Source organism: Pseudophryne corroboree, unplaced genomic scaffold (genome assembly GCF_028390025.1).
Source record: "Pseudophryne corroboree isolate aPseCor3 unplaced genomic scaffold, aPseCor3.hap2 scaffold_454, whole genome shotgun sequence".
Classification (NCBI taxonomy): domain Eukaryota; kingdom Metazoa; phylum Chordata; class Amphibia; order Anura; family Myobatrachidae; genus Pseudophryne; species Pseudophryne corroboree.
Window position 1 is genome coordinate 99,786 of NW_026970075.1, and position 72,089 is coordinate 171,874.

At 38.3% G+C, this 72,089-nt stretch overlaps 7 non-coding genes across 7 annotated transcripts; all 7 read right to left on the minus strand.

The window, feature by feature from the left end:
- Positions 1-13,807: 13,807 nt before the first annotated feature.
- On the minus strand, positions 13,808-13,881 carry TRNAS-ACU (transfer RNA serine (anticodon ACU)). The gene has a single exon. It is a non-coding gene; the product is annotated as a tRNA-Ser (tRNA).
- Positions 13,882-16,144: 2,263 nt separating this feature from the next.
- TRNAS-ACU (transfer RNA serine (anticodon ACU)) lies at positions 16,145-16,218 on the minus strand. The gene has a single exon. It is a non-coding gene; the product is annotated as a tRNA-Ser (tRNA).
- A 2,263-nt stretch (positions 16,219-18,481) lies between these two features.
- TRNAS-ACU (transfer RNA serine (anticodon ACU)) lies at positions 18,482-18,555 on the minus strand. The gene has a single exon. It is a non-coding gene; the product is annotated as a tRNA-Ser (tRNA).
- A 4,593-nt stretch (positions 18,556-23,148) lies between these two features.
- Positions 23,149-23,222, minus strand: TRNAS-ACU (transfer RNA serine (anticodon ACU)). The gene has a single exon. It is a non-coding gene; the product is annotated as a tRNA-Ser (tRNA).
- A 1,089-nt stretch (positions 23,223-24,311) lies between these two features.
- TRNAS-ACU (transfer RNA serine (anticodon ACU)) lies at positions 24,312-24,385 on the minus strand. The gene has a single exon. It is a non-coding gene; the product is annotated as a tRNA-Ser (tRNA).
- Positions 24,386-28,560: 4,175 nt separating this feature from the next.
- On the minus strand, positions 28,561-28,634 carry TRNAS-ACU (transfer RNA serine (anticodon ACU)). Its single transcript has one exon. It is a non-coding gene; the product is annotated as a tRNA-Ser (tRNA).
- A 2,293-nt stretch (positions 28,635-30,927) lies between these two features.
- LOC135027096 (U1 spliceosomal RNA) lies at positions 30,928-31,091 on the minus strand. Its single transcript, XR_010223631.1, has one exon. It is a non-coding gene; the product is annotated as a U1 spliceosomal RNA (small nuclear RNA).
- Between the last annotated feature and the right edge of the window lie 40,998 nt (positions 31,092-72,089).

Sequence of the window (72,089 nt, forward strand, 5' to 3'; positions counted from 1 at the left end):
CTTCCATCAACCAATGAAGAAACACATTGGTACTTTCCCATGATGAGTGAGTGCTTCAGGATCTCTTGCACTTACATGTGCAGCAGAGTACAGCAATGGAAGCATGCTGGGCCCATAACCCAGCGGTAGGCAGATTAAAACTATCCTCTGCTATATGCATTTTTTTTTGTTAATTAAAGTAATCCAAAACTGGGATTGATATTTTGGCTCTTTTATTTTTACTTAAAGTACAATAACTTTTACCATTTTAATTTGTTTTAATAGTATATTGACAGTATTGTTTTCTTTCAAAAATCCACTTAATTTTCTTTACCCTATTATTAAAATGGTAATTGACAAAAACAAACTACATTGTCACCAGAAGAGCAATACAAAATGTACAAGTGATATATTAAAATCATCTTTCCAGCTTGAATTTCAATGATGCATTGGGGCAACGATTTTGTGAGAAACATCTTCACCCTTAAATAAAGATTTTCTTAATTCCTTACCTGTGTGCTAATTAGATATCACCTTGTTTTCACATTAAACAAACTTCCACATGAGAAAGCAGCAAGGATACAGTGGCGTTAATGTTTCCTGGTGTCAACCTGTATTATTTCAGTAGACATTGAAATGAGGATGCATCTTGCTGCTTTTCCAATGAAGCAAGTTTAATTTAGTAATAGGTGAAAAACCATCCCTACAAAGGTGTTAATCAGAGACTTGGCTTTGTGGACACTTTTCAAAGAACAAATTTGTTAGCATAAAAATAAAGCCAGAAAATGAAGAGCTGTTTAATCACTCAATTGGATTTTTTTTGCCAGCATATTTCTTTTTTTCTGCAACCCACTGCTAAATTGTGCTTCCTAGCTGTTTTTATAAAATCACTGAATCAAATCTAACTCTGATTACATCAGAGAAGGCCAGGTACCCTACACCATAACAGGGGGTTTGAAATTTTAACTTGTCTACTTAAAGATCACCAAAATCTGATAACAAGGTTGGGATTGAACCACCAACCTTTCGGTTAGTAGCCAGACACACTAACCAATTGCGCCACAGAGACACTTTGCAAAAAGTACATACTGACAAAGTCTAATAAGCATACATCTAGAACGTTTCCTAGAAAAACTTTAAAAAGTCAATAATCTGGAGAGTTTTTGTAAGATGTTTCTTCCATCAACCAATGAAGAAACACATTGGTACTTTCCCATGATGAGTGAGTGCCTCAGGATCTCTTGCACTTACATGTGCAGCAGAGTACTGCAATGGAAGCATGCTGGGCCCATAACCCAGAGGTAGGCAGATTGAAACTATCCTTTGCTATTTGCATTTTTTTTTGTTAATTTAAGTAATCAAAACTGGGATTGATATTTTTGCTCTTTTATTTTTACTTAAAGTACAATAACTTTTACCATTTAAATTTGTTTTAATAGTATATTGACAGTATAGTTTTCTTTAAAAAATCCACTTAATTTTCTTTACCCTATTATTAAAAGGGTAATTGACAAAAACAAACTACATTGTCACCAGAAGAGCAATACAAAATGTACAAGTGATATATTAAAATCATCTTTCCAGCTTGAATTTCAATGATGCATTGGGGCAACGATTTTGTGAGAAACATCTTCACCCTTAAATAAAGATTTTATTAATTCCTTACCTGTGTGCTAATTAGATATCACCTTGTTTTCACATTAAACAGACTTCCACATGAGAAAGCAGCAAGGATACAGTGGCGTTAATGTTTCCTGGTGTCAACCTGTATTATTTCAGTAGACATTGAAATGAGGATGCATCTTGCTGCCTTTCCAATGAAGCAAGTTTAATTTAGTTATAGGTGAAAAACCATCCCTACAAAGGTGTTAATCAGAGACTTGGCTTTGTGGACACTTTTCAAAGAACAAATTTGTTAGCATAAAAATAAAGCCAGAAAATGAAGAGCTGTTTAATCACTCAATTGGATTTTTTTTCCCAGCATATTTCTTTTTCTCTGCAACCCACTGCTAAATTGTGCTTCCTAGCTGTTTTTATAAAATCACTGAATCAAATCTAACTCTGATTACATCAGAGAAGGCCAGGTACCCTACACCATAACAGGGGGTTTGAAATTTTGACTTGTCTACTTAAAGATCACCAAAATCTGATAACAAGGTCAATTACGTCCCTGGGTGGGATTGAACCACCAACCTTTTGGTTAATAGCCGTGCACACTTACTGATTGCGCCACACAGACACTTTGCAAAAGTCCTTACTGACAAAGGCTAATAAGCATTCATCTAAAACGTTTCCTAGAAAAACTTTAAAAAGTCAATAATCTGGAGAGTTTTTGTAAGATGTTTCTTCCATCAACCAACGAAGAAACACATTGGTACTTTCCCATGATGAGTGAGTGCTTCAGGATCTCTTGCACTTACATGTGCAGCAGAGTACAGCAATGGAAGCATGCTGGGCCCATAACCCAGAGGTAGGCAGATTGAAACTATCCTCTGCTATATGCATTTTTTTTTGTTAATTAAAGTAATCCAAAACTGGGATTGATATTTTGGCTCTTTTATTTTTACTTAAAGTACAATAACTTTTACCATTTTAATTTGTTTTAATAGTATATTGACAGTATTGTTTTCTTTCAAAAATCCACTTAATTTTCTTTACCCTATTATTAAAATGGTAATTGACAAAAACAAACTACATTGTCACCAGAAGAGCAATACAAAATGTACAAGTGATATATTAAAATCATCTTTCCAGCTTGAATTTCAATGATGCATTGGGGCAACGATTTTATGAGAAACATCTTCACCCTTAAATAAAGATTTTCTTAATTCCTTACCTGTGTGCTAATTAGATATCACCTTGTTTTCACATTAAACAGACTTCTACATGAGAAAGCAGCAAGGATGCAGTGGCGTTAATGTTTCCTGGTGTCAACCTGTATTATTTCAGTAGACATTGAAATGAGGATGCATCTTTCCAATGAAGCAAGTTTAATTTAGTAATAGGTGAAAAACCATCCCTACAAAGGTGTTAATCAGAGACTTGGCTTTGTGGACACTTTTCAGAGAACAAATTTGTTAGCATAAAAATAAAGCCAGAAAATGAAGAGCTGTTTAATCACTCAATTGGATTTTTTTTGCCAGCATATTTCTTTTTCTCTGCAACCCACTGCTAAATTGTGCTTCCTAGCTGTTTTTATAAAATCAATGAATCAAATCTAATTACATCAGAGAAGGCCAGGTACCCTACACCAGAACAGGGGGTTTGAAATTTTGACTTGTCTACTTAAAGATCACCAAAATCTGATAACAAGGTCAATTACGTCCCTGGGTGGGATTGAACCACCAACCATTTGGTTAGTAGCCGGACACACTAACCGATTGCGCCACAGAGACACTTTGCAAAAAGCCCATACTGACAAAGGCTAATAAGCATACATCTAGAACGTTTCCTAGAAAAACTTTAAAAAGTCAATAATCTGGAGAGTTTTTGTAAGATGTTTCTTCCATCAACCAATGAAGAAACACATTGGTACTTTCCCATGATGACTGAGTGCTTCAGGATCTCTTGCACTTACATGTGCAGCAGAGTACTGCAATGGAAGCATGCTGGGCCCATAACCCAGAGGTAGGCAGATTGAAACTATCCTTTGCTATATGCATTTTTTTTTGTTAATTTAAGTAATCAAAACAGGGATTGATATTTTTGCTCTTTTATTTTTACTTAAAGTACAATAACTTTTACCATTTTAATTTGTTTTAATAGTATATTGACAGTATAGTTTTCTTTAAAAAATCCACTTAATTTTTTTTACCCTATTATTAAAAGGGTAATTGACAAAAACAAACTACATTGTCACCAGAAGAGCAATACAAAATGTACAAGTGATATATTAAAATCATCTTTCCAGCTTGAATTTCAATGATGCATTGGGGCAACGATTTTGTGAGAAACATCTTCACCCTTAAATAAAGATTTTCTTAATTCCTTACCTGTGTGCTAATTAGATATCACCTTGTTTTCACATTAAACAGACTTCCACATGAGAAAGCAGCAAGGATGCAGTGGCGTTAATGTTTCCTGGTGTCAACCCGTATTATTTCAGTAGACATTGAAATGAGGATGCATCTTGCTGCCTTTCCAATGAAGCAAATTTAATTTAGTAATAGGTGAAAAACCATCCCTACAAAGGTGTTAATCAGAGACTTGGCTTTGTGGACACTTTTCAGAGAACAAATTTGTTAGCATAAAAATAAAGCCAGAAAATTAAGAACTGTTTAATCACTCAATTGGATTTTTTTGCCAGCATATTTCTTTTTCTCTGCAACCCACTGCTAAATTGTGCTTCCTAGCTGTTTTTATAAAATCACTGAATCAAATCTAACTCTGATTACATCAGAGAAGGCCAGGTACCCTACACCATAAGAGGGGGTTTGAAATTTTGACATGTCTACTTAAAGATCACCAAAATCTGATAACAAGGTCAATTACGTCCCTGGGTGGGATTGAACCACCAACCTTTTGGTTTATAGCCGTACACACTAACTGATTGCGCCACAGAGACACTTTGCAAAAGTACATACTGACAAAGGCTAATAAGCATTAATCTAAAACGTTTCCTAGAAAAACTTTAAAAAGTCAATAATCTGGAGAGTTTTTGTAAGAATTTTCTTAAATCAACCAACGAAGAAACACATTGGTACTTTCCCATGATGAGTGAGTGCTTCAGGATCTCTTGCACTTACATGTGCAGCAGAGTACTGCAATGGAAGCATGCTGGGCCCATTACCCAGAGGTAGGCAGATTGAAACTATCCTCTGCTATATGCATTTTTTTTGTTAATTAAAGTAATCCAAAACTGGGATTGATATGTTAGCTATTTTATGTTTACTTAAAGTACAATAACTTTTACCATTTTAATTTGTTTTAATAGTATATTGACAGTATTGTTTTCTTTCAAAAATCCATTTAATTTTCTTTACCCTATTATTAAAATGGTAATTGACAAAAACAAACTACATTGTCACCAGAAGAGCAATACAAAATGTACAAGTGATATATTAAAATCATCTTTCCAGCTTGAATTTCAATGATGCATTGGGGCAACGATTTTGTGAGAAACATCTTCACCCTTAAATAAAGATTTTATTAATTCCTTACCTGTGTGCTAATTAGATATCACCTTGTTTTCACATTAAACAGACTTCCACATGAGAAAGCAGCAAGGATACAGTGGCGTTAATGTTTCCTGGTGTCAACCTGTATTATTTCAGTAGACATTGAAATGAGGATGCATCTTGCTGCCTTTCCAATGAAGCAAGTTTAATTTAGTTATAGGTGAAAAACCATCCCTACAAAGGTGTTAATCAGAGACTTGGCTTTGTGGACACTTTTCAAAGAACAAATTTGTTAGCATAAAAATAAAGCCAGAAAATGAAGAGCTGTTTAATCACTCAATTGGATTTTTTCCCCCAGCATATTTCTTTTTCTCTGCAACCCACTGCTAAATTGTGCTTCCTAGCTGTTTTTATAAAATCACTGAATCAAATCTAACTCTGATTACATCAGAGAAGGCCAGGTACCCTACACCATAACAGGGGGTTTGAAATTTTGACTTGTCTACTTAAAGATCACCAAAATCTGATAACAAGGTCAATTACGTCCCTGGGTGGGATTGAACCACCAACCTTTTGGTTAGTTGCCAGACACACTAACCGATTGCGCCACAGAGACAATTTGCAAAAAGTACATACTGACAAAGGCTAATAAGCATTCATCTAGAACGTTTCCTAGAAAAACTTTAAAAAGTCAATAATCTGGAGAGTTTTTGTAAGAATTTTCTTAAATCAACCAACGAAGAAACACATTGGTACTTTCCCATGATGAGTGAGTGCTTCAGGATCTCTTGCACTTACATGTGCAGCAGAGTACTGCAATGGAAGCATGCTGGGCCCATTACCCAGAGGTAGGCAGATTGAAACTATCCTCTGCTATATGCATTTTTTTTGTTAATTAAAGTAATCCAAAACTGGGATTGATATGTTAGCTATTTTATGTTTACTTAAAGTACAATAACTTTTACCATTTTAATTTGTTTTAATAGTATATTGACAGTATTGTTTTCTTTCAAAAATCCACTTAATTTTCTTTACCCTATTATTAAAATGGTAATTGACAAAAACAAACTACATTGTCACCAGAAGAGCAATACAAAATGTACAAGTGATATATTAAAATCATCTTTCCAGCTTGAATTTCAATGATGCATTGGGGCAACGATTTTGTGAGAAACATCTTCACCCTTAAATAAAGATTTTCTTAATTCCTTACCTGTGTGCTAATTAGATATCACCTTGTTTTCACATTAAACAGACTTCCACATGAGAAAGCAGCAAGGATACAGTGGCGTTAATGTTTCCTGGTGTCAACCTGTATTATTTCAGTAGACATTGAAATGAGGATGCATCTTGCTGCTTTTCCAATGAAGCAAGTTTAATTTAGTAATAGGTGAAAAACCATCCCTACAAAGGTGTTAATCAGAGACTTGGCTTTGTGGACACTTTTCAAAGAACAAATTTGTTAGCATAAAAATAAAGCCAGAAAATGAAGAGCTGTTTAATCACTCAATTGGATTTTTTTTGCCAGCATATTTCTTTTTCTCTGCAACCCACTGCTAAATTGTGCTTCCTAGCTGTTTTTATAAAATCACTGAATCAAATCTAACTCTGATTACATCAGAGAAGGCCAGGTACCCTACACCATAACAGGGGGTTTGAAATTTTAACTTGTCTACTTAAAGATCACCAAAATCTGATAACAAGGTCAATTACGTCCCTGGTTGGGATTGAACCACCAACCTTTCGGTTAGTAGCCAGACACACTAACCGATTGCGCCACAGAGACACTTTGCAAAAAGTACATACTGACAAAGTCTAATAAGCATACATCTAGAACGTTTCCTAGAAAAACTTTAAAAAGTCAATAATCTGGAGAGTTTTTGTAAGATGTTTCTTCCATCAACCAATGAAGAAACACATTGGTACTTTCCCATGATGAGTGAGTGCTTCAGGATCTCTTGCACTTACATGTGCAGCAGAGTACAGCAATGGAAGCATGCTGGGCCCATAACCCAGCGGTAGGCAGATTAAAACTATCCTCTGCTATATGCATTTTTTTTTGTTAATTAAAGTAATCCAAAACTGGGATTGATATTTTGGCTCTTTTATTTTTACTTAAAGTACAATAACTTTTACCATTTTAATTTGTTTTAATAGTATATTGACAGTATTGTTTTCTTTCAAAAATCCACTTAATTTTCTTTACCCTATTATTAAAATGGTAATTGACAAAAACAAACTACATTGTCACCAGAAGAGCAATACAAAATGTACAAGTGATATATTAAAATCATCTTTCCAGCTTGAATTTCAATGATGCATTGGGGCAACGATTTTGTGAGAAACATCTTCACCCTTAAATAAAGATTTTCTTAATTCCTTACCTGTGTGCTAATTAGATATCACCTTGTTTTCACATTAAACAAACTTCCACATGAGAAAGCAGCAAGGATACAGTGGCGTTAATGTTTCCTGGTGTCAACCTGTATTATTTCAGTAGACATTGAAATGAGGATGCATCTTGCTGCTTTTCCAATGAAGCAAGTTTAATTTAGTAATAGGTGAAAAACCATCCCTACAAAGGTGTTAATCAGAGACTTGGCTTTGTGGACACTTTTCAAAGAACAAATTTGTTAGCATAAAAATAAAGCCAGAAAATGAAGAGCTGTTTAATCACTCAATTGGATTTTTTCCCCCAGCATATTTCTTTTTCTCTGCAACCCACTGCTAAATTGTGCTTCCTAGCTGTTTTTATAAAATCACTGAATCAAATCTAACTCTGATTACATCAGAGAAGGCCAGGTACCCTACACCATAACAGGGGGTTTGAAATTTTAACTTGTCTACTTAAAGATCACCAAAATCTGATAACAAGGTTGGGATTGAACCACCAACCTTTCGGTTAGTAGCCAGACACACTAACCGATTGCGCCACAGAGACACTTTGCAAAAAGTACATACTGACAAAGTCTAATAAGCATACATCTAGAACGTTTCCTAGAAAAACTTTAAAAAGTCAATAATCTGGAGAGTTTTTGTAAGATGTTTCTTCCATCAACCAATGAAGAAACACATTGGTACTTTCCCATGATGAGTGAGTGCCTCAGGATCTCTTGCACTTACATGTGCAGCAGAGTACTGCAATGGAAGCATGCTGGGCCCATAACCCAGAGGTAGGCAGATTGAAACTATCCTTTGCTATTTGCATTTTTTTTTTGTTAATTTAAGTAATCAAAACTGGGATTGATATTTTTGCTCTTTTATTTTTACTTAAAGTACAATAACTTTTACCATTTAAATTTGTTTTAATAGTATATTGACAGTATAGTTTTCTTTAAAAAATCCACTTAATTTTCTTTACCCTATTATTAAAAGGGTAATTGACAAAAACAAACTACATTGTCACCAGAAGAGCAATACAAAATGTACAAGTGATATATTAAAATCATCTTTCCAGCTTGAATTTCAATGATGCATTGGGGCAACGATTTTGTGAGAAACATCTTCACCCTTAAATAAAGATTTTCTTAATTCCTTACCTGTGTGCTAATTAGATATCACCTTGTTTTCACATTAAACAGACTTCTACATGAGAAAGCAGCAAGGATGCAGTGGCGTTAATGTTTCCTGGTGTCAACCTGTATTATTTCAGTAGACATTGAAATGAGGATGCATCTTGCTGCCTTTCCAATGAAGCAAGTTTAATTTAGTAATAGGTGAAAAACCATCCCTACAAAGGTGTTAATCAGAGACTTGGCTTTGTGGACACTTTTCAAAGAACAAATTTGTTAGCATAAAAATAAAGCCAGAAAATGAAGAGCTGTTTAATCACTCAATTGGATTTTTTTTCCAGCATATTTCTTTTTCTCTGCAACCCACTGCTAAATTGTGCTTCCTAGCTGTTTTTATAAAATCACTGAATCAAATCTAGCTCTGATTACATCAGAGAAGGCCAGATAACCTACACCATAACAGGGGGTTTGAAATTTTGACTTGTCTACTTAAAGATCACCAAAATCTGATAACAAGGTCAATTACGTCCCTGGGTGGGATTGAACCACCAACCTTTTGGTTTATAGCCGTACACACTAACTGATTGCGCCACAGAGACACTTTGCAAAAGTACATACTGACAAAGGCTAATAAGCATTCATCTAAAACGTTTCCTAGAAAAACTTTAAAAAGTCAATAATCTGGAGAGTTTTTGTAAGATGTTTCTTCCATCCACCAACGAAGAAACACATTGGTACTTTCCCATGATGAGTGAGTGCTTCAGGATCTCTTGCACTTACATGTGCAGCAGAGTACTGCAATGGAAGCATGCTGGGCCCATAATCCAGAGGTAGGCAGATTAAAACTATCCTCTGCTATATGCATTTTTTTGTTAATTAAAGTAATCCAAAACTGGGATTGATATTTTTGCTCTTTTATTTTTCATTAAAGTACAATAACTTTTACCATTTTAATTTGTTTTAATAGTATATTGAATTTATTGTTTTCTTTTAAAAATCCACTTAATTTTCTTTACCCTATTATTAAAATGGTAATTGACAAAAACAAACTACATTGTCACCAGAAGAGCAATACAAAATGTACAAGTGATATATTAAAATCATCTTTCCAGCTTGAATTTCAATGATGCATTGGGGCAACGATTTTGTGAGAAACATCTTCACCCTTAAATAAAGATTTTCTTAATTCCTTACCTGTGTGCTAATTAGATATCACCTTGTTTTCACATTAAACAGATTTCTACATGAGAAAGCAGCAAGGATACAGTGGCGTTAATGTTTCCTGGTGTCAACCTGTATTATTTCAGTAGACATTGAAATGAGGATGCATCTTGCTGCTTTTCCAATGAAGCAAGTTTAATTTAGTAATAGGTGAAAAACCATCCCTACAAAGGTGTTAATCAGAGACTTGGCTTTGTGGACACTTTTCAAAGAACAAATTTGTTAGCATAAAAATAAAGCCAGAAAATGAAGAGCTGTTTAATCACTCAATTGGATTTTTTTTGCCAGCATATTTCTTTTTCTCTGCAACCCACTGCTAAATTGTGCTTCCTAGCTGTTTTTATTAAATCACTGAATCAAATCTAACTCTGATTACATCAGAAAAGGCCAGGTACCCTACACCATAACAGGGGGTTTGAAATTTTGACTTGTCTACTTAAAGATCACCAAAATCTGATAACAAGGTCAATTACGTCCCTGGGTGGGATAGAACCACCAACCTTTTGGTTAATAGCCGGACACACTAACCGATTGCGCCACAGAGACACTTTACAAAAAGTACATACTGACAAAGGCTAATAAGCATACATCTAGAACGTTTCCTAGAAAAACTTTAAAAAGTCAATAATCTGGAGAGTTTTTGTAAGATGTTTCTTCCATCCACCAACGAAGAAACACATTGGTACTTTCCCATGATGAGTGAGTGCTTCAGGATCTCTTGCACTTACATGTGCAGCAAAGTACTGCAATGGAAGCATGCTGGGCCCATAACCCAGAGGTAGGCAGATTAAAACTATCCTCTGCTTTATGCATTTTTTTTGTTAATTAAAGTAATCCAAAACTGGGATTGATATTTTTGCTCTTTTATTTTTCATTAAAGTACAATAACTTTTACCATTTTAATTTGTTTTAATAGTATATTGAAAGTATTGTTTTCTTTTAAAAATCCACTTAATTTTCTTTACCCTATTATTAAAATGGTAATTGACAAAACAAACAACATTGTCACCAGAAGAGCAATACAAAATGTACAAGTGATATATTAAAATCATCTTTCCAGCTTGAATTTCAATGATGCATTGGGGCAACGATTTTGTGAGAAACATTTTCACCCTTAAATAAAGATTTTCTTAATTCCTTACCTGTGTGCTAATTAGATATCACCTTGTTTTCACATTAAACAGACTTCCACATGAGAAAGCAGCAAGGATGCAGTGGCGTTAATTTTTCCTGGTGTCAACCTGTATTATTTCAGTAGACATTGAAATGAGGATGCATCTTGCTGCCTTTCCAATGAAGCAAGTTTAATTTAGTAATAGGTGAAAAACCATCCTTACAAAGGTGTTAATCAGAGACTTGGCTTTGTGGACACTTTTCAGAGAACAAATTTGTTAGCATAAAAATAAAGCCAGAATATGAAGAGCTGTTTAATCACTCAATTGGATTTTTTTGCCAGCATATTTCTTTTTCTCTGCAACCCACTGCTAAATTGTGCTTCCTAGCTGTTTTTATAAAATCACTGAATCAAATCTAACTCTGATTACATCAGAGAAGGCCAGGTACCCTACACCATAAGAGGGGGTTTGAAATTTTGACTTGTCTACTTAAAGATCACCAAAATCTAATAACAAGGTCAATTACGTCCCTGGGTGGGATTGAACCACCAACCTTTTGGTTAATAGTCATACACACTAACTGCTTGCGCCACAGAGACACTTTGCAAAAGTACATACTGACAAAGGCTAATAAGCATTCATCTAAAACGTTTCCTAGAAAAACTTTAAAAAGTCAATAATCTGGAGAGTTTTTGTAAGATGTTTCTTCCATCAACCAACGAAGAAACACATTGGTACTTTCCCATGATGAGTGAGTGCTTCAGGATCTATTGCACTTACATGTGCAGCAGAGTACAGCAATGGAAGCATGCTGGGCACATAACCCAGAGGTAGGCAGATTGAAACTATCCTCTGCTATATGCATTTTTTTTTGTTAAATAAAGTAATCCAAAACTGGGATTGATATGTTGGCTCTTTTATTTTTACTTACAGTACAATAACTTTTACCATTTTTATTTGTTTTAATAGTATATTGACAGTATTGTTATCTTTCAAAAATCCACTTAATTTTCTTTACCCTATTATTAAAATGGTAATTGACAAAAACAAACTACATTGTCACCAGAAGAGCAATACAAAATGTACAAGTGATATATTAAAATCATCTTTCCAGCTTGAATTTCAATGATGCATTGGGGCAACGATTTTGTGAGAAACATTTTCACCCTTAAATAAAGATTTTCTTAATTCCTTACCTGTGTGCTAATTAGATATCACCTTGTTTTCACATTAAACAGACTTCCACATGAGAAAGCAGCAAGGATGCAGTGGCGTTAATGTTTCCTGGTGTCAACCTGTATTATTTCAGTAGACATTGAAATGAGGATGCATCTTGCTGCCTTTCCAATGAAGCAAGTTTAATTTAGTAATAGGTGAAAAACCATCCCTACAAAGGTGTTAATCAGACTTGGCTTTGTGGACACTTTTCAAAGAACAAATTTGTTAGCATAAAAATAAAGCCAGAAAATGAAGAGCTGTTTAATCACTCAATTGGATTTTTTTGCCAGCATATTTCTTTTTCTCTGCAACCCACTGCTAAATTGTGCTTCCTAGCTGTTTTTATAAAATCACTGAATCAAATCTAACTCTGATTACATCAGAGAAGGCCAGGTACCCTACACCATAACAGGGGGTTTGAAATTTTAACTTGTCTACTTAAAGATCACCAAAATCTGATAACAAGGTCAATTACGTCCCTGGTTGGGATTGAACCACCAACCTTTTGGTTAGTAGCCAGACACACTAACCGATTGCGCCACTGAGACACTTTGCAAAAAGTACATACTGACAAAGTCTAATAAGCATACATCTAGAACGTTTCCTAGAAAAACTTTAAAAAGTCAATAATCTGGAGAGTTTTTGTAAGATGTTTCTTCCATCAACCAATGAAGAAACACATTGGTACTTTCCCATGATGAGTGAGTGCTTCAGGATCTCTTGCACTTACATGTGCAGCAGAGTACTGCAATGGAAGCATGCTGGGCCCATAACCCAGAGGTAGGCAGATTGAAACTATCCTTTGCTATATGCATTTTTTTTTTGTTAATTTAAGTAATCAAAACTGGGATTGATATTTTTGCTCTTTTATTTTTACTTAAAGTACAATAACTTTTACCATTTTAATTTGTTTTAATAGTATATTGACAGTATAGTTTTCTTTAAAAAATCCACTTAATTTTCTTTACCCTATTATTAAAAGGGTAATTGACAAAAACAAACTACATTGTCACCAGAAGAGCAATACAAAATGTACAAGTGATATATTAAAATCATCTTTCCAGCTTGAATTTCAATGATGCATTGGGGCAACGATTTTGTGAGAAACATCTTCACCCTTAAATAAAGATTTTCTTAATTCCTTACCTGTGTGCTAATTAGATATCACCTTGTTTTCACATTAAACAGACTTCCACATGAGAAAGCAGCAAGGATGCAGTGGCGTTAATGTTTCCTGGTGTCAACCTGTATTATTTCAGTAGACATTGAAATGAGGATGCATCTTGCTGCCTTTCCAATGAAGCAAGTTTAATTTAGTAATAGGTGAAAAACCATCCCTACAAAGGTGTTAATCAGAGACTTGGCTTTGTGGACACTTTTCAGAGAACAAATTTGTTAGCATAAAAATAAAGCCAGAAAATGAAGAGCTGTTTATTCACTCAATTGGATTTTTTTTGCCAGCATATTTCTTTTTCTCTGCAACCCACTGCTAAATTGTGCTTCCTTGCTGTTTTTATTAAATCACTGAATCAAATCTAACTCTGATTACATTAGAAAAGGCCAGGTACCCTACACCATAACAGGGGGTTTGAAATTTTGACTTGTCTACTTAAAGATCACCAAAATCTGATAACAAGGTCAATTACGTCCCTGGGTGGGATTGAACCACCAACCTTTTGGTTAGTAGCCGGACACACTAACCAATTGCGCCACAGAGACACTTTACAAAAAGTACATACTGACAAAGGCTAATAAGCATACATCTAGAACGTTTCCTAGAAAAACTTTAAAAAGTCGATAATCTGGAGAGTTTTTGTAAGATGTTTCTTCCATCAACCAAAGAAGAAACACATTGGTACTTTCCCATGATGACTGAGTGCTTCAGGATCTCTTGCACTTACATGTGCAGCAGAGTACTGCAATGGAAGCATGCTGGGCCCATAACCCAGAGGTAGGCAGATTGAAACTATCCTCTGCTGTATGCATTTTTTTTTGTTAATTTAAGTATTCAAAACTGGGATTGATATTTTTGCTCTTTTATTTTTACTTAAAGTACAATAACTTTTACCATTTTAATTTGTTTTAATAGTATATTGACAGTATAGTTTTCTTTAAAAAATCCACTTAATTTTCTTTACCCTATTATTAAAAGGGTAATTGACAAAAACAAACTACATTGTCACCAGAAGAGCAATACAAAATGTACAAGTGATATATTAAAATCATCTTTCCAGCTTGAATTTCAATGATGCATTGGGGCAACGATTTTGTGAGAAACATCTTCACCCTTAAATAAAGATTTTCTTAATTCCTTACCTGTGTGCTAATTAGATATCACCTTGTTTTCACATCAAACAGATTTCTACATGAGAAAGCAGCAAGGATGCAGTGGCGTTAATGTTTCCTGGTGTCAACCTGTATTATTTCAGTAGACATTGAAATGAGGATGCATCTTGCTGCCTTTCCAATGAAGCAAGTTTAATTTAGTAAAGCTGAAAACCATCCCTACAAAGGTGTTAATCAGAGACTTGGCTTTGTGGACACTTTTCAAAGAACAAATTTGTTAGCATAAAAATAAAGCCAGAAAATGAAGAGCTGTTTAATCACTCAAATGGATTTTTTTGCCAGCATATTTCTTTTTCTCTGCAACCCACTGCTAAATTGTGCTTCCTAGCTGTTTTTATAAAATCACTGAATCAAATCTAACTCTGATTACATCAGAGAAGGCCAGGTACCCTACACCATAACAGGGGGTTTGAAATTTTAACTTGTCTACTTAAAGATCACCAAAATCTGATAACAAGGTCAATTACATCCCTGGTTGGGATTGAACCACCAACCTTTCGGTTAGTAGCCAGACACACTAACCGATTGCGCCACAGAGACACTTTACAAAAAGTACATACTGACAAAGGCTAATAAGCATACATCTAGAACGTTTCCTAGAAAAACTTTAAAAAGTCGATAATCTGGAGAGTTTTTGTAAGATGTTTCTTCCATCAACCAAAGAAGAAACACATTGGTACTTTCCCATGATGACTGAGTGCTTCAGGATCTCTTGCACTTACATGTGCAGCAGAGTACTGCAAAGGAAGCATGCTGGGCCCATAACCCAGAGGTAGGCAGATTGAAACTATCCTCTGCTGTATGCATTTTTTTTTGTTAATTTAAGTATTCAAAACTGGGATTGATATTTTTGCTCTTTTATTTTTACTTAAAGTACAATAACTTTTACCATTTTAATTTGTTTTAATAGTATATTGACAGTATAGTTTTCTTTAAAAAATCCACTTAATTTTCTTTACCCTATTATTAAAAGGGTAATTGACAAAAACAAACTACATTGTCACCAGAAGAGCAATACAAAATGTACAAGTGATATATTAAAATCATCTTTCCAGCTTGAATTTCAATGATGCATTGGGGCAACGATTTTGTGAGAAACATCTTCACCCTTAAATAAAGATTTTCTTAATTCCTTACCTGTGTGCTAATTAGATATCACCTTGTTTTCACATTAAACAGATTTCTACATGAGAAAGCAGCAAGGATGCAGTGGCGTTAATGTTTCCTGGTGTCAACCTGTATCATTTCAGTAGACATTGAAATGAGGATGCATCTTGCTGCCTTTCCAATGAAGCAAGTTTAATTTAGTAATAGGTGAAAAACCATCCCTACAAAGGTGTTAATCAGAGACTTGGCTTTGTGGACACTTTTCAGAGAACAAATTTGTTAGCATAAAAATAAAGCCAGAAAATGAAGAGCTGTTTAATCACTCAATTGGATTTTTTTTGCCAGCATATTTGTTTTTCTCTGCAACCCACTGGTAAATTGTGCTTCCTAGCTGTTTTTATTAAATCACTGAATCAAATCTAACTCTGATTACATTAGAAAAGGCCAGGTACCCTACACCATAACAGGGGGTTTGAAATTTTGACTTGTCTACTTAAAGATCACCAAAATCTGATAACAAGGTCAATTACGTCCCTGGGTGGGATTGAACCACCAACCTTTTGGTTAGTAGCCGGACACACTAACCAATTGCGCCACAGAGACACTTTACAAAAAGTACATACTGACAAAGGCTAATAAGCATACATCTAGAACGTTTCCTAGAAAAACTTTAAAAAGTCGATAATCTGGAGAGTTTTTGTAAGATGTTTCTTCCATCAACCAAAGAAGAAACACATTGGTACTTTCCCATGATGACTGAGTGCTTCAGGATCTCTTGCACTTACATGTGCAGCAGAGTACTGCAATGGAAGCATGCTGGACCCATAACCCAGAGGTAGGCAGATTGAAACTATCCTCTGCTGTATGCATTTTTTTTTGTTAATTTAAGTAATCAAAACTGGGATTGATATTTTTGCTCTTTTATTTTTACTTAAAGTACAATAACTTTTACCATTTTAATTTGTTTTAATAGTATATTGACAGTATAGTTTTCTTTAAAAAATCCACTTAATTTTCTTTACCCTATTATTAAAAGGGTAATTGACAAAAACAAACTACATTGTCACCAGAAGAGCAATACAAAATGTACAAGTGATATATTAAAATCATCTTTCCAGCTTGAATTTCAATGATGCATTGGGGCAACGATTTTGTGAGAAACATCTTCACCCTTAAATAAAGATTTTCTTAATTCCTTACCTGTGTGCTAATTAGATATCACCTTGTTTTCACATTAAACAGACTTCTACATGAGAAAGCAGCAAGGATGCAGTGGCGTTAATGTTTCCTGGTGTCAACCTGTATTATTTCAGTAGACATTGAAATGAGGATGCATCTTGCTGCCTTTCCAATGAAGCAAGTTTAATTTAGTAATAGGTGAAAAACCATCCCTACAAAGGTGTTAATCAGAGACTTGGCTTTGTGGACACTTTTCAGAGAACAAATTTGTTAGCATAAAATAAAGACAGAAAATGAAGAGCTGTTTAATCACTCAATTGGATTTTTTTTGCCAGCATATTTCTTTTTCTCTGCAACCCACTGCTAAATGTGCTTCCTAGCTGTTTTTATAAAATCAATGAATCAAATCTAACTCTGATTACATCAGAGAAGGCCAGGTACCCTACACCATAACAGGGGGTTTTAAATTTTGACTTGTCTACTTAAAGATCACCAAAATCTGATAACAAGATCAATTACGTCCCTGGGTGGGATTGAACCACCAACCTTTTGGTTAGTAGCCGGACACACTAGCCGATTGCCCCACAGAGACACTTTGCAAAAAGTGCATACTGACAAAGGCTAATAAGCATACATCTAGAAAGTTTCCTAGAAAAACTTTAAAAAGTCAATAATCTGGAGAGTTTTTGTAAGATGTTTCTTCCATCAACCAACGAAGAAACACATTGGTACTTTCCCATGATGACAGAGTGCTACAGGATCTCTTGCACTTACATGTGCAGCAGAGTACTGCAATGGAAGCATGCTGGGCCCATAACCCAGAGGTAGGCAGATTGAAACTATCCTTTGCTATATGCATTTTTTTTGTTAATTTAAGTAATCAAAACTGGGATTGATATTTTTGCTCTTTTATTTTTACTTAAAGTACAATAACTTTTACCATTTTAATTTGTTTTAATAGTATATTGACAGTATAGTTTTCTTTAAAAAATCCACTTAATTTTCTTTACCCTATTATTAAAAGGGTAATTGACAAAAACAAACTACATTGTCACCAGAAGAGCAATACAACATGTACAAGTGATATATTAAAATCATCTTTCCAGCTTGAATTTCAATGATGCATTGGGGCAACGATTTTGTGAGAAACATCTTCACCCTTAAATAAAGATTTTCTTAATTCCTTACCTGTGTGCTAATTAGATATCACCTTGTTTTCACATTAAACAGACTTCTACATGAGAAAGCAGCAAGGATGCAGTGGCGTTAATGTTTCCTGGTGTCAACCTGTATTATTTTAGTAGACATTGAAATGAGGATGCATCTTGCTGCCTTTCCAATGAAGCAAGTTTAATTTAGTAATAGGTGAAAAACCATCCCTACAAAGGTGTTAATCAGAGACTTGGCTTTGTGGACACTTTTCAGAGAACAAATTTGTTAGCATAAAAATAAAGCCAGAAAATGAAGAGCTGTTTAATCACTCAATTGGATTTTTCTGCCAGCATATTTTTTTTCTCTGCAACCCACTGCTAAATTGTGCTTCCTAGCTGTTTTTTTATAAAATCACTTTATCAAATCTAACTCTGATTACATCAGAAAAGGCCAGGTAACCTACATCATAAGAGAGAGGTTGAAATTTTGACTTGTCTACTTAAAGATCACCAAAACCTGATCACAAGGTCAATTACGTCCCTGGGTGGGATTAAACCACCAACCTTTTGGTTAGTAGCCAAACACACTAACTGATTGCGCCACAGAGACACTTTGCAAAAGTGCATACTGACAAAGGCTAATAAGCATTCATCTAGAACGTTTCCTAGAAAAACTTTAAAAAGTCAATAATCTGGAGAGTTTTTCTAAGATGTTTCTTAGATCAACCAACGAAGAAACACCTTGGTACTTTCCTATGATGAGTGAGTGCTTCAGGATCTCTTGCACTTACATGTGCAGCAGAGTACTGCAATGGAAGCATGCTGGGCCCATAACCCAGAGGTAGGCAGATTGCAACTATCCTCTGCTATATGCATTTTTTTTTAATTAAAGTAATCCAAAACTGGGATTGATATTTTAGCTCTTTTATTTTTACTTAAAGTACAATAACTTTTACCATTTTAATTTGTTTTAATAGTATATTGACAGTATTGTTTTCTTTCAAAAATCCACTTAATTTTCTTTACCCTATTATTAAAATGGTAATTGACAAAAACAAACTACATTGTCACCAGAAGAGCAATACAACATGTACAAGTGATATATTAAAATCATCTTTCCAGCTTGAATTTCAATGATGCATTGGGGAAACGATTTTGTGAGAAACATCTTCACCCTTAAATATTTTCTTAATTCCTTACCTGTGTGCTAATTAGATATCACCTTGTTTTCACATTAAACAGACTTCCACATGAGAAAGCAGCAAGGATGCATTGGCGTTAATGTTTCCTGGTGTCAACCCGTATTATTTCAGTAGACATTGAAATGAGGATGCATCTTGCTGCCTTTCCAATGAAGCAAGTTTAATTTAGTAATATGTGAAAAACCATCCCTACAAAGGTGTTAATCAGAGACTTGGCTTTGTGGACACTTTTCAGAGAACAAATTTGTTAGCATAAAAATAAAGCCAGAAATGAAGAGCTGTTTAATCACTCAATTGGATTTTTTTGCCAGCATATTTCTTTTTCTCTGCAACCCACTGCTAAATTGTGCTTCCTAGCTGTTTTTATAAAATCACTGAATCAAATCTAACTCTGATTACATCAGAGAAGGCTAGGTACCCTACACCATAAGAGGGGGTTTGAAATTTTGACTTGTCTACTTAAATATCACCAAAATTTGATCACAAGGTCAATTACGTCCCTGGGTAGGATTTAACCACCAACCTTTTGGTTAATAGCCGTACACACTAACCAATTGCGCCACAGAGACACTTTGCAAAAAGTACATACTGACAAAGGCTAATAAGCATTCATCTAGAACGTTTCCTAGAAAAACTTTAAAAAGTCAATAATCTGGAGAGTTTTTGTAAGATGTTTCTTAAATCAACCAACGAAGAAACACATTGGTACTTTCCCATGATGAGTGAGTGCTTCAGGATCTCTTGCACTTACATGTGCAGCAGAGTACTGCAATGGAAGCATGCTGGGCCCATAACCCAGAGGTAGGCAGATTGAAACTATCCTTTGCTATATGCATTTTTTTTGTTAATTAAAGTAATCCAAAACTGGGATTGATATTTTTGCTCTTTTATTTTTACTTAAAGTACAATAACTTTTACCATTTTAATTTGTTTTAATAGTATATTGACAGTATTGTTTTCTTTCAAAAATCCACTTAATTTTCTTTACCCTATTATTAAAATGGTAATTAACAAAAACAAACTACATTGTCACCAGAAGAGCAATACAAAATGTACAAGTGATATATAAAAATCATCTTTCCAGCTTGAATTTCAATGATGCATTGGGGCAACGATTTTGTGAGAAACATCTTCACCCTTAAATAAAGATTTTCTTAATTCCTTACCTGTGTGCTAATTAGATATCACCTTGTTTTCACATTAAACAGACTTCCACATGAGAAAGCAGCAAGGATGCAGTGGCGTTAATGTTTCCTGGTGTCAACCTGTATTATTTCAGTAGACATTGAAATGAGGATGCATCTTGCTGCCTTTCCAATGAAGCAAGTTTAATTTAGTAATAGGTGAAAAACCATCCCTACAAAGGTATTAATCAGAGACTTGGCTTTGTGGACACTTTTCAGAGAACAAATTTGTTAGCATAAAAATAAAGCCAGAAAATGAAGAGCTGTTTAATCACTCAATTGGATTTTTTTGCCAGCATATTTCTTTTTCTCTGCAACCCACTGCTAAATTGTGCTTCCTAGCTGTTTTTATAAAATCACTGAATCAAATCTAACTCTGATTACATCAGAGAAGGCCAGGTACCCTACACCATAACAGGGGGTTTGAAATTTTGACTTGTCTACTTAAAGATCACCAAAATCTGATCACAAGGTCAATTACGTCCCTGGGTGTGATTGAACCACCAACCTTTTGGTTAGTGGCCGTACACACTAACTGATTGCGCCACAGAGACACTTTGCAAAATTAAATACTGACAAAGGCTAATAAGCATTCATCTAAAACGTTTCCTAGAAAAACTTTAAAAAGTCAATAATCTGGAGAGTTTTTGTAAGATGTTTCTTCCATCAACCAACGAAGAAACACATTGGTACTTTCCCATGATGAGTGAGTGCTTCAGGATCTCTTGCACTTACATGTGCAGCAGAGTACAGCAATGGAAGCATGCTGGGCCCATAACCCAGAGGTAGGCAGATTGAAACTATCCTCTGCTATATGCATTTTTTTTTGTTAGTTAAAGTAATCCAAAACTGGGATTGATATTTTGGCTCTTTTATTTTTACTTAAAGTACAATAACTTTTACCATTTTAATTTGTTTTAATAGTATATTGACAGTATTGTTTTCTTTCAAAAATCCACTTAATTTTCTTTACCCTATTATTAAAATGGTAATTGACAAAAACAAACTACATTGTCACCAGAAGAGCAATACAAAATGTACAAGTGATATATTAAAATCATCTTTCCAGCTTGAATTTCAATGATGCATTGGGGCAACGATTTTGTGAGAAACATCTTCACCCTTAAATAAAGATTTTCTTAATTCCTTACTTGTGTGCTAATTAGATATCACCTTGTTTTCACATTAAACAGACTTCCACATGAGAAAGCAGCAAGGATGCAGTGGCGTTAATGTTTCCTGGTGTCAACTTGTATTATTTCAGTAGACATTGAAATGAGGATGCATCTTGCTGCCTTTCCAATGAAGCAAGTTTAATTTAGTAATATGTGAAAAACCATCCCTACAAAGGTGTTAATCAGAGACTTGGCTTTGTGGACACTTTTCAGAGAACAAATTTGTTAGCATAAAAATAAAGCCAGAAATGAAGAGCTGTTTAATCACTCAATTGGATTTTTTTGCCAGCATATTTCTTTTTCTCTGCAACCCACTGCTAAATTGTGCTTCCTAGCTGTTTTTATAAAATCACTGAATCAAATCTAACTCTGATTACATCAGAGAAGGCTAGGTACCCTACACCATAAGAGGGGGTTTGAAATTTTGACTTGTCTACTTAAATATCACCAAAATCTGATCACAAGGTCAATTACGTCCCTGGGTAGGATTTAACCACTAACCTTTTGGTTAATAGCCGTACACACTAACCAATTGCGCCACAGAGACACTTTGCAAAAAGTACATACTGACAAAGGCTAATAAGCATTCATCTAGAACGTTTCCTAGAAAAACTTTAAAAAGTCAATAATCTGGAGAGTTTTTGTAAGATGTTTCTTCCATCAACCAACGAAGAAACACATTGGTACTTTCCCATGATGAGTGAGTGCTTCAGGATCTCTTGCACTTACATGTGCAGCAGAGTACTGCAATGGAAGCATGCTGGGCCCATAACCCAGAGGTAGGCAGATTGAAACTATCCTTTGCTATATGCATTTTTTTTGTTAATTAAAGTAATCCAAAACTGGGATTGATATTTTTGCTCTTTTATTTTTACTTAAAGTACAATAACTTTTACCATTTTAATTTGTTTTAATAGTATATTGACAGTATTGTTTTCTTTCAAAAATCCACTTAATTTTCTTTACCCTATTATTAAAATGGTAATTGACAAAAACAAACTACATTGTCACCAGAAGAGCAATACAAAATGTACAAGTGATATATAAAAATCATCTTTCCAGCTTGAATTTCAATGATGCATTGGGGCAACGATTTTGTGAGAAACATCTTCACCCTTAAATAAAGATTTTCTTAATTCCTTACCTGTGTGCTAATTAGATATCACCTTGTTTTCACATTAAACAGACTTCCACATGAGAAAGCAGCAAGGATGCATTGGCGTTAATGTTTCCTGGTGTCAACCCGTATTATTTCAGTAGACATTGAAATGAGGATGCATCTTGCTGCCTTTCCAATGAAGCAAGTTTAATTTAGTAATAGGTGAAAAACCATCCCTTCAAAGGTGTTAATCAGAGACTTGGCTTTGTGGACACTTTTAAGAGAACAAATTTGTTAGCATAAAAATAAAGCCAGAAAATGAAGAGCTGTTTAATCACTCAATTGGATTTTTCTGCCAGCATATTTTTTTTCTCTGCAACCCACTGCTAAATTGTGCTTCCTAGCTGTTTTTTATAAAATCACTTAATCAAATCTAACTCTGATTACATCAGAGAAGGCCAGGTAACCTACATCATAAGAGAGAGGTTGAAATTTTGACTTGTCTACTTAAAGATCACCAAAACCTGATCACAAGGTCAATTACGTCCCTGGGTGGGATTAAACCACCAACCTTTTGGTTAGTAGCCAAACACACTAACTGATTGCGCCACAGAGACACTTTGCAAAAGTGCATACTGACAAAGGCTAATAAGCATTCATCTAGAACGTTTCCTAGAAAAACTTTAAAAAGTCAATAATCTGGAGAGTTTTTCTAAGATGTTTCTTAGATCAACCAACGAAGAAACACCTTGGTACTTTCCTATGATGAGTGAGTGCTTCAGGATCTCTTGCACTTACATGTGCAGCAGAGTACTGCAATGGAAGCATGCTGGGCCCATAACCCAGAGGTAGGCAGATTGCAACTATCCTCTGCTATATGCATTTTTTTTTAATTAAAGTAATCCAAAACTGGGATTGATATTTTAGCTCTTTTATTTTTACTTAAAGTACAATAACTTTTACCATTTTAATTTGTTTTAATAGTATATTGACAGTATTGTTTTCTTTCAAAAATCCACTTAATTTTCTTTACCCTATTATTAAAATGGTAATTGACAAAAACAAACTACATTGTCACCAGAAGAGCAATACAACATGTACAAGTGATATATTAAAATCATCTTTCCAGCTTGAATTTCAATGATGCATTGGGGCAACGATTTTGTGAGAAACATCTTCACCCTTAAATATTTTCTTAATTCCTTACCTGTGTGCTAATTAGATATCACCTTGTTTTCACATTAAACAGACTTCCACATGAGAAAGCAGCAAGGATGCAGTGGCGTTAATGTTTCCTGGTGTCAACCTGTATTATTTCAGTAGACATTGAAATGAGGATGCATCTTGCTGCCTTTCCAATGAAGCAAGTTTAATTTAGTAATAGGTGAAAAACCATCCCTACAAAGGTGTTAATCAGAGACTTGGCTTTGTGCACACTTTTCAGAGAACAAATTTGTTAGCATAAAAATAAAGCCAGAAAATGAAGAGCTGTTTAATCACTCAATTGGATTTTTCTGCCAGCATATTTTTTTTTCTCTGCAACCCACTGCTAAATTGTGCTTCCTAGCTGTTTTTTATAAAATCACTTAATCAAATCTAACTCTGATTAAATCAGAGAAGGCCAGGTAACCTACATCATAAGAGAGAGGTTGAAATTTTGACTTGTCTACTTAAAGATCACCAAAACCTGATCACAAGGTCAATTACGTCCCTGGGTGGGATTAAACCACCAACCTTTTGGTTAGTAGCCAAACACACTAACTGATTGCGCCACAGAGACACTTTGCAAAAGTGCATACTGACAAAGGCTAATAAGCATTCATCTAGAACGTTTCCTAGAAAAACTTTAAAAAGTCAATAATCTGGAGAGTTTTTCTAAGATGTTTCTTAGATCAACCAACGAAGAAACACCTTGGTACTTTCCCATGATGAGTGAGTGCTTCAGGATCTCTTGCACTTACATGTGCAGCAGAGTACTGCAATGGAAGCATGCTGGGCCCATAACCCAGAGGTAGGCAGATTGCAACTATCCTCTGCTATATGCATTTTTTTTAATTAAAGTAATCCAAAACTGGGATTGATATTTTAGCTTTTATTTTTACTTAAAGTACAATAACTTTTACCATTTTAATTTGTTTTAATAGTATATTGACAGTATTGTTTTCTTTCAAAAATCCACTTAATTTTCTTTACCCTATTATTAAAATGGTAATTGACAAAAACAAACTACATTGTCACCAGAAGAGCAATACAACATGTACAAGTGATATATTAAAATCATCTTTCCAGCTTGAATTTCAATGATGCATTGGGGCAACGATTTTGTGAGAAACATCTTCACCCTTAAATATTTTCTTAATTCCTTACCTGTGTGCTAATTAGATATCACCTTGTTTTCACATTAAACAGACTTCCACATGAGAAAGCAGCAAGGATGCAGTGGCGTTAATGTTTCCTGGTGTCAACTTGTATTATTTCAGTAGACATTGAAATGAGGATGCATCTTGCTGCCTTTCCAATGAAGCAAGTTTAATTTAGTAATATGTGAAAAACCATCCCTACAAAGGTGTTAATCAGAGACTTGGCTTTGTGGACACTTTTCAGAGAACAAAATTGTTAGCATAAAAATAAAGCCAGAAATGAAGAGCTGTTTAATCACTCAATTGGATTTTTTTGCCAGCATATTTCTTTTTCTCTGCAACCCACTGCTAAATTGTGCTTCCTAGCTGTTTTTATAAAATCACTGAATCAAATCTAACTCTGATTACATCAGAGAAGGCTAGGTACCCTACACCATAAGAGGGGGTTTGAAATTTTGACTTGTCTACTTAAATATCACCAAAATCTGATCACAAGGTCAATTACGTCCCTGGGTAGGATTTAACCACCAACCTTTTGGTTAATAGCCGTACACACTAACCAATTGCGCCACAGAGACACTTTGCAAAAAGTACATACTGACAAAGGCTAATAAGCATTCATCTAGAACGTTTCCTAGAAAAACTTTAAAAAGTCAATAATCTGGAGAGTTTTTGTAAGATGTTTCTTCCATCAACCAACGAAGAAACACATTGGTACTTTCCCATGATGAGTGAGTGCTTCAGGATCTCTTGCACTTACATGTGCAGCAGAGTACTGCAATGGAAGCATGCTGGGCCCATAACCCAGAGGTAGGCAGATTGAAACTATCCTTTGCTATATACATTTTTTTTTGTTAATTAAAGTAATCCAAAACTGGGATTGATATTTTTGCTCTTTTATTTTTACTTAAAGTACAATAACTTTTACCATTTTAATTTGTTTTAATAGTATATTGACAGTATTGTTTTCTTTCAAAAATCCACTTAATTTTCTTTACCCTATTATTAAAATGGTAATTGACAAAAACAAACTACATTGTCACCAGAAGAGCAATACAAAATGTACAAGTGATATATAAAAATCATCTTTCCAGCTTGAATTTCAATGATGCATTGGGGCAACGATTTTGTGAGAAACATCTTCACCCTTAAATAAAGATTTTCTTAATTCCTTACCTGTGTGCTAATTAGATATCACCTTGTTTTCACATTAAACAGACTTCCACATGAGAAAGCAGCAAGGATGCATTGGCGTTAATGTTTCCTGGTGTCAACCCGTATTATTTCAGTAGACATTGAAATGAGGATGCATCTTGCTGCCTTTCCAATGAAGCAAGTTTAATTTAGTAATAGGTGAAAAACCATCCCTACAAAGGTGTTAATCAGAGACTTGGCTTTGTGGACACTTTTCAGAGAACAAATTTGTTAGCATAAAAATAAAGCCAGAAAATGAAGAGCTGTTTTATCACTCAATTGGATTTTTCTGCCAGCATATTTTTTTTCTCTGCAACCCACTGCTAAATTGTGCTTCCTAGCTGTTTTTTATAAAATCACTTTATCAAATCTAACTCTGATTACATCAGAGAAGGCCAGGTAACCTACATCATAAGAGAGAGGTTGACATTTTGACTTGTCTACTTAAAGATCACCAAAACCTGATCACAAGGTCAATTACGTCCCTGGGTGGGATTAAACCACCAACCTTTTGGTTAGTAGCCAAACACCAGAGCCGGCCCTAACCAATATGATGCCCTAGGCAAGATTTTGACTGGTGCCCCCTAGGGGTTCACTACGGCTGGCCGGCGGTCGGGCTCCCGGCGACCAGCATCCCGGCGCCGGGAGCCCGACCGCCGGCTTACCGACAGCTTGGCGAGCGCAAATGAGCCCCTTGCGGGCTTGCTGCGCTCGCCACGCTACGGGCACGGTGGCGCGCTACGCGCGCCACACTATTTTATTCTCCCTCTATGGGGGTCGCGGACCCCCACGAGGGAAAATAAGTGTCGGTATGCCGGCTGTCGGGCTCCCGGCGCCGGTATACTGAGCGCCGGGAGCCCGACCGCCGGCAAACAGAAGACCACCCCCCCCCTAGCACCGCCACTAGTTCTGCAGGAGATGCCTGGCATGAGTCAGCTGGCAGCTCTGCTAACATCGGTCGCCTTTTGTTTTAAGAAAATGCATCTTATTTGCATTACTATGTGGCTAGGATGCACAAGCAGCTTCTGCTGATTAAAATTATATGCAGCATGCCTATATTCTGTGTGCAACTTCGTCTGTATCTGCATACGAAATGCTACATTACAGTGATTTCCAGGAATACACTGCAACGTAGCATTTTGTATGCAGATACAGCCACAGTCACACACAGAATATAGGCATGCCGCATATCATTTTAATCAGCAGAAGCTGATGGTGCCCCTAAGCATACCAAATGCCCTAGGCATTTGCCTAGTTTGCCTATAGCTAAGGCCGGCTCTGCCAAACACACTAACTGATTGCGCCACAGAGACACTTTGCAAAAGTGCATACTGACAAAGGCTAATAAGCATTCATCTAGAACGTTTCCTAGAAAAACTTTAAAAAGTCAATAATCTGGAGAGTTTTTCTAAGATGTTTCTTAGATCAACCAACGAAGAAACACCTTGGTACTTTCCTATGATGAGTGAGTGCTTCAGGATCTCTTGCACTTACATGTGCAGCAGAGTACTGCAATGGAAGCATGCTGGGCCCATAACCCAGAGGTAGGCAGATTGCAACTATCCTCTGCTATATGCATTTTTTTTTAATTAAAGTAATCCAAAACTGGGATTGATATTTTAGCTCTTTTATTTTTACTTAAAGTACAATAACTTTTACCATTTTAATTTGTTTTAATAGTATATTGACAGTATTGTTTTCTTTCAAAAATCCACTTAATTTTCTTTACCCTATTATTAAAATGGTAATTGACAAAAACAAACTACATTGTCACCAGAAGAGCAATACAACATGTACAAGTGATATATTAAAATCATCTTTCCAGCTTGAATTTCAATGATGCATTGGGGCAACGATTTTGTGAGAAACATCTTCACCCTTAAATATTTTCTTAATTCCTTACCTGTGTGCTAATTAGATATCACCTTGTTTTCACATTAAACAGACTTCCACATGAGAAAGCAGCAAGGATGCATTGGCGTTAATGTTTCCTGGTGTCAACCCGTATTATTTCAGTAGACATTGAAATGAGGATGCATCTTGCTGCCTTTCCAATGAAGCAAGTTTAATTTAGTAATAGGTGAAAAACCATCCCTACAAAGGTGTTAATCAGAGACTTGGCTTTGTGCACACTTTTCAGAGAACAAATTTGTTAGCATAAAAATAAAGCCAGAAAATGAAGAGCTGTTTAATCACTCAATTGGATTTTTCTGCCAGCATATTTTTTTTCTCTGCAACCCACTGCTAAATTGTGCTTCCTAGCTGTTTTTTATAAAATCACTTAATAAAATCTAACTCTGATTAAATCAGAGAAGGCCAGGTAACCTACATCATAAGAGAGAGGTTGAAATTTTGACTTGTCTACTTAAATATCACCAAAACCTGATCACAAGGTCAATTACGTCCCTGGGTGGGATTAAACCACCAACCTTTTGGTTAGTAGCCAAACACACTAACTGATTGCGCCACAGAGACACTTTGCAAAAGTGCATACTGACAAAGGCTAATAAGCATTCATCTAGAACGTTTCCTAGAAAAACTTTAAAAAGTCAATAATCTGGAGAGTTTTTCTAAGATGTTTCTTAGATCAACCAACGAAGAAACACCTTGGTACTTTCCCATGATGAGTGAGTGCTTCAGGATCTCTTGCACTTACATGTGCAGCAGAGTACTGCAATGGAAGCATGCTGGGCCCATAACCCAGAGGTAGGCAGATTGCAACTATCCTCTGCTATATGCATTTTTTTTTAATTAAAGTAATCCAAAACTGGGATTGATATTTTAGCTTTTATTTTTACTTAAAGTACAATAACTTTTACCATTTTAATTTGTTTTAATAGTATATTGACAGTATTGTTTTCTTTCAAAAATCCACTTAATTTTCTTTACCCTATTATTAAAATGGTAATTGACAAAAACAAACTACATTGTCACCAGAAGAGCAATACAACATGTACAAGTGATATATTAAAATCATCTTTCCAGCTTGAATTTCAATGATGCATTGGGGCAACGATTTTGTGAGAAACATCTTCACCCTTAAATATTTTCTTAATTCCTTACCTGTGTGCTAATTAGATATCACCTTGTTTTCACATTAAACAGACTTCCACATGAGAAAGCAGCAAGGATGCAGTGGCGTTAATGTTTCCTGGTGTCAACCTGTATTATTTCAGTAGACATTGAAATGAGGATGCATCTTGCTGCCTTTCCAATGAAGCAAGTTTAATTTAGTAATAGGTGAAAAACCATCCCTACAAAGGTGTTAATCAGAGACTTGGCTTTGTGGACCCTTTTCAGAGAACAAATTTGTTAGCATAAAAATAAAGCCAGAAAATGAAGAGCTGTTTAATCACTCAATTGGATTTTTCTGCCAGCATTTTTCTTTTTCTCTGCAACCCACTGCTAAATTGTACTTCCTATCTGTTTTTTTATAAAATCACTTAATCAAATCTAACTCTGATTACATCAGAGAAGGCCAGGTACCCTACACCATAAGAGGGGGTTTGAAATTTTGACTTGTCTACTTAAAGATCACCAAAATCTGATAACAAGGTCAATTACGTCCCTGCTTGGGATTGAACCACCAACCTTTTAGTTAATAGCCGAACACACTAACCGATTGCGCCACAGAGACACTTTGCAAAATGTACATACTGACAAAGGCTAATAAGCATTCATCTAGAACGTTTCCTAGAAAAACTTTAAAAAGTCAATAATCTGGAGAGTTTTTGTAAGAATTTTCTTAAATCAACCAATGAAGAAACACATTGGTACTTTCCCATGATGAGTGAGTGCTTCAGGATCTCTTGCACTTACATGTGCAGCAGAGTACTGCAATGGAAGCATACTGGGCCTATAACCCAGAGGTAGGCAGATTGAAACTATCCTCTGCTATATGCATTTTTTTTGTTAATTAAAGTAAAGTAAAAGATATGGAGAGGTTACTGATATGCGCAAAAGAACAGAATTGTGCAGCAGAAAACACGCGAATAGAGCATTCATCCAATGCTCAGGAGACTGGATATTAAAAAATATATTTTTCACGTGTTCAAACCTGCGCTACTCTGCTTCAACCATGTGCAAATAATTGGGCAGTTTGTGCCTATATACAGATATATGATAGTGCAGTAAAGTATATGCATGCAAAGCACCACATCCAAACTAAACAAAAAATACTGATCTTTTATAATAAGAGGAAAGCGCTTTCTTTCTGATTACAGGAACCTATGGATTGTATCATTCTCAAAATACATTAAGGAGTATTTGTAACAGGAATTCGAGAACTACTCAATTATAAAAGATCAGTATTTTTTGTTTAGTTCGGATGTGGTGCTTTGCATGCATATACTTTCACTGCACTATCATATATCTGTATATAGGCACAAACTGCCCAATTATTTGCACATGGTGGAAGCAGAGTAGCGCAGGTTTGAACACGTGAAAAATATATTTGTTAATTAAAGTAATCCAAAACTGGGATTGATATTTTAGCTCGTTTATTTTTACTTAAAGTACAATAACTTTTACCAATTTAATTTGTTTTAATAGTATATTGACAGTATTGTTTTCTTTCAAAAATCCACTTAATAGTATCTCACCTGGCAGGTAAGTAGGAGTTGGGCTAGAGCTGGGGAGGGTCGCTGCTCGGGCACCCCCCTGTCAAGTGAAGGAGATCCAACTGAGGCAGCACAAAGGAACTCTTGAAAGAAGAACAAGGCTAGAGGAAGATCTGAGACAAAGAAATCTGACTTTTACCAGAGCTGACCAGAGGAAAGCACAAACACAGTCCCCCACTACCACAAATAATGCAGTCGAGTTTCCCACATTAGGGGAAATCACAGGGGTCAGCATACCCAGAATGCAATGAATGAACCTCACCCTGGGAGAACAATCTTCATGACCATGGTATCTCCTATGCAAAATAAGTATGATTTGGGATAGGGCTGGGGAGGGCCGCTGCTCAGGCACATCTCTGTCAAGTAAAGGAGATTCAACTGAGGCAGCACAAGGGAACTCTCATCTGGGGACAACAACTGCAGGGAGAACACATATTTTCAGATGAACATGGGAGGGCAGAAGGCTGCCTAATACTGAAGCACCCCCAAACAACAAACCAAATGCAACAACTAGTACAAGCATTCCTGGGGGAAGGTCTGCAGAAGACGGATTTGCATACGGTGATGTCATCCAAGCAGTGGGCCAAAGTTGGCTGGAACAACTGAAGAAAGAAAAATTTTTTAAAGCCTCCTGTTAGGCCATCATCTACACGACATAGCCCTGAATTTTCCAATGCGCAGCTCTTTGCAAAAGAGAGATATTGGCAAGGAAAAGCTGTCTTGTACCTTTGCATTTTTCTCCCAAACGAAGGTCACTAGAAAGAAAATGTTAAAGCCTCCTGTTAGGCCATCATCTACACGACATAGCCCTGAATTTTCCAATGCGTAGCTCTTTGCAAAAGAGAGATATTGGCAAGGAAAAGCTGTCTTGTACCTTTGCATTTTTCTCCCAAACGAAGGAAACTAGAAAGAAAATTTTAAAGCCTCCTGTTAGGCCATCATCTACACGACATAGCCCTGAATTTTCCAATGCGCAGCTCTTTGCAAAAGAGAGATATTGGCAAGGAAAAGCTGTCTTGTACCTTTGCATTTTTCTCCCAAACGAAGGTCACTAGAAAGAAAATTTTAAAGCCTCCTGTTAGGCCATCATCTACACGACATAGCCCTGAATTTTCCAATGCGTAGCTCTTTGCAAAATAGAGATATTGGCAAGGAAAAGCTGTTTTGTACCTTTGCATTTTTCTCCCAAACGAAGGTCACTAGAAAGAAAATTTTAAAGCCTCCTGTTAGGCCATCATCTACACGACATAGCCCTGAATTTTCCAATGCGTAGCTCTTTGCAAAAGAGAGATATTGGCAAGGAAAAGCTGTCTTGTACCTTTGCATTTTTCTCCCAAACGAAGGACACTGGAAAGAAATTTTTAAAGCCTCCTGTTAGACCATCATCTACACGACATAGCCCTGAATTTTCCAATGCGCAGCTCTTTGCAAAAGAGAGATATTGGCAAGGAAAAGCTGTCTTGTACCTTTGCATTTTTCTCCCAAACGAAGGTCACTAGAAAGAAAATTTTAAAGCCTCCTGTTAGGCCATCATCTACACGACATAGCCCTGAATTTTCCAATGCGTAGCTCTTTGCAAAAGAGAGATATTGGCAAGGAAAAGCTGTCTTGTACCTTTGCATTTTTCTCCCAAACGAAGGACACTAGAATTAAAATTTTAAAGCCTCCTGTTAGGCCATCATCTACACGACATAGCCCTGAATTTTCCAATGCGCAGCTCTTTGCAAAAGAGAGATATTGGCAAGGAAAAGCTGTCTTGTACCTTTGCATTTTTCTCCCAAACGAAGGTCACTAGAAAGAAAATTTTAAAGCCTCCTGTTAGGCCATCATCTACACGACATAGCCCTGAATTTTCCAATGCGTAGCTCTTTGCAAAAGAGAGATATTGGCAAGGAAAAGCTGTCTTGTACCTTTGCATTTTTCTCCCAAACGAAGGAAACTAGAAAGAAAATTTTAAAGCCTCCTGTTAGGCCATCATCTACACGACATAGCCCTGAATTTTCCAATGCGCAGCTCTTTGCAAAAGAGAGATATTGGCAAGGAAAAGCTGTCTTGTACCTTTGCATTTTTCTCCCAAACGAAGGAAACTAGAAAGAAAATTTTAAAGCCTCCTGTTAGGCCATCATCTACACGACATAGCCCTGAATTTTCCAATGCGCAGCTCTTTGCAAAAGAGAGATATTGGCAAGGAAAAGCTGTCTTGTACCTTTGCATTTTTCTCCCAAACGAAGGAAACTAGAAAGAAAATTTTAAAGCCTCCTGTTAGGCCATCATCTACACGACATAGCCCTGAATTTTCCAATGCGCAGCTCTTTGCAAAAGAGAGATATTGGCAAGGAAAAGCTGTCTTGTACCTTTGCATTTTTCTCCCAAACGAAGGTCACTAGAAAGAAAATTTTAAAGCCTCCTGTTAGGCCATCATCTACACGACATAGCCCTGAATTTTCCAATGCGTAGCTCTTTGCAAAATAGAGATATTGGCAAGGAAAAGCTGTCTTGTACCTTTGCATTTTTCTCCCAAACGAAGGTCACTAGAAAGAAAATTTTAAAGCCTCCTGTTAGGCCATCATCTACACGACATAGCCCTTAATTTTCCAATGCGTAGCTCTTTGCAAAATAGAGATATTGGCAAGGAAAAGCTGTCTTGTACCTTTGCATTTTTCTCCCAAACGAAGGTCACTAGAAAGAAAATTTTAAAGCCTCCTGTTAGGCCATCATCTACACGACATAGCCCTGAATTTTCCAATGCGTAGCTCTTTGCAAAATAGAGATATTGGCAAGGAAAAGCTGTCTTGTACCTTTGCATTTTTCTCCCAAACGAAGGTCACTAGAAAGAAAATTTTAAAGCCTCCTGTTAGGCCATCATCTACACGACATAGCCCTTAATTTTCCAATGCGTAGCTCTTTGCAAAATAGAGATATTGGCAAGGAAAAGCTGTCTTGTACCTTTGCATTTTTCTCCCAAACGAAGGTCACTAGAAAGAAAATTTTAAAGCCTCCTGTTAGGCCATCATCTACACGACATAGCCCTGAATTTTCCAATGCGTAGCTCTTTGCAAAAGAGAGATATTGGCAAGGAAAAGCTGTCTTGTACCTTTACATTTTTCTCCCAAACGAAGGTCACTAGAAAGAAAATTTTAAAGCCTCCTGTTAGGCCATCATCTACACGACATAGCCCTGAATTTTCCAATGCGTAGCTCTTTGCAAAAGAGAGATATTGGCAAGGAAAAGCTGTCTTGTACCTTTGCATTTTTCTCCCAAACGAAGGTCACTAGAAAGAAAATTTTAAAGCCTCCTGTTAGGCCATCATCTACACGACATAGCCCTGAATTTTCCAATGCGTAGCTCTTTGCAAAATAGAGATATTGGCAAGGAAAAGCTGTCTTGTACCTTTGCATTTTTCTCCCAAACGAAGGTCACTAGAAAGAAAATTTTAAAGCCTCCTGTTAGGCCATCATCTACACGACATAGCCCTTAATTTTCCAATGCGTAGCTCTTTGCAAAATAGAGATATTGGCAAGGAAAAGCTGTCTTGTACCTTTGCATTTTTCTCCCAAACGAAGGTCACTAGAAAGAAAATTTTAAAGCCTCCTGTTAGGCCATCATCTACACGACATAGCCCTGAATTTTCCAATGCGTAGCTCTTTGCAAAAGAGAGATATTGGCAAGGAAAAGCTGTCTTGTACCTTTGCATTTTTCTCCCAAACGAAGGACACTAGAAAGAAATTTTTAAAGCCTCCTGTTAGACCATCATCTACACGACATAGCCCTGAATTTTCCAATGCGCAGCTCTTTGCAAAAGAGAGATATTGGCAAGGAAAAGCTGTCTTGTACCTTTGCATTTTTCTCCCAAACGAAGGTCACTAGAAAGAAAATTTTAAAGCCTCCTGTTAGGCCATCATCTACACGACATAGCCCTGAATTTTCCAATGCGTAGCTCTTTGCAAAAGAGAGATATTGGCAAGGAAAAGCTGTCTTGTACCTTTGCATTTTTCTCCCAAACGAAGGACACTAGAATTAAAATTTTAAAGCCTCCTGTTAGGCCATCATCTACACGACATAGCCCTGAATTTTCCAATGCGCAGCTCTTTGCAAAAGAGAGATATTGGCAAGGAAAAGCTGTCTTGTACCATTGCATTTTTCTCCCAAACGAAGGACACTAGAATTAAAATTTTAAAGCCTCCTGTTAGGCCATCATCTACACGACATAGCCCTGAATTTTCCAATGCGCAGCTCTTTGCAAAAGAGAGATATTGGCAAGGAAAAGCTGTCTTGTACCTTTGCATTTTTCTCCCAAACGAAGGTCACTAGAAAGAAAATTTTAAAGCCTCCTGTTAGGCCATCATCTACACGACATAGCCCTGAATTTTCCAATGCGTAGCTCTTTGCAAAAGAGAGATATTGGCAAGGAAAAGCTGTCTTATACCTTTGCATTTTTCTCCCAAACGAAGGAAACTAGAAAGAAAATTTTAAAGCCTCCTGTTAGGCCATCATCTACACGACATAGCCCTGAATTTTCCAATGCGCAGCTCTTTGCAAAAGAGAGATATTGGCAAGGAAAAGCTGTCTTGTACCATTGCATTTTTCTCCCAAACGAAGGACACTAGAAAGAAAATTTTAAAGCCTCCTGTTAGGCCATCATCTACACGACATAGCCCTGAATTTTCCAATGCGCAGCTCTTTGCAAAAGAGAGATATTGGCAAGGAAAAGCTGTCTTGTACCTTTGCATTTTTCTCCCAAACGAAGGTCACTAGAAAGAAAATTTTAAAGCCTCCTGTTAGGCCATCATCTACACGACATAGCCCTTAATTTTCCAATGCGTAGCTCTTTGCAAAATAGAGATATTGGCAAGGAAAAGCTGTCTTGTACCTTTGCATTTTTCTCCCAAACGAAGGTCACTAGAAAGAAAATGTTAAAGCCTCCTGTTAGGCCATCATCTACACGACATAGCCCTGAATTTTCCAATGCGTAGCTCTTTGCAAAAGAGAGATATTGGCAAGGAAAAGCTGTCTTGTACCTTTGCATTTTTCTCCCAAACGAAGGAAACTAGAAAGAAAATTTTAAAGCCTCCTGTTAGGCCATCATCTACACGACATAGCCCTGAATTTTCCAATGCGCAGCTCTTTGCAAAAGAGAGATATTGGCAAGGAAAAGCTGTCTTGTACCTTTGCATTTTTCTCCCAAACGAAGGTCACTAGAAAGAAAATTTTAAAGCCTCCTGTTAGGCCATCATCTACACGACATAGCCCTGAATTTTCCAATGCGTAGCTCTTTGCAAAATAGAGATATTGGCAAGGAAAAGCTGTTTTGTACCTTTGCATTTTTCTCCCAAACGAAGGTCACTAGAAAGAAAATTTTAAAGCCTCCTGTTAGGCCATCATCTACACGACATAGCCCTTAATTTTCCAATGCGTAGCTCTTTGCAAAATAGAGATATTGGCAAGGAAAAGCTGTCTTGTACCTTTGCATTTTTCTCCCAAACGAAGGTCACTAGAAAGAAAATTTTAAAGCCTCCTGTTAGGCCATCATCTACACGACATAGCCCTGAATTTTCCAATGCGTAGCTCTTTGCAAAAGAGAGATATTGGCAAGGAAAAGCTGTCTTGTACCTTTGCATTTTTCTCCCAAACGAAGGACACTAGAAAGAAATTTTTAAAGCCTCCTGTTAGACCATCATCTACACGACATAGCCCTGAATTTTCCAATGCGCAGCTCTTTGCAAAAGAGAGATATTGGCAAGGAAAAGCTGTCTTGTACCTTTGCATTTTTCTCCCAAACGAAGGTCACTAGAAAGAAAATTTTAAAGCCTCCTGTTAGGCCATCATCTACACGACATAGCCCTGAATTTTCCAATGCGTAGCTCTTTGCAAAAGAGAGATATTGGCAAGGAAAAGCTGTCTTGTACCTTTGCATTTTTCTCCCAAACGAAGGACACTAGAATTAAAATTTTAAAGCCTCCTGTTAGGCCATCATCTACACGACATAGCCCTGAATTTTCCAATGCGCAGCTCTTTGCAAAAGAGAGATATTGGCAAGGAAAAGCTGTCTTGTACCTTTGCATTTTTCTCCCAAACGAAGGTCACTAGAAAGAAAATTTTAAAGCCTCCTGTTAGGCCATCATCTACACGACATAGCCCTGAATTTTCCAATGCGTAGCTCTTTGCAAAAGAGAGATATTGGCAAGGAAAAGCTGTCTTGTACCTTTGCATTTTTCTCCCAAACGAAGGAAACTAGAAAGAAAATTTTAAAGCCTCCTGTTAGGCCATCATCTACACGACATAGCCCTGAATTTTCCAATGCGCAGCTCTTTGCAAAAGAGAGATATTGGCAAGGAAAAGCTGTCTTGTACCATTGCATTTTTCTCCCAAACGAAGGACACTAGAAAGAAAATTTTAAAGCCTCCTGTTAGGCCATCATCTACACGGCATAGCCATGAATTTTCCAATGCGCAGCTCTTTGCAAAAGAGAGATATTGGCAAGGAAAAGCTGTCTTGTACCTTTGCATTTTTCTCCCAAACGAAGGAAACTAGAAAGAAAATTTTAAAGCCTCCTGTTAGGCCATCATCTACACGACATAGCCCTGAATTTTCCAAAGCGCAGCTCTTTGCAAAAGAGAGATATTGGCAAGGAAAAGCTGTCTTGTACCTTTGCATTTTTCTCCCAAACGAAGGTCACTAGAAAGAAAATTTTAAAGCCTCCTGTTAGGCCATCATCTACACGACATAGCCCTGAATTTTCCAATGCGTAGCTCTTTGCAAAATAGAGATATTGGCAAGGAAAAGCTGTCTTGTACCTTTGCATTTTTCTCCCAAACGAAGGTCACTAGAAAGAAAATTTTAAAGCCTCCTGTTAGGCCATCATCTACACGACATAGCCCTTAATTTTCCAATGCGTAGCTCTTTGCAAAATAGAGATATTGGCAAGGAAAAGCTGTCTTGTACCTTTGCATTTTTCTCCCAAACGAAGGTCACTAGAAAGAAAATTTTAAAGCCTCCTGTTAGGCCATCATCTACACGACATAGCCCTGAATTTTCCAATGCGTAGCTCTTTGCAAAAGAGAGATATTGGCAAGGAAAAGCTGTCTTGTACCTTTGCATTTTTCTCCCAAACGAAGGACACTAGAAAGAAATTTTTAAAGCCTCCTGTTAGACCATCATCTACACGACATAGCCCTGAATTTTCCAATGCGCAGCTCTTTGCAAAAGAGAGATATTGGCAAGGAAAAGCTGTCTTGTACCTTTGCATTTTTCTCCCAAACGAAGGTCACTAGAAAGAAAATTTTAAAGCCTCCTGTTAGGCCATCATCTACACGACATAGCCCTGAATTTTCCAATGCGCAGCTCTTTGCAAAAGAGAGATATTGGCAAGGAAAAGCTGTCTTGTACCTTTGCATTTTTCTCCCAAACGAAGGACACTAGAATTAAAATTTTAAAGCCTCCTGTTAGGCCATCATCTACACGACATAGCCCTGAATTTTCCAATGCGCAGCTCTTTGCAAAAGAGAGATATTGGCAAGGAAAAGCTGTCTTGTACCTTTGCATTTTTCTCCCAAACGAAGGTCACTAGAAAGAAAATTTTAAAGCCTCCTGTTAGGCCATCATCTACACGACATAGCCCTGAATTTTCCAATGCGTAGCTCTTTGCAAAAGAGAGATATTGGCAAGGAAAAGCTGTCTTGTACCTTTGCATTTTTCTCCCAAACGAAGGAAACTAGAAAGAAAATTTTAAAGCCTCCTGTTAGGCCATCATCTACACGACATAGCCCTGAATTTTCCAATGCGCAGCTCTTTGCAAAAGAGAGATATTGGCAAGGAAAAGCTGTCTTGTACCATTGCATTTTTCTCCCAAACGAAGGACACTAGAATTAAAATTTTAAAGCCTCCTGTTAGGCCATCATCTACACGACATAGCCCTGAATTTTCCAATGCGCAGCTCTTTGCAAAAGAGAGATATTGGCAAGGAAAAGCTGTCTTGTACCTTTGCATTTTTCTCCCAAACGAAGGTCACTAGAAAGAAAATTTTAAAGCCTCCTGTTAGGCCATCATCTACACGACATGGCCCTGAATTTTCCAATGCGTAGCTCTTTGCAAAAGAGAGATATTGGCAAGGAAAAGCTGTCTTGTACCTTTGCATTTTTCTCCCAAACGAAGGAAACTAGAAAGAAAATTTTAAAGCCTCCTGTTAGGCCATCATCTACACGACATAGCCCTGAATTTTCCAATGCGCAGCTCTTTGCAAAAGAGAGATATTGGCAAGGAAAAGCTGTCTTGTACCATTGCATTTTTCTCCCAAACGAAGGACACTAGAAAGAAAATTTTAAAGCCTCCTGTTAGGCCATCATCTACACGACATAGCCCTGAATTTTCCAATACGCAGCTCTTTGCAAAAGAGAGATATTGGCAAGGAAAAGCTGTCTTGTACCTTTGCATTTTTCTCCCAAACGAAGGTCACTAGAAAGAAAATTTTAAAGCCTCCTGTTAGGCCATCATCTACACGACATAGCCCTTAATTTTCCAATGCGTAGCTCTTTGCAAAATAGAGATATTGGCAAGGAAAAGCTGTCTTGTACCTTTGCATTTTTCTCCCAAACGAAGGTCACTAGAAAGAAAATTTTAAAGCCTCCTGTTAGGCCATCATCTACACGACATAGCCCTGAATTTTCCAATGCGTAGCTCTTTGCAAAAGAGAGATATTGGCAAGGAAAAGCTGTCTTGTACCTTTACATTTTTCTCCCAAACGAAGGACACTAGAAAGAAATTTTTAAAGCCTCCTGTTAGACCATCATCTACACGACATAGCCCTGAATTTTCCAATGCGCAGCTCTTTGCAAAAGAGAGATATTGGCAAGGAAAAGCTGTCTTGTACCTTTGCATTTTTCTCCCAAACGAAGGTCACTAGAAAGAAAATTTTAAATCCTCCTGTTAGGCCATCATCTACACGACATAGCCCTGAATTTTCCAATGCGTAGCTCTTTGCAAAAGAGAGATATTGGCAAGGAAAAGCTGTCTTGTACCTTTGCATTTTTCTCCCAAACGAAGGACACTAGAATTAAAATTTTAAAGCATCCTGTTAGGCCATCATCTACACGACATAGCCCTTCATTTTCCAATGCGCAGCTCTTTGCAAAAGAGAGATATTGGCAAGGAAAAGCTGTCTTGTACCTTTGCATTTTTCTCCCAAACGAAGGTCACTAGAAAGAAATTTTTAAAGCCTCCTGTTAGGCCATCATCTACACGACATAGCCCTGAATTTTCCAATGCGTAGCTCTTTGCAAAAGAGAGATATTGGCAAGGAAAAGCTGTCTTGTACCTTTGCATTTTTCTCCCAAACGAAGGAAACTAGAAAGAAAATTTTAAAGCCTCCTGTTAGGCCATCATCTACACGACATAGCCCTGAATTTTCCAATGCGCAGCTCTTTGCAAAAGAGAGATATTGGCAAGGAAAAGCTGTCTTGTACCATTGCATTTTTCTCCCAAACGAAGGACACTAGAAAGAAAATTTTAAAGCCTCCTGTTAGGCCATCATCTACACGACATAGCCCTGAATTTTCCAATGCGCAGCTCTTTGCAAAAGAGAGATATTGGCAAGGAAAAGCTGTCTTGTACCTTTGCATTTTTCTCCCAAACGAAGGTGACTAGAAAGAAAATTTTAAAGCCTCCTGTTAGGCCATCATTTACACGACATAGCCCTGAATTTTCCAATGCGTAGCTCTTTGCAAAAGAGAGATATTGGCAAGGAAAAGCTGTCTTGTACCTTTGCATTTTTCTCCCAAACGAAGGTCACTAGAAAGAAAATTTTAAAGCCTCCTGTTAGGCCATCATCTACACGACATAGCCCTGAATTTTCCAATGCGTAGCTCTTTGCAAAAGAGAGATATTGGCAAGGAAAAGCTGTCTTGTACCTTTGCATTTTTCACCCAAACGAAGGACACTAGAATTAAAATTTTAAAGCCTCCTGTTAGGCCATCATCTACACGACATAGCCCTGAATTTTCCAATGCGCAGCTCTTTGCAAAAGAGAGATATTGGCAAGGAAAAGCTGTCTTGTACCTTTGCATTTTTCTCCCAAACGAAGGTCACTAGAAAGAAAATTTTAAAGCCTCCTGTTAGGCCATCATCTACACGACATAGCCCTGAATTTTCCAATGCGTAGCTCTTTGCAAAAGAGAGATATTGGCAAGGAAAAGCTGTCTTGTACCTTTGCATTTTTCTCCCAAACGAAGGAAACTAGAAAGAAAATTTTAAAGCCTCCTGTTAGGCCATCATCTACACGACATAGCCCTGAATTTTCCAATGCGCAGCTCTTTGCAAAAGAGAGATATTGGCAAGGAAAAGCTGTCTTGTACCATTGCATTTTTCTCCCAAACGAAGGACACTAGAAAGAAAATTTTAAAGCCTCCTGTTAGGCCATCATCTACACGACATAGCCCTGAATTTTCCAATGCGCAGCTCTTTGCAAAAGAGAGATATTGGCAAGGAAAAGCTGTCTTGTACCTTTGCATTTTTCTCCCAAACGAAGGTCACTAGAAAGAAAATTTTAAAGCCTCCTGTTAGGCCATCATCTACACGACATAGCCCTTAATTTTCCAATGCGTAGCTCTTTGCAAAATAGAGATATTGGCAAGGAAAAGCTGTCTTGTACCTTTGCATTTTTCTCCCAAACGAAGGTCACTAGAAAGAAAATGTTAAAGCCTCCTGTTAGGCCATCATCTACACGACATAGCCCTGAATTTTCCAATGCGTAGCTCTTTGCAAAAGAGAGATATTGGCAAGGAAAAGCTGTCTTGTACCTTTGCATTTTTCTCCCAAACGAAGGAAACTAGAAAGAAAATTTTAAAGCCTCCTGTTAGGCCATCATCTACACGACATAGCCCTGAATTTTCCAATGCGCAGCTCTTTGCAAAAGAGAGATATTGGCAAGGAAAAGCTGTCTTGTACCTTTGCATTTTTCTCCCAAACGAAGGTCACTAGAAAGAAAATTTTAAAGCCTCCTGTTAGGCCATCATCTACACGACATAGCCCTTAATTTTCCAATGCGTAGCTCTTTGCAAAATAGAGATATTGGCAAGGAAAAGCTGTCTTGTACCTTTGCATTTTTCTCCCAAACGAAGGTCACTAGAAAGAAAATTTTAAAGCCTCCTGTTAGGCCATCATCTACACGACATAGCCCTGAATTTTCCAATGCGTAGCTCTTTGCAAAAGAGAGATATTGGCAAGGAAAAGCTGTCTTGTACCTTTGCATTTTTCTCCCAAACGAAGGACACTAGAAAGAAATTTTTAAAGCCTCCTGTTAGACCATCATCTACACGACATAGCCCTGAATTTTCCAATGCGCAGCTCTTTGCAAAAGAGAGATATTGGCAAGGAAAAGCTGTCTTGTACCTTTGCATTTTTCTCCCAAACGAAGGTCACTAGAAAGAAAATTTTAAAGCCTCCTGTTAGGCCATCATCTACACGACATAGCCCTGAATTTTCCAATGCGCAGCTCTTTGCAAAAGAGAGATATTGGCAAGGAAAAGCTGTCTTGTACCTTTGCATTTTTCTCCCAAACGAAGGACACTAGAATTAAAATTTTAAAGCCTCCTGTTAGGCCATCATCTACACGACATAGCCCTGAATTTTCCAATGCGCAGCTCTTTGCAAAAGAGAGATATTGGCAAGGAAAAGCTGTCTTGTACCTTTGCATTTTTCTCCCAAACGAAGGTCACTAGAAAGAAAATTTTAAAGCCTCCTGTTAGGCCATCATCTACACGACATAGCCCTGAATTTTCCAATGCGTAGCTCTTTGCAAAAGAGAGATATTGGCAAGGAAAAGCTGTCTTGTACCTTTGCATTTTTCTCCCAAACGAAGGAAACTAGAAAGAAAATTTTAAAGCCTCCTGTTAGGCCATCATCTACACGACATAGCCCTGAATTTTCCAATGCGCAGCTCTTTGCAAAAGAGAGATATTGGCAAGGAAAAGCTGTCTTGTACCTTTGCATTTTTCTCCCAAACGAAGGACACTAGAATTAAAATTTTAAAGCCTCCTGTTAGGCCATCATCTACACGACATAGCCCTGAATTTTCCAATGCGCAGCTCTTTGCAAAAGAGAGATATTGGCAAGGAAAAGCTGTCTTGTACCTTTGCATTTTTCTCCCAAACGAAGGTCACTAGAAAGAAAATTTTAAAGCCTCCTGTTAGGCCATCATCTACACGACATAGCCCTGAATTTTCCAATGCGTAGCTCTTTGCAAAAGAGAGATATTGGCAAGGAAAAGCTGTCTTGTACCTTTGCATTTTTCTCCCAAACGAAGGAAACTAGAAAGAAAATTTTAAAGCCTCCTGTTAGGCCATCATCTACACGACATAGCCCTGAATTTTCCAATGCGCAGCTCTTTGCAAAAGAGAGATATTGGCAAGGAAAAGCTGTCTTGTACCATTGCATTTTTCTCCCAAACGAAGGACACTAGAAAGAAAATTTTAAAGCCTCCTGTTAGGCCATCATCTACACGACATAGCCCTGAATTTTCCAATATGCAGCTCTTTGCAAAAGAGAGATATTGGCAAGGAAAAGCTGTCTTGTACCTTTGCATTTTTCTCCCAAACGAAGGTCACTAGAAAGAAAATTTTAAAGCCTCCTGTTAGGCCATCATCTACACGACATAGCCCTTAATTTTCCAATGCGTAGCTCTTTGCAAAATAGAGATATTGGCAAGGAAAAGCTGTCTTGTACCTTTGCATTTTTCTCCCAAACGAAGGTCACTAGAAAGAAAATTTTAAAGCCTCCTGTTAGGCCATCATCTACACGACATAGCCCTGAATTTTCCAATGCGTAGCTCTTTGCAAAAGAGAGATATTGGCAAGGAAAAGCTGTCTTGTACCTTTGCATTTTTCTCCCAAACGAAGGACACTAGAAAGAAATTTTTAAAGCCTCCTGTTAGACCATCATCTACACGACATAGCCCTGAATTTTCCAATGCGCAGCTCTTTGCAAAAGAGAGATATTGGCAAGGAAAAGCTGTCTTGTACCTTTGCATTTTTCTCCCAAACGAAGGTCACTAGAAAGAAAATTTTAAAGCCTCTTGTTAGGCCATCATCTACACGACATAGCCCTGAATTTTCCAATGCGTAGCTCTTTGCAAAAGAGAGATATTGGCAAGGAAAAGCTGTCTTGTACCTTTGCATTTTTCTCCCAAACGAAGGACACTAGAATTAAAATTTTAAAGCATCCTGTTAGGCCATCATCTACACGACATAGCCCTTAATTTTCCAATGCGCAGCTCTTTGCAAAAGAGAGATATTGGCAAGGAAAAGCTGTCTTGTACCTTTGCATTTTTCTCCCAAACGAAGGTCACTAGAAAGAAATTTTTAAAGCCTCCTGTTAGGCCATCATCTACACGACATAGCCCTGAATTTTCCAATGCGTAGCTCTTTGCAAAAGAGAGATATTGGCAAGGAAAAGCTGTCTTGTACCTTTGCATTTTTCTCCCAAACGAAGGAAACTAGAAAGAAAATTTTAAAGCCTCCTGTTAGGCCATCATCTACACGACATAGCCCTGAATTTTCCAATGCGCAGCTCTTTGCAAAAGAGAGATATTGGCAAGGAAAAGCTGTCTTGTACCATTGCATTTTTCTCCCAAACGAAGGACACTAGAAAGAAAATTTTAAAGCCTCCTGTTAGGCCATCATCTACACGACATAGCCCTGAATTTTCCAATGCGCAGCTCTTTGCAAAAGAGAGATATTGGCAAGGAAAAGCTGTCTTGTACCTTTGCATTTTTCTCCCAAACGAAGGTGACTAGAAAGAAAATTTTAAAGCCTCCTGTTAGGCCATCATTTACACGACATAGCCCTGAATTTTCCAATGCGTAGCTCTTTGCAAAAGAGAGATATTGGCAAGGAAAAGCTGTCTTGTACCTTTGCATTTTTCTCCCAAACGAAGGTCACTAGAAAGAAAATTTTAAAGCCTCCTGTTAGGCCATCATCTACACGACATAGCCCTGAATTTTCCAATGCGTAGCTCTTTGCAAAAGAGAGATATTGGCAAGGAAAAGCTGTCTTGTACCTTTGCATTTTTCACCCAAACGAAGGACACTAGAATTAAAATTTTAAAGCCTCCTGTTAGGCCATCATCTACACGACATAGCCCTGAATTTTCCAATGCGCAGCTCTTTGCAAAAGAGAGATATTGGCAAGGAAAAGCTGTCTTGTACCTTTGCATTTTTCTCCCAAACGAAGGTCACTAGAAAGAAAATTTTAAAGCCTCCTGTTAGGCCATCATCTACACGACATAGCCCTGAATTTTCCAATGCGTAGCTCTTTGCAAAAGAGAGATATTGGCAAGGAAAAGCTGTCTTGTACCTTTGCATTTTTCTCCCAAACGAAGGAAACTAGAAAGAAAATTTTAAAGCCTCCTGTTAGGCCATCATCTACACGACATAGCCCTGAATTTTCCAATGCGCAGCTCTTTGCAAAAGAGAGATATTGGCAAGGAAAAGCTGTCTTGTACCATTGCATTTTTCTCCCAAACGAAGGACACTAGAAAGAAAATTTTAAAGCCTCCTGTTAGGCCATCATCTACACGACATAGCCCTGAATTTTCCAATGCGCAGCTCTTTGCAAAAGAGAGATATTGGCAAGGAAAAGCTGTCTTGTACCTTTGCATTTTTCTCCCAAACGAAGGTCACTAGAAAGAAAATTTTAAAGCCTCCTGTTAGGCCATCATCTACACGACATAGCCCTGAATTTTCCAATGCGTAGCTCTTTGCAAAAGAGAGATATTGGCAAGGAAAAGCTGTCTTGTACCTTTGCATTTTTCTCCCAAACGAAGGACACTAGAATTAAAATTTTAAAGCCTCCTGTTAGGCCATCATCTACACGACATAGCCCTGAATTTTCCAATGCGCAGCTCTTTGCAAAAGAGAGATATTGGCAAGGAAAAGCTGTCTTGTACCATTGCATTTTTCTCCCAAACGAAGGACACTAGAAAGAAAATTTTAAAGCCTCCTGTTAGGCCATCATCTACACGACATAGCCCTGAATTTTCCAATGCGCAGCTCTTTTCAAAAGAGAGATATTGGCAAGGAAAAGCTGTCTTGTACCTTTGCATTTTTCTCCCAAACGAAGGTCACTAGAAAGAAAATTTTAAAGCCTCCTGTTAGGCCATCATCTACACGACATAGCCCTGAATTTTCCAATGCGTAGCTCTTTGCAAAAGAGAGATATTGGCAAGGAAAAGCTGTCTTGTACCTTTGCATTTTTCTCAAAAACGAAGGACACTAGAATTAAAAATTTAAAGCCTCCTGTTAGGCCATCATCTACACGACATAGCCCTGAATTTTCCAATGCGTAGCTCTTTGCAAAAGAGAGATATTGGCAAGGAAAAGCTGTCTTGTACCTTTGCATTTTTCTCCCAAACGAAGGAAACTAGAAAGAAAATTGTAAAGCCTCCTGTTAGGCCATCATCTACACGACATAGCCCTGAATTTTCCAATGCGTAGCTCTTTGCAAAAGAGAGATATTGGCAAGGAAAAGCTGTCTTGTACCTTTGCATTTTTCTCCCAAACGAAGGAAACTAGAAAGAAAATTGTAAAGCCTCCTGTTAGGCCATCATCTACACGACATAGCCCTGAATTTTCCAATGCGCAGCTCTTTGCAAAAGAGAGATATTGGCAAGGAAAAGCTGTCTTGTACCTTTGCATTTTTCTCCCAAACGAAGGTCACTAGAAAGAAAATTTTAAAGCCTCCTGTTAGGCCATCATCTACACGACATAGCCCTGAATTTTCCAATGCGTAGCTCTTTGCAAAAGAGAGATATTGGCAAGGAAAAGCTGTCTTGTACCTTTGCATTTTTCTCCCAAACGAAGGACACTAGAATTAAAATTTTAAAGCCTCCTGTTAGGCCATCATCTACACGACATAGCCCTGAATTTTCCAATGCGCAGCTCTTTGCAAAAGAGAGATATTGGCAAGGAAAAGCTGTCTTGTACCTTTGCATTTTTCTCCCAAACGAAGGTCACTAGAAAGAAAATTTTAAAGCCTCCTGTTAGGCCATCATCTACACGACATAGCCCTGAATTTTCCAATGCGTAGCTCTTTGCAAAAGAGAGATATTGGCAAGGAAAAGCTGTCTTGTACCTTTGCATTTTTCTCCCAAACGAAGGACACTAGAATTAAAATTTTAAAGCCTCCTGTTAGGCCATCATCTACACGACATAGCCCTGAATTTTCCAATGCGCAGCTCTTTGCAAAAGAGAGATATTGGCAAGGAAAAGCTGTCTTGTACCTTTGCATTTTTCTCCCAAACGAAGGACACTAGAATTTAAATTTTAAAGCCTCCTGTTAGGCCATCATCTACACGACATAGCCCTGAATTTTCCAATGCGCAGCTCTTTGCAAAAGAGAGATATTGGCAAGGAAAAGCTGTCTTGTACCTTTGCATTTTTCTCCCAAACGAAGGTCACTAGAAAGAAAATTTTAAAGCCTCCTGTTAGGCCATCATCTACACGACATAGCCCTGAATTTTCCAATGCGTAGCTCTTTGCAAAAGAGAGATATTGGCAAGGAAAAGCTGTCTTGTACCTTTGCATTTTTCTCCCAAACGAAGGAAACTAGAAAGAAAATTTTAAAGCCTCCTGTTAGGCCATCATCTACACGACGTAGCCCTGAATTTTCCAATGCGCAGCTCTTTGCAAAAGAGAGATATTGGCAAGGAAAAGCTGTCTTGTACCATTGCATTTTTCTCCCAAACGAAGGACACTAGAAAGAAAATTTTAAAGCCTCCTGTTAGGCCATCATCTACACGACATAGCCCTGAATTTTCCAATGCGCAGCTCTTTGCAAAAGAGAGATATTGGCAAGGAAAAGCTGTCTTGTACCTTTGCATTTTTCTCCCAAACGAAGGTCACTAGAAAGAAAATTTTAAAGCCTCCTGTTAGGCCATCATCTACACGACATAGCCCTGAATTTTCCAATGCGTAGCTCTTTGCAAAAGAGAGATATTGGCAAGGAAAAGCTGTCTTGTACCTTTGCATTTTTCTCCCAAACGAAGGACACTAGAATTAAAATTTTAAAGCCTCCTGTTAGGCCATCATCTACACGACATAGCCCTGAATTTTCCAATGCGCAGCTCTTTGCAAAAGAGAGATATTGGCAAGGAAAAGCTGTCTTGTACCTTTGCATTTTTCTCCCAAACGAAGGAAACTAGAAAGAAAATTTTAAAGCCTCCTGTTAGGCCATCATCTACACGACATAGCCCTGAATTTTCCAATGCGCAGCTATTTGCAAAAGAGAGATATTGGCAAGGAAAAGCTGTCTTGTACCTTTGCATTTTTCTCCCAAACGAAGGTCACTAGAAAGAAAATTTTAAAGCCTCCTGTTAGGCCATCATCTACACGACATAGCCCTGAATTTTCCAATGCGTAGCTCTTTGCAAAAGAGAGATATTGGCAAGGAAAAGCTGTCTTGTACCTTTGCATTTTTCTCCCAAACGAAGGTCACTAGAAAGAAAATTTTAAAGCCTCCTGTTAGGCCATCATCTACACGACATAGCCCTGAATTTTCCAATGCGTAGCTCTTTGCAAAAGAGAGATATTGGCAAGGAAAAGCTGTCTTGTACCTTTGCATTTTTCTCCCAAACGAAGGAAACTAGAAAGAAAATTTTAAAGCCTCCTGTTAGGCCATCATCTACACGACATAGCCCTGAATTTTCCAATGCGCAGCTCTTTGCAAAAGAGAGATATTGGCAAGGAAAAGCTGTCTTGTACCATTGCATTTTTCTCCCAAACGAAGGACACTAGAAAGAAAATTTTAAAGCCTCCTGTTAGGCCATCATCTACACGACATAGCCCTGAATTTTCCAATGCGCAGCTCTTTGCAAAAGAGAGATATTGGCAAGGAAAAGCTGTCTTGTACCTTTGCATTTTTCTCCCAAACGAAGGTTACTAGAAAGAAAATTTTAAAGCCTCCTGTTAGGCCATCATCTACACGACATAGCCCTGAATTTTCCAATGCGTAGCTCTTTGCAAAAGAGAGATATTGGCAAGGAAAAGCTGTCTTGTACCTTTGCATTTTTCTCCCAAACGAAGGTCACTAGAAAGAAAATTTTAAAGCCTCCTGTTAGGCCATCATCTACACGACATAGCCCTTAATTTTCCAATGCGTAGCTCTTTGCAAAATAGAGATATTGGCAAGGAAAAGCTGTCTTGTACCTTTGCATTTTTCTCCCAAACGAAGGTCACTAGAAAGAAAATTTGAAAGCCTCCTGTTAGGCCATCATCTACACGACATAGCCCTGAATTTTCCAATGCGTAGCTCTTTGCAAAAGAGAGATATTGGCAAGGAAAAGCTGTCTTGTACCTTTGCATTTTTCTCCCAAACGAAGGACACTAGAAATAAATTTTTAAAGCCTCCTGTTAGACCATCATCTACACGACATAGCCCTGAATTTTCCATTGCGCAGCTCTTTGCAAAAGAGAGATATTGGCAAGGAAAAGCTGTCTTGTACCTTTGCATTTTTCTCCCAAACGAAGGTCACTAGAAAGAAAATTTTAAAGCCTCCTGTTAGGCCATCATCTACACGACATAGCCCTGAATTTTCCAATGCGTAGCTCTTTGCAAAAGAGAGATATTGGCAAGGAAAAGCTGTCTTGTACCTTTGCATTTTTCTCCCAAACGAAGGACACTAGAATTAAAATTTTAAAGCCTCCTGTTAGGCCATCATCTACACGACATAGCCCTGAATTTTCCAATGCTCAGCTCTTTGCAAAAGAGAGATATTGGCAAGGAAAAGCTGTCTTGTACCTTTGCATTTTTCTCCCAAACGAAGGTCACTAGAAAGAAAATTTTAAAGCCTCCTGTTAGGCCATCATCTACACGACATAGCCCTGAATTTTCCAATGCGTAGCTCTTTGCAAAAGAGAGATATTGGCAAGGAAAAGCTGTCTTGTACCTTTGCATTTTTCTCCCAAACGAAGGAAACTAGAAAGAAAATTTTAAAGCCTCCTGTTAGGCCATCATCTACACGACATAGCCCTGAATTTTCCAATGCGTAGCTCTTTGCAAAAGAGAGATATTGGCAAGGAAAAGCTGTCTTGTACCTTTGCATTTTTCTCCCAAACGAAGGAAACTAGAAAGAAAATTTTAAAGCCTCCTGTTAGGCCATCATCTACACGACATAGCCCTGAATTTTCCAATGCGCAGCTCTTTGCAAAAGAGAGATATTGGCAAGGAAAAGCTGTCTTGTACCATTGCATTTTTCTCCCAAACGAAGGACACTAGAAAGAAAATTTTAAAGCCTCCTGTTAGGCCATCATCTACACGACATAGCCCTGAATTTTCCAATGCGCAGCTCTTTGCAAAAGAGAGATATTGGCAAGGAAAAGCTGTCTTGTACCTTTGCATTTTTCTCCCAAACGAAGGTCACTAGAAAGAAAATTTTAAAGCCTCCTGTTAGGCCATCATCTACACGACATAGCCCTGAATTTTCCAATGCGTAGCTCTTTGCAAAAGAGAGATATTGGCAAGGAAAAGCTGTCTTGTACCTTTGCATTTTTCTCCCAAACGAAGGACACTAGAATTAAAATTTTAAAGCCTCCTGTTAGGCCATCATCTACACGACATAGCCCTGAATTTTCCAATGCGCAGCTCTTTGCAAAAGAGAGATATTGGCAAGGAAAAGCTGTCTTGTACCTTTGCATTTTTCTCCCAAACGAAGGAAACTAGAAAGAAAATTTTAAAGCCTCCTGTTAGGCCATCATCTACACGACATAGCCCTGAATTTTCCAATGCGCAGCTATTTGCAAAAGAGAGATATTGGCAAGGAAAAGCTGTCTTGTACCTTTGCATTTTTCTCCCAAACGAAGGTCACTAGAAAGAAAATTTTAAAGCCTCCTGTTAGGCCATCATCTACACGACATAGCCCTGAATTTTCCAATGCGTAGCTCTTTGCAAAAGAGAGATATTGGCAAGGAAAAGCTGTCTTGTACCTTTGCATTTTTCTCCCAAACGAAGGTCACTAGAAAGAAAATTTTAAAGCCTCCTGTTAGGCCATCATCTACACGACATAGCCCTGAATTTTCCAATGCGTAGCTCTTTGCAAAAGAGAGATATTGGCAAGGAAAGCTGTCTTGTACCTTTGCATTTTTCTCCCAAACGAAGGAAACTAGAAAGAAAATTTTAAAGCCTCCTGTTAGGCCATCATCTACACGACATAGCCCTGAATTTTCCAATGCGCAGCTCTTTGCAAAAGAGAGATATTGGCAAGGAAAAGCTGTCTTGTACCATTGCATTTTTCTCCCAAACGAAGGACACTAGAAAGAAAATTTTAAAGCCTCCTGTTAGGCCATCATCTACACGACATAGCCCTGAATTTTCCAATGCGCAGCTCTTTGCAAAAGAGAGATATTGGCAAGGAAAAGCTGTCTTGTACCTTTGCATTTTTCTCCCAAACGAAGGTCACTAGAAAGAAAATTTTAAAGCCTCCTGTTAGGCCATCATCTACACGACATAGCCCTGAATTTTCCAATGCGTAGCTCTTTGCAAAATAGAGATATTGGCAAGGAAAAGCTGTCTTGTACCTTTGCATTTTTCTCCCAAACGAAGGTCACTAGAAAGAAAATTTTAAAGCCTCCTGTTAGGCCATCATCTACACGACATAGCCCTTAATTTTCCAATGCGTAGCTCTTTGCAAAATAGAGATATTGGCAAGGAAAAGCTGTCTTGTACCTTTGCATTTTTCTCCCAAACGAAGGACACTAGAAATAAATTTTTAAAGCCTCCTGTTAGACCATCATCTACACGACATAGCCCTGAATTTTCCAATGCGCAGCTCTTTGCAAAAGAGAGATATTGGCAAGGAAAAGCTGTCTTGTACCTTTGCATTTTTCTCCCAAACGAAGGTCACTAGAAAGAAAATTTTAAAGCCTCCTGTTAGGCCATCATCTACACGACATAGCCCTGAATTTTCCAATGCGTAGCTCTTTGCAAAAGAGAGATATTGGCAAGGAAAAGCTGTCTTGTACCTTTGCATTTTTCTCCCAAACGAAGGACACTAGAATTAAAATTTTAAAGCCTCCTGTTAGGCCATCATCTACACGACATAGCCCTGAATTTTCCAATGCGCAGCTCTTTGCAAAAGAGAGATATTGGCAAGGAAAAGCTGTCTTGTACCTTTGCATTTTTCTCCCAAACGAAGGTCACTAGAAAGAAAATTTTAAAGCCTCCTGTTAGGCCATCATCTACACGACATAGCCCTGAATTTTCCATTGCGTAGCTCTTTGCAAAAGAGAGATATTGGCAAGGAAAAGCTGTCTTGTACCTTTGCATCTTTCTCCCAAACGAAGGAAACTAGAAAGAAAATTTTAAAGCCTCCTGTTAGGCCATCATCTACACGACATAGCCCTGAATTTTCCAATGCGCAGCTCTTTGCAAAAGAGAGATATTGGCAAGGAAAAGCTGTCTTGTACCTTTGCATTTTTCTCCCAAACGAAGGACACTAGAAAGAAAATTTTAAAGCCTCCTGTTAGGCCATCATCTACACGACATAGCCCTGAATTTTCCAATGCGCAGCTCTTTGCAAAAGAGAGAAATTGGCAAGGAAAAGCTGTCTTGTACCATTGCATTTTTCTCCCAAACGAAGGACACTAGAAAGAAAATTTTAAAGCCTCCTGTTAGGCCATCATCTACACGACATAGCCCTGAATTTTCCAATGCGCAGCTCTTTGCAAAAGAGAGATATTGGCAAGGAAAAGCTGTCTTGTACCTTTGCATTTTTCTCCCAAACGAAGGACACTAGAATTAAAATTTTAAAGCCTCCTGTTAGGCCATCATCTACACGACATAGCCCTGAATTTTCCAATGCGTAGCTCTTTGCAAAAGAGAGATATTGGCAAGGAAAAGCTGTCTTGTACCTTTGCATTTTTCTCCCAAACGAAGGACACTAGAATTAAAATTTTAAAGCCTCCTGTTAGGCCATCATCTACACGACATAGCCCTGAATTTTCCAATGCGCAGCTCTTTGCAAAAGAGAGATATTGGCAAGGAAAAGCTGTCTTGTACCTTTGCATTTTTCTCCCAAACGAAGGTCACTAGAAAGAAAATTTTAAAGCCTCCTGTTAGGCCATCATCTACACGACATAGCCCTAAATTTTCCAATGCGTAGCTCTTTGCAAAAGAGAGATATTGGCAAGGAAAAGCTGTCTTGTACCTTTGCATTTTTCTCCCAAACGAAGGAAACTAGAAAGAAAATTTTAAAGCCTCCTGTTAGGCCATCATCTACACGACATAGCCCTGAATTTTCCAATGCGCAGCTCTTTGCAAAAGAGAGATATTGGCAAGGAAAAGCTGTCTTGTACCTTTGCATTTTTCTCCCAAACGAAGGACACTAGAAAGAAAATTTTAAAGCCTCCTGTTAGGCCATCATCTACACGACATAGCCCTGAATTTTCCAATGCGCAGCTCTTTGCAAAAGAGAGATCTTGGCAAGGAAAAGCTGTCTTGTACCTTTGCATTTTTCTCCCAAACGAAGGACACTAGAATTAAAATTTTAAAGCCTCCTGTTAGGCCATCATCTACACGACATAGCCCTGAATTTTCCAATGCGCAGCTCTTTGCAAAAGAGAGATATTGGCAAGGAAAAGCTGTCTTGTACCTTTGCATTTTTCTCCCAAACGAAGGAAACTAGAAAGAAAATTTTAAAGCCTCCGGTTAGGCCATCATCTACACGACATAGCCCTGAATTTTCCAATGCGCAGCTCTTTGCAAAAGAGAGATATTGGCAAGGAAAAGCTGTCTTGTACCTTTGCATTTTTCTCCCAAACGAAGGTCACTAGAAAGAAAATTTTAAAGCCTCCTGTTAGGCCATCATCTACACGACATAGCCCTGAATTTTCCAATGCGTAGCTCTTTGCAAAAGAGAGATATTGGCAAGGAAAAGCTGTCTTGTACCTTTACATTTTTCTCCCAAACGAAGGACACTAGAATTAAAATTTTAAAGCCTCCTGTTAGGCCATCATCTACACGACATAGCCCTGAATTTTCCAATGCGCAGCTCTTTGCAAAAGAGAGATATTGGCAAGGAAAAGCTGTCTTGTACCTTTGCATTTTTCTCCCAAACGAAGGACACTAGAATTAAAATTTTAAAGCCTCCTGTTAGGCCATCATCTACACGACATAGCCCTGAATTTTCCAATGCGCAGCTCTTTGCAAAAGAGAGATATTGGCAAGGAAAAGCTGTCTTGTACCTTTGCATTTTTCTCCCAAACGAAGGTCACTAGAAAGAAAATTTTAAAGCCTCCTGTTAGGCCATCATCTACACGACATAGCCCTGAATTTTCCAATGCGTAGCTCTTTGCAAAAGAGAGATATTGGCAAGGAAAAGCTGTCTTGTACCTTTGCATTTTTCTCCCAAACGAAGGAAACTAGAAAGAAAATTTTAAAGCCTCCTGTTAGGCCATCATCTACACGACATAGCCCTGAATTTTCCAATGCGCAGCTCTTTGCAAAAGAGAGATATTGGCAAGGAAAAGCTGTCTTGTACCATAGCATTTTTCTCCCAAACGAAGGACACTAGAAAGAAAATTTTAAAGCCTCCTGTTAGGCCATCATCTACACGACATAGCCCTGAATTTTCCAATGCGCAGCTCTTTGCAAAAGAGAGATATTGGCAAGGAAAAGCTGTCTTGTACCTTTGCATTTTTCTCCCAAACGAAGGTCACTAGAAAGAAAATTTTAAAGCCTCCTGTTAGGCCATCATCTACACGACATAGCCCTGAATTTTCCAATGCGTAGCTCTTTGCAAAAGAGAGATATTGGCAAGGAAAAGCTGTCTTGTACCTTTGCATTTTTCTCCCAAACGAAGGACACTAGAATTAAAATTTTAAAGCCTCCTGTTAGGCCATCATCTACACGACATAGCCCTGAATTTTCCAATGCGCAGCTCTTTGCAAAAGAGAGATATTGGCAAGGAAAAGCTGTCTTGTACATTTGCATTTTTCTCCCAAACGAAGGAAACTAGAAAGAAAATTTTAAAGCCTCCTGTTAGGCCATCATCTACACGACATAGCCCTGAATTTTCCAATGCGCAGCTATTTGCAAAAGAGAGATATTGGCAAGGAAAAGCTGTCTTGTACCTTTGCATTTTTCTCCCAAACGAAGGTCACTAGAAAGAAAATTTTAAAGCCTCCTGTTAGGCCATCATCTACACGACATAGCCCTGAATTTTCCAATGCGTAGCTCTTTGCAAAAGAGAGATATTGGCAAGGAAAAGCTGTCTTGTACCTTTGCATTTTTCTCCCAAACGAAGGTCACTAGAAAGAAAATTTTAAAGCCTCCTGTTAGGCCATCATCTACACGACATAGCCCTGAATTTTCCAATGCGTAGCTCTTTGCAAAAGAGAGATATTGGCAAGGAAAAGCTGTCTTGTACCTTTGCATTTTTCTCCCAAACGAAGGAAACTAGAAAGAAAATTTTAAAGCCTCCTGTTAGGCCATCATCTACACGACATAGCCCTGAATTTTCCAATGCGCAGCTCTTTGCAAAAGAGAGATATTGGCAAGGAAAAGCTGTCTTGTACCATTGCATTTTTCTCCCAAACGAAGGACACTAGAAAGAAAATTTTAAAGCCTCCTGTTAGGCCATCATCTACACGACATAGCCCTGAATTTTCCAATGCGCAGCTCTTTGCAAAAGAGAGATATTGGCAAGGAAAAGCTGTCTTGTACCTTTGCATTTTTCTCCCAAACGAAGGTCACTAGAAAGAAAATTTTAAAGCCTCCTGTTAGGCCATCATCTACACGACATAGCCCTGAATTTTCCAATGCGTAGCTCTTTGCAAAATAGAGATATTGGCAAGGAAAAGCTGTCTTGTACCTTTGCATTTTTCTCCCAAACGAAGGTCACTAGAAAGAAAATTTTAAAGCCTCCTGTTAGGCCATCATCTACACGACATAGCCCTTAATTTTCCAATGCGTAGCTCTTTGCAAAATAGAGATATTGGCAAGGAAAAGCTGTCTTGTACCTTTGCATTTTTCTCCCAAACGAAGGTCACTAGAAAGAAAATTTTAAAGCCTCCTGTTAGGCCATCATCTACACGACATAGCCCTGAATTTTCCAATGCGTAGCTCTTTGCAAAAGAGAGATATTGGCAAGGAAAAGCTGTCTTGTACCTTTGCATTTTTCTCCCAAACGAAGGACAGTAGAAAGAAATTTTTAAAGCCTCCAGTTAGACCATCATCTACACGACATAGCCCTGAATTTTCCAATGCGCAGCTCTTTGCAAAAGAGAGATATTGGCAAGGAAAAGCTGTCTTGTACCTTTGCATTTTTCTCCCAAACGAAGGTCACTAGAAAGAAAATTTTAAAGCCTCCTGTTAGGCCATCATCTACACGACATAGCCCTGAATTTTCCAATGCGTAGCTCTTTGCAAAAGAGAGATATTGGCAAGGAAAAGCTGTCTTGTACCTTTGCATTTTTCTCCCAAACGAAGGACACTAGAATTAAAATTTTAAATCCTCCTGTTAGGCCATCATCTACACGACATAGCCCTGAATTTTCCAATGCTCAGCTCTTTGCAAAAGAGAGATATTGGCAAGGAAAAGCTGTCTTGTACCTTTGCATTTTTCTCCCAAACGAAGGTCACTAGAAAGAAAATTTTAAAGCCTCCTGTTAGGCCATCATCTACACGACATAGCCCTGAATTTTCCAATGCGTAGCTCTTTGCAAAAGAGAGATATTGGCAAGGAAAAGCTGTCTTGTACCTTTGCATTTTTCTCCCAAACGAAGGAAACTAGAAAGAAAATTTTAAAGCCTCCTGTTAGGCCATCATCTACACGACATAGCCCTGAATTTTCCAATGCGCAGCTCTTTGCAAAAGAGAGATATTGGCAAGGAAAAGCTGTCTTGTACCATTGCATTTTTCTCCCAAACGAAGGACACTAGAAAGAAAATTTTAAAGCCTCCTGTTAGGCCATCATCTACACGACATAGCCCTGAATTTTCCAATGCGCAGCTCTTTGCAAAAGAGAGATATTGGCAAGGAAAAGCTGTCTTGTACCTTTGCATTTTTCTCCCAAACGAAGGTCACTAGAAAGAAAATTTTAAAGCCTCCTGTTAGGCCATCATCTACACGACATAGCCCTGAATTTTCCAATGCGTAGCTCTTTGCAAAATAGAGATATTGGCAAGGAAAAGCTGTCTTGTACCTTTGCATTTTTCTCCCAAACGAAGGTCACTAGAAAGAAAATTTTAAAGCCTCCTGTTAGGCCATCATCTACACGACATAGCCCTGAATTTTCCAATGCGTAGCTCTTTGCAAAAGAGAGATATTGGCAAGGAAAAGCTGTCTTGTACCTTTGCATTTTTCTCCCAAACGAAGGACACTAGAAAGAAATTTTTAAAGCCTCCTGTTAGACCATCATCTACACGACATAGCCCTGAATTTTCCAATGCGCAGCTCTTTGCAAAAGAGAGATATTGGCAAGGAAAAGCTGTCTTGTACCTTTGCATTTTTCTCCCAAACGAAGGTCACTAGAAAGAAAATTTTAAAGCCTCCTGTTAGGCCATCATCTACACGACATAGCCCTGAATTTTCCAATGCGTAGCTCTTTGCAAAAGAGAGATATTGGCAAGGAAAAGCTGTCTTGTACCTTTGCATTTTTCTCCCAAACGAAGGACACTAGAATTAAAATTTTAAAGCCTCCTGTTAGGCCATCATCTACACGACATAGCCCTGAATTTTCCATTGCGTAGCTCTTTGCAAAAGAGAGATATTGGCAAGGAAAAGCTGTCTTGTACCTTTGCATCTTTCTCCCAAACGAAGGAAACTAGAAAGAAAATTTTAAAGCCTCCTGTTAGGCCATCATCTACACGACATAGCCCTGAATTTTCCAATGCGCAGCTCTTTGCAAAAGAGAGATATTGGCAAGGAAAAGCTGTCTTGTACCTTTGCATTTTTCTCCCAAACGAAGGACACTAGAAAGAAAATTTTAAAGCCTCCTGTTAGGCCATCATCTACACGACATAGCCCTGAATTTTCCAATGCGCAGCTCTTTGCAAAAGAGAGAAATTGGCAAGGAAAAGCTGTCTTGTACCATTGCATTTTTCTCCCAAACGAAGGACACTAGAAAGAAAATTTTAAAGCCTCCTGTTAGGCCATCATCTACACGACATAGCCCTGAATTTTCCAATGCGCAGCTCTTTGCAAAAGAGAGATATTGGCAAGGAAAAGCTGTCTTGTACCTTTGCATTTTTCTCCCAAACGAAGGACACTAGAATTAAAATTTTAAAGCCTCCTGTTAGGCCATCATCTACACGACATAGCCCTGAATTTTCCAATGCGTAGCTCTTTGCAAAAGAGAGATATTGGCAAGGAAAAGCTGTCTTGTACCTTTGCATTTTTCTCCCAAACGAAGGACACTAGAATTAAAATTTTAAAGCCTCCTGTTAGGCCATCATCTACACGACATAGCCCTGAATTTTCCAATGCGCAGCTCTTTGCAAAAGAGAGATATTGGCAAGGAAAAGCTGTCTTGTACCTTTGCATTTTTCTCCCAAACGAAGGTCACTAGAAAGAAAATTTTAAAGCCTCCTGTTAGGCCATCATCTACACGACATAGCCCTAAATTTTCCAATGCGTAGCTCTTTGCAAAAGAGAGATATTGGCAAGGAAAAGCTTTCTTGTACCTTTGCATTTTTCTCCCAAACGAAGGACACTAGAATTAAAATTTTAAAGCCTCCTGTTAGGCCATCATCTACACGACATAGCCCTGAATTTTCCAATGCGCAGCTCTTTGCAAAAGAGAGATATTGGCAAGGAAAAGCTGTCTTGTACCTTTGCATTTTTCTCCCAAACGAAGGAAACTAGAAAGAAAATTTTAAAGCCTCCTGTTAGGCCATCATCTACACGACATAGCCCTGAATTTTCCAATGCGCAGCTCTTTGCAAAAGAGAGATATTGGCAAGGAAAAGCTGTCTTGTACCTTTGCATTTTTCTCCCAAACGAAGGTCACTAGAAAGAAAATTTTAAAGCCTCCTGTTAGGCCATCATCTACACGACATAGCCCTGAATTTTCCAATGCGTAGCTCTTTGCAAAAGAGAGATATTGGCAAGGAAAAGCTGTCTTGTACCTTTGCATTTTTCTCCCAAACGAAGGACACTAGAATTAAAATTTTAAAGCCTCCTGTTAGGCCATCATCTACACGACATAGCCCTGAATTTTCCAATGCGCAGCTCTTTGCAAAAGAGAGATATTGGCAAGGAAAAGCTGTCTTGTACCTTTGCATTTTTCTCCCAAACGAAGGACACTAGAATTAAAATTTTAAAGCCTCCTGTTAGGCCATCATCTACACGACATAGCCCTGAATTTTCCAATGCGCAGCTCTTTGCAAAAGAGAGATATTGGCAAGGAAAAGCTGTCTTGTACCTTTGCATTTTTCTCCCAAACGAAGGTCACTAGAAAGAAAATTTTAAAGCCTCCTGTTAGGCCATCATCTACACGACATAGCCCTGAATTTTCCAATGCGTAGCTCTTTGCAAAAGAGAGATATTGGCAAGGAAAAGCTGTCTTGTACCTTTGCATTTTTCTCCCAAACGAAGGAAACTAGAAAGAAAATTTTAAAGCCTCCTGTTAGGCCATCATCTACACGACATAGCCCTGAATTTTCCAATGCGCAGCTCTTTGCAAAAGAGAGATATTGGCAAGGAAAAGCTGTCTTGTACCATAGCATTTTTCTCCCAAACGAAGGACACTAGAAAGAAAATTTTAAAGCCTCCTGTTAGGCCATCATCTACACGACATAGCCCTGAATTTTCCAATGCGCAGCTCTTTGCAAAAGAGAGATATTGGCAAGGAAAAGCTGTCTTGTACCTTTGCATTTTTCTCCCAAACGAAGGTCACTAGAAAGAAAATTTTAAAGCCTCCTGTTAGGCCATCATCTACACGACATAGCCCTGAATTTTCCAATGCGTAGCTCTTTGCAAAAGAGAGATATTGGCAAGGAAAAGCTGTCTTGTACCTTTGCATTTTTCTCCCAAACGAAGGACACTAGAATTAAAATTTTAAAGCCTCCTGTTAGGCCATCATCTACACGACATAGCCCTGAATTTTCCAATGCGCAGCTCTTTGCAAAAGAGAGATATTGGCAAGGAAAAGCTGTCTTGTACCTTTGCATTTTTCTCCCAAACGAAGGAAACTAGAAAGAAAATTTTAAAGCCTCCTGTTAGGCCATCATCTACACGACATAGCCCTGAATTTTCCAATGCGCAGCTATTTGCAAAAGAGAGATATTGGCAAGGAAAAGCTGTCTTGTACCTTTGCATTTTTCTCCCAAACGAAGGTCACTAGAAAGAAAATTTTAAAGCCTCCTGTTAGGCCATCATCTACACGACATAGCCCTGAATTTTCCAATGCGTAGCTCTTTGCAAAAGAGAGATATTGGCAAGGAAAAGCTGTCTTGTACCTTTGCATTTTTCTCCCAAACGAAGGTGACTAGAAAGAAAATTTTAAAGCCTCCTGTTAGGCCATCATCTACACGACATAGCCCTGAATTTTCCAATGCGTAGCTCTTTGCAAAAGAGAGATATTGGCAAGGAAAAGCTGTCTTGTACCTTTGCATTTTTCTCCCAAACGAAGGAAACTAGAAAGAAAATTTTAAAGCCTCCTGTTAGGCCATCATCTACACGACATAGCCCTGAATTTTCCAATGCGCAGCTCTTTGCAAAAGAGAGATATTGGCAAGGAAAAGCTGTCTTGTACCATTGCATTTTTCTCCCAAACGAAGGACACTAGAAAGAAAATTTTAAAGCCTCCTGTTAGGCCATCATCTACACGACATAGCCCTGAATTTTCCAATGCGCAGCTCTTTGCAAAAGAGAGATATTGGCAAGGAAAAGCTGTCTTGTACCTTTGCATTTTTCTCCCAAACGAAGGTCACTAGAAAGAAAATTTTAAAGCCTCCTGTTAGGCCATCATCTACACGACATAGCCCTGAATTTTCCAATGCGTAGCTCTTTGCAAAATAGAGATATTGGCAAGGAAAAGCTGTCTTGTACCTTTGCATTTTTCTCCCAAACGAAGGTCACTAGAAAGAAAATTTTAAAGCCTCCTGTTAGGCCATCATCTACACGACATAGCCCTTAATTTTCCAATGCGTAGCTCTTTGCAAAATAGAGATATTGGCAAGGAAAAGCTGTCTTGTACCTTTGCATTTTTCTCCCAAACGAAGGTCACTAGAAAGAAAATTTTAAAGCCTCCTGTTAGGCCATCATCTACACGACATAGCCCTGAATTTTCCAATGCGTAGCTCTTTGCAAAAGAGAGATATTGGCAAGGAAAAGCTGTCTTGTACCTTTGCATTTTTCTCCCAAACGAAGGACACTAGAAAGAAATTTTTAAAGCCTCCTGTTAGACCATCATCTACACGACATAGCCCTGAATTTTCCAATGCGCAGCTCTTTGCAAAAGAGAGATATTGGCAAGGAAAAGCTGTCTTGTACCTTTGCATTTTTCTCCCAAACGAAGGTCACTAGAAAGAAAATTTTAAAGCCTCCTGTTAGGCCATCATCTACACGACATAGCCCTGAATTTTCCAATGCGTAGCTCTTTGCAAAAGAGAGATATTGGCAAGGAAAAGCTGTCTTGTACCTTTGCATTTTTCTCCCAAACGAAGGACACTAGAATTAAAATTTTAAAGCCTCCTGTTAGGCCATCATCTACACGACATAGCCCTGAATTTTCCAATGCTCAGCTCTTTGCAAAAGAGAGATATTGGCAAGGAAAAGCTGTCTTGTACCTTTGCATTTTTCTCCCAAACGAAGGTCACTAGAAAGAAAATTTTAAAGCCTCCTGTTAGGCCATCATCTACACGACATAGCCCTGAATTTTCCAATGCGTAGCTCTTTGCAAAAGAGAGATATTGGCAAGGAAAAGCTGTCTTGTACCTTTGCATTTTTCTCCCAAACGAAGGAAACTAGAAAGAAAATTTTAAAGCCTCCTGTTAGGCCATCATCTACACGACATAGCCCTGAATTTTCCAATGCGCAGCTCTTTGCAAAAGAGAGATATTGGCAAGGAAAAGCTGTCTTGTACCATTGCATTTTTCTCCCAAACGAAGGACACTAGAAAGAAAATTTTAAAGCCTCCTGTTAGGCCATCATCTACACGACATAGCCCTGAATTTTCCAATGCGCAGCTCTTTGCAAAAGAGAGATATTGGCAAGGAAAAGCTGTCTTGTACCTTTGCATTTTTCTCCCAAACGAAGGTCACTAGAAAGAAAATTTTAAAGCCTCCTGTTAGGCCATCATCTACACGACATAGCCCTGAATTTTCCAATGCGTAGCTCTTTGCAAAATAGAGATATTGGCAAGGAAAAGCTGTCTTGTACCTTTGCATTTTTCTCCCAAACGAAGGTCACTAGAAAGAAAATTTTAAAGCCTCCTGTTAGGCCATCATCTACACGACATAGCCCTTAATTTTCCAATGCGAAGCTCTTTGCAAAATAGAGATATTGGCAAGGAAAAGCTGTCTTGTACCTTTGCATTTTTCTCCCAAACGAAGGTCACTAGAAAGAAAATTTTAAAGCCTCCTGTTAGGCCATCATCTACACGACATAGCCCTGAATTTTCCAATGCGTAGCTCTTTGCAAAAGAGAGATATTGGCAAGGAAAAGCTGTCTTGTACCTTTGCATTTTTCTCCCAAACGAAGGACACTAGAAAGAAATTTTTAAAGCCTCCTGTTAGACCATCATCTACACGACATAGCCCTGAATTTTCCAATGCGCAGCTCTTTGCAAAAGAGAGATATTGGCAAGGAAAAGCTGTCTTGTACCTTTGCATTTTTCTCCCAAACGAAGGTCACTAGAAAGAACATTTTAAAGCCTCCTGTTAGGCCATCATCTACACGACATAGCCCTGAATTTTCCAATGCGTAGCTCTTTGCAAAAGAGAGATATTGGCAAGGAAAAGCTGTCTTGTACCTTTGCATTTTTCTCCCAAACGAAGGACACTAGAATTAAAATTTTAAAGCCTCCTGTTAGGCCATCATCTACACGACATAGCCCTGAATTTTCCAATGCGCAGCTCTTTGCAAAAGAGAGATATTGGCAAGGAAAAGCTGTCTTGTACCTTTGCATTTTTCTCCCAAACGAAGGTCACTAGAAAGAAAATTTTAAAGCCTCCTGTTAGGCCATCATCTACACGACATAGCCCTGAATTTTCCATTGCGTAGCTCTTTGCAAAAGAGAGATATTGGCAAGGAAAAGCTGTCTTGTACCTTTGCATCTTTCTCCCAAACGAAGGAAACTAGAAAGAAAATTTTAAAGCCTCCTGTTAGGCCATCATCTACACGACATAGCCCTGAATTTTCCAATGCGCAGCTCTTTGCAAAAGAGAGATATTGGCAAGGAAAAGCTGTCTTGTACCTTTGCATTTTTCTCCCAAACGAAGGACACTAGAAAGAAAATTTTAAAGCCTCCTGTTAGGCAATCATCTACACGACATAGCCCTGAATTTTCCAATGCGCAGCTCTTTGCAAAAGAGAGATATTGGCAAGGAAAAGCTGTCTTGTACCTTTGCATTTTTCTCCCAAACGAAGGACACTAGAATTAAAATTTTAAAGCCTCCTGTTAGGCCATCATCTACACGACATAGCCCTGAATTTTCCAATGCGTAGCTCTTTGCAAAAGAGAGATATTGGCAAGGAAAAGCTGTCTTGTACCTTTGCATTTTTCTCCCAAACGAAGGACACTAGAATTAAAATTTTAAAGCCTCCTGTTAGGCCATCATCTACACGACATAGCCCTGAATTTTCCAATGCGTAGCTCTTTGCAAAATAGAGATATTGGCAAGGAAAAGCTGTCTTGTACCTTTGCATTTTTCTCCCAAACGAAGGTCACTAGAAAGAAAATTTTAAAGCCTCCTGTTAGGCCATCATCTACACGACATAGCCCTTAATTTTCCAATGCGTAGCTCTTTGCAAAATAGAGATATTGGCAAGGAAAAGCTGTCTTGTACCTTTGCATTTTTCTCCCAAACGAAGGTCACTAGAAAGAAAATTTTAAAGCCTCCTGTTAGGCCATCATCTACACGACATAGCCCTGAATTTTCCAATGCGTAGCTCTTTGCAAAAGAGAGATATTGGCAAGGAAAAGCTGTCTTGTACCTTTGCATTTTTCTCCCAAACGAAGGACACTAGAAAGAAATTTTTAAAGCCTCCTGTTAGACCATCATCTACACGACATAGCCCTGAATTTTCCAATGCGCAGCTCTTTGCAAAAGAGAGATATTGGCAAGGAAAAGCTGTCTTGTACCTTTGCATTTTTCTCCCAAACGAAGGTCACTAGAAAGAAAATTTTAAAGCCTCCTGTTAGGCCATCATCTACACGACATAGCCCTGAATTTTCCAATGCGTAGCTCTTTGCAAAAGAGAGATATTGGCAAGGAAAAGCTGTCTTGTACCTTTGCATTTTTCTCCCAAACGAAGGACACTAGAATTAAAATTTTAAAGCCTCCTGTTAGGCCATCATCTACACGACATAGCCCTGAATTTTCCAATGCTCAGCTCTTTGCAAAAGAGAGATATTGGCAAGGAAAAGCTGTCTTGTACCTTTGCATTTTTCTCCCAAACGAAGGTCACTAGAAAGAAAATTTTAAAGCCTCCTGTTAGGCCATCATCTACACGACATAGCCCTGAATTTTCCAATGCGTAGCTCTTTGCAAAAGAGAGATATTGGCAAGGAAAAGCTGTCTTGTACCTTTGCATTTTTCTCCCAAACGAAGGAAACTAGAAAGAAAATTTTAAAGCCTCCTGTTAGGCCATCATCTACACGACATAGCCCTGAATTTTCCAATGCGCAGCTCTTTGCAAAAGAGAGATATTGGCAAGGAAAAGCTGTCTTGTACCATTGCATTTTTCTCCCAAACGAAGGACACTAGAAAGAAAATTTTAAAGCCTCCTGTTAGGCCATCATCTACACGACATAGCCCTGAATTTTCCAATGCGCAGCTCTTTGCAAAAGAGAGATATTGGCAAGGAAAAGCTGTCTTGTACCTTTGCATTTTTCTCCCAAACGAAGGTCACTAGAAAGAAAATTTTAAAGCCTCCTGTTAGGCCATCATCTACACGACATAGCCCTGAATTTTCCAATGCGTAGCTCTTTGCAAAATAGAGATATTGGCAAGGAAAAGCTGTCTTGTACCTTTGCATTTTTCTCCCAAACGAAGGTCACTAGAAAGAAAATTTTAAAGCCTCCTGTTAGGCCATCATCTACACGACATAGCCCTTAATTTTCCAATGCGAAGCTCTTTGCAAAATAGAGATATTGGCAAGGAAAAGCTGTCTTGTACCTTTGCATTTTTCTCCCAAACGAAGGTCACTAGAAAGAAAATTTTAAAGCCTCCTGTTAGGCCATCATCTACACGACATAGCCCTGAATTTTCCAATGCGTAGCTCTTTGCAAAAGAGAGATATTGGCAAGGAAAAGCTGTCTTGTACCTTTGCATTTTTCTCCCAAACGAAGGACACTAGAAAGAAATTTTTAAAGCCTCCTGTTAGACCATCATCTACACGACATAGCCCTGAATTTTCCAATGCGCAGCTCTTTGCAAAAGAGAGATATTGGCAAGGAAAAGCTGTCTTGTACCTTTGCATTTTTCTCCCAAACGAAGGTCACTAGAAAGAAAATTTTAAAGCCTCCTGTTAGGCCATCATCTACACGACATAGCCCTGAATTTTCCAATGCGTAGCTCTTTGCAAAAGAGAGATATTGGCAAGGAAAAGCTGTCTTGTACCTTTGCATTTTTCTCCCAAACGAAGGACACTAGAATTAAAATTTTAAAGCCTCCTGTTAGGCCATCATCTACACGACATAGCCCTGAATTTTCCAATGCGCAGCTCTTTGCAAAAGAGAGATATTGGCAAGGAAAAGCTGTCTTGTACCTTTGCATTTTTCTCCCAAACGAAGGTCACTAGAAAGAAAATTTTAAAGCCTCCTGTTAGGCCATCATCTACACGACATAGCCCTGAATTTTCCATTGCGTAGCTCTTTGCAAAAGAGAGATATTGGCAAGGAAAAGCTGTCTTGTACCTTTGCATCTTTCTCCCAAACGAAGGAAACTAGAAAGAAAATTTTAAAGCCTCCTGTTAGGCCATCATCTACATGACATAGCCCTGAATTTTCCAATGCGCAGCTCTTTGCAAAAGAGAGATATTGGCAAGGAAAAGCTGTCTTGTACCTTTGCATTTTTCTCCCAAACGAAGGAAACTAGAAAGAAAATTTTAAAGCCTCCTGTTAGGCCATCATCTACACGACATAGCCCTGAATTTTCCAATGCGCAGCTCTTTGCAAAAGAGAGATATTGGCAAGGAAAAGCTGTCTTGTACCTTTGCATTTTTCTCCCAAACGAAGGTCACTAGAAAGAAAATTTTAAAGCCTCCTGTTAGGCCATCATCTACACGACATAGCCCTGAATTTTCCAATGCGTAGCTCTTTGCAAAAGAGAGATATTGGCAAGGAAAAGCTGTCTTGTACCTTTGCATTTTTCTCCCAAACGAAGGACACTAGAATTAAAATTTTAAAGCCTCCTGTTAGGCCATCATCTACACGACATAGCCCTGAATTTTCCAATGCGCAGCTCTTTGCAAAAGAGAGATATTGGCAAGGAAAAGCTGTCTTGTACCTTTGCATTTTTCTCCCAAACGAAGGACACTAGAATTAAAATTTTAAAGCCTCCTGTTAGGCCATCATCTACACGACATAGCCCTGAATTTTCCAATGCGCAGCTCTTTGCAAAAGAGAGATATTGGCAAGGAAAAGCTGTCTTGTACCTTTGCATTTTTCTCCCAAACGAAGGTCACTAGAAAGAAAATTTTAAAGCCTCCTGTTAGGCCATCATCTACACGACATAGCCCTGAATTTTCCAATGCGTAGCTCTTTGCAAAAGAGAGATATTGGCAAGGAAAAGCTGTCTTGTACCTTTGCATTTTTCTCCCAAACGAAGGAAACTAGAAAGAAAATTTTAAAGCCTCCTGTTAGGCCATCATCTACACGACATAGCCCTGAATTTTCCAATGCGCAGCTCTTTGCAAAAGAGAGATATTGGCAAGGAAAAGCTGTCTTGTACCATAGCATTTTTCTCCCAAACGAAGGACACTAGAAAGAAAATTTTAAAGCCTCCTGTTAGGCCATCATCTACACGACATAGCCCTGAATTTTCCAATGCGCAGCTCTTTGCAAAAGAGAGATATTGGCAAGGAAAAGCTGTCTTGTACCTTTGCATTTTTCTCCCAAACGAATGTCACTAGAAAGAAAATTTTAAAGCCTCCTGTTAGGCCATCATCTACACGACATAGCCCTGAATTTTCCAATGCGTAGCTCTTTGCAAAAGAGAGATATTGGCAAGGAAAAGCTGTCTTGTACCTTTGCATTTTTCTCCCAAACGAAGGACACTAGAATTAAAATTTTAAAGCCTCCTGTTAGGCCATCATCTACACGACATAGCCCTGAATTTTCCAATGCGCAGCTCTTTGCAAAAGAGAGATATTGGCAAGGAAAAGCTGTCTTGTACCTTTGCATTTTTCTCCCAAACGAAGGAAACTAGAAAGAAAATTTTAAAGCCTCCTGTTAGGCCATCATCTACACGACATAGCCCTGAATTTTCCAATGCGCAGCTATTTGCAAAAGAGAGATATTGGCAAGGAAAAGCTGTCTTGTACCTTTGCATTTTTCTCCCAAACGAAGGTCACTAGAAAGAAAATTTTAAAGCCTCCTGTTAGGCCATCATCTACACGACATAGCCCTGAATTTTCCAATGCGTAGCTCTTTGCAAAAGAGAGATATTGGCAAGGAAAAGCTGTCTTGTACCTTTGCATTTTTCTCCCAAACGAAGGTGACTAGAAAGAAAATTTTAAAGCCTCCTGTTAGGCCATCATCTACACGACATAGCCCTGAATTTTCCAATGCGTAGCTCTTTGCAAAAGAGAGATATTGGCAAGGAAAAGCTGTCTTGTACCTTTGCATTTTTCTCCCAAACGAAGGAAACTAGAAAGAAAATTTTAAAGCCTCCTGTTAGGCCATCATCTACACGACATAGCCCTGAATTTTCCAATGCGCAGCTCTTTGCAAAAGAGAGATATTGGCAAGGAAAAGCTGTCTTGTACCATTGCATTTTTCTCCCAAACGAAGGACACTAGAAAGAAAATTTTAAAGCCTCCTGTTAGGCCATCATCTACACGACATAGCCCTGAATTTTCCAATGCGCAGCTCTTTGCAAAAGAGAGATATTGGCAAGGAAAAGCTGTCTTGTACCTTTGCATTTTTCTCCCAAACGAAGGTCACTAGAAAGAAAATTTTAAAGCCTCCTGTTAGGCCATCATCTACACGACATAGCCCTGAATTTTCCAATGCGTAGCTCTTTGCAAAATAGAGATATTGGCAAGGAAAAGCTGTCTTGTACCTTTGCATTTTTCTCCCAAACGAAGGTCACTAGAAAGAAAATTTTAAAGCCTCCTGTTAGGCCATCATCTACACGACATAGCCCTTAATTTTCCAATGCGTAGCTCTTTGCAAAATAGAGATATTGGCAAGGAAAAGCTGTCTTGTACCTTTGCATTTTTCTCCCAAACGAAGGTCACTAGAAAGAAAATTTTAAAGCCTCCTGTTAGGCCATCATCTACACGACATAGCCCTGAATTTTCCAATGCGTAGCTCTTTGCAAAAGAGAGATATTGGCAAGGAAAAGCTGTCTTGTACCTTTGCATTTTTCTCCCAAACGAAGGACACTAGAAAGAAATTTTTAAAGCCTCCTGTTAGACCATCATCTACACGACATAGCCCTGAATTTTCCAATGCGCAGCTCTTTGCAAAAGAGAGATATTGGCAAGGAAAAGCTGTCTTGTACCTTTGCATTTTTCTCCCAAACGAAGGTCACTAGAAAGAAAATTTTAAAGCCTCCTGTTAGGCCATCATCTACACGACATAGCCCTGAATTTTCCAATGCGTAGCTCTTTGCAAAAGAGAGATATTGGCAAGGAAAAGCTGTCTTGTACCTTTGCATTTTTCTCCCAAACGAAGGACACTAGAATTAAAATTTTAAAGCCTCCTGTTAGGCCATCATCTACACGACATAGCCCTGAATTTTCCAATGCTCAGCTCTTTGCAAAAGAGAGATATTGGCAAGGAAAAGCTGTCTTGTACCTTTGCATTTTTCTCCCAAACGAAGGTCACTAGAAAGAAAATTTTAAAGCCTCCTGTTAGGCCATCATCTACACGACATAGCCCTGAATTTTCCAATGCGTAGCTCTTTGCAAAAGAGAGATATTGGCAAGGAAAAGCTGTCTTGTACCTTTGCATTTTTCTCCCAAACGAAGGAAACTAGAAAGAAAATTTTAAAGCCTCCTGTTAGGCCATCATCTACACGACATAGCCCTGAATTTTCCAATGCGCAGCTCTTTGCAAAAGAGAGATATTGGCAAGGAAAAGCTGTCTTGTACCATTGCATTTTTCTCCCAAACGAAGGACACTAGAAAGAAAATTTTAAAGCCTCCTGTTAGGCCATCATCTACACGACATAGCCCTGAATTTTCCAATGCGCAGCTCTTTGCAAAAGAGAGATATTGGCAAGGAAAAGCTGTCTTGTACCTTTGCATTTTTCTCCCAAACGAAGGTCACTAGAAAGAAAATTTTAAAGCCTCCTGTTAGGCCATCATCTACACGACATAGCCCTGAATTTTCCAATGCGTAGCTCTTTGCAAAATAGAGATATTGGCAAGGAAAAGCTGTCTTGTACCTTTGCATTTTTCTCCCAAACGAAGGTCACTAGAAAGAAAATTTTAAAGCCTCCTGTTAGGCCATCATCTACACGACATAGCCCTTAATTTTCCAATGCGAAGCTCTTTGCAAAATAGAGATATTGGCAAGGAAAAGCTGTCTTGTACCTTTGCATTTTTCTCCCAAACGAAGGTCACTAGAAAGAAAATTTTAAAGCCTCCTGTTAGGCCATCATCTACACGACATAGCCCTGAATTTTCCAATGCGTAGCTCTTTGCAAAAGAGAGATATTGGCAAGGAAAAGCTGTCTTGTACCTTTGCATTTTTCTCCCAAACGAAGGAAACTAGAAAGAAAATTTTAAAGCCTCCTGTTAGGCCATCATCTACACGACATAGCCCTGAATTTTCCAATGCGCAGCTCTTTGCAAAAGAGAGATATTGGCAAGGAAAAGCTGTCTTGTACCTTTGCATTTTTCTCCCAAACGAAGGACACTAGAAAGAAAATTTTAAAGCCTCCTGTTAGGCAATCATCTACACGACATAGCCCTGAATTTTCCAATGCGCAGCTCTTTGCAAAAGAGAGATATTGGCAAGGAAAAGCTGTCTTGTACCTTTGCATTTTTCTCCCAAACGAAGGACACTAGAATTAAAATTTTAAAGCCTCCTGTTAGGCCATCATCTACACGACATAGCCCTGAATTTTCCAATGCGTAGCTCTTTGCAAAAGAGAGATATTGGCAAGGAAAAGCTGTCTTGTACCTTTGCATTTTTCTCCCAAACGAAGGACACTAGAATTAAAATTTTAAAGCCTCCTGTTAGGCCATCATCTACACGACATAGCCCTGAATTTTCCAATGCGTAGCTCTTTGCAAAATAGAGATATTGGCAAGGAAAAGCTGTCTTGTACCTTTGCATTTTTCTCCCAAACGAAGGTCACTAGAAAGAAAATTTTAAAGCCTCCTGTTAGGCCATCATCTACACGACATAGCCCTTAATTTTCCAATGCGTAGCTCTTTGCAAAATAGAGATATTGGCAAGGAAAAGCTGTCTTGTACCTTTGCATTTTTCTCCCAAACGAAGGTCACTAGAAAGAAAATTTTAAAGCCTCCTGTTAGGCCATCATCTACACGACATAGCCCTGAATTTTCCAATGCGTAGCTCTTTGCAAAAGAGAGATATTGGCAAGGAAAAGCTGTCTTGTACCTTTGCATTTTTCTCCCAAACGAAGGACACTAGAAAGAAATTTTTAAAGCCTCCTGTTAGACCATCATCTACACGACATAGCCCTGAATTTTCCAATGCGCAGCTCTTTGCAAAAGAGAGATATTGGCAAGGAAAAGCTGTCTTGTACCTTTGCATTTTTCTCCCAAACGAAGGTCACTAGAAAGAAAATTTTAAAGCCTCCTGTTAGGCCATCATCTACACGACATAGCCCTGAATTTTCCAATGCGTAGCTCTTTGCAAAAGAGAGATATTGGCAAGGAAAAGCTGTCTTGTACCTTTGCATTTTTCTCCCAAACGAAGGACACTAGAATTAAAATTTTAAAGCCTCCTGTTAGGCCATCATCTACACGACATAGCCCTGAATTTTCCAATGCTCAGCTCTTTGCAAAAGAGAGATATTGGCAAGGAAAAGCTGTCTTGTACCTTTGCATTTTTCTCCCAAACGAAGGTCACTAGAAAGAAAATTTTAAAGCCTCCTGTTAGGCCATCATCTACACGACATAGCCCTGAATTTTCCAATGCGTAGCTCTTTGCAAAAGAGAGATATTGGCAAGGAAAAGCTGTCTTGTACCTTTGCATTTTTCTCCCAAACGAAGGAAACTAGAAAGAAAATTTTAAAGCCTCCTGTTAGGCCATCATCTACACGACATAGCCCTGAATTTTCCAATGCGCAGCTCTTTGCAAAAGAGAGATATTGGCAAGGAAAAGCTGTCTTGTACCATTGCATTTTTCTCCCAAACGAAGGACACTAGAAAGAAAATTTTAAAGCCTCCTGTTAGGCCATCATCTACACGACATAGCCCTGAATTTTCCAATGCGCAGCTCTTTGCAAAAGAGAGATATTGGCAAGGAAAAGCTGTCTTGTACCTTTGCATTTTTCTCCCAAACGAAGGTCACTAGAAAGAAAATTTTAAAGCCTCCTGTTAGGCCATCATCTACACGACATAGCCCTGAATTTTCCAATGCGTAGCTCTTTGCAAAATAGAGATATTGGCAAGGAAAAGCTGTCTTGTACCTTTGCATTTTTCTCCCAAACGAAGGTCACTAGAAAGAAAATTTTAAAGCCTCCTGTTAGGCCATCATCTACACGACATAGCCCTTAATTTTCCAATGCGAAGCTCTTTGCAAAATAGAGATATTGGCAAGGAAAAGCTGTCTTGTACCTTTGCATTTTTCTCCCAAACGAAGGTCACTAGAAAGAAAATTTTAAAGCCTCCTGTTAGGCCATCATCTACACGACATAGCCCTGAATTTTCCAATGCGTAGCTCTTTGCAAAAGAGAGATATTGGCAAGGAAAAGCTGTCTTGTACCTTTGCATTTTTCTCCCAAACGAAGGACACTAGA